The sequence below is a fragment of the Peromyscus maniculatus genome, chromosome 4, assembly GCF_049852395.1.
Source record: "Peromyscus maniculatus bairdii isolate BWxNUB_F1_BW_parent chromosome 4, HU_Pman_BW_mat_3.1, whole genome shotgun sequence".
NCBI classification, from domain to species: Eukaryota; Metazoa; Chordata; class Mammalia; order Rodentia; family Cricetidae; genus Peromyscus; species Peromyscus maniculatus.
The window spans coordinates 121183783-121255871 of NC_134855.1; the positions used below are offsets into that span (position 1 = coordinate 121183783).

Here is a 72089-nt window from a genome sequence, read left to right on the forward strand (position 1 = left end):
CTGTGTTCTCATATGTTGTTATTTCCATGTGATGAGAGCCTTCAAATCTTTACTCAGTTATTTTGAGTATCTTCACATAGCTATTTTTGTGGACTATGGTACCTTGGTATACTAGAGGACATCAGAGGCTCTAGCTTCTGTAGATGAATTTCTAGATGGTCTTATTAAATAAAAATCACAGAGCCAGAAATTTGGGTTAAGCCTTAGAGAGATCAGGGAAATATGGAAGCCACCAGCTAATCTCAACTAACCAATTCCACAACTTCCAAGGAGAGTGACTTCCTGTCTAACCAGGCATATATGCCTTGCTTTTCTGCCCTCTCATTGGCTCTTAGCCCAGCTACCTCATTTCCTCTTCCTACACAGCTCTGTCACTGTCTGTCTGTCTGTCCAGACCTCCAGGTCTCTATGGTTGGTACTGGGATTAAAGGTGTGTGTCACTACACTTGGCTCTGTTCCCTAGTGTGGCCTTGAACACACAGAGATCCTGCCTGCTAAGGGATTAAGGGCATGTGTTGCCTGACTTCTTTGTTTACTTAAAATGGCTGGCCTTTCCCCCTCTGATTTCCATGCAAGCTTTATTTATTAAGGCACAAATACAATATCACCACATTTCAGTACAAATACAAGATCACCACAAGCTCCCCAATAACATTTTGGTACACATATCCACTCTTCTCTCCTTCTACCCTTTCCAACCTCTGATGAGCTCTTTTATACTCTTTGCTTCTTTGACACCAAAGTTTTAACTTCTGGCTTAATTATTTAACATAATGCCCACCCCCCATTATATACATGACTCTGTAAATAACAGGATTTTTATCTTGTTTTGACTGACTAATTTTCCATTTGGGTATATGCAAATATTCTATCTAGCCAATTTCTTAATCAATTTTTATTGTTTGAGGATTTTATAGATGCACATAATCCAATATACCTCCTTTCCACACACTTCAGTTCCTCCCCTATCCTGCCTACCACTCTTCCCTTTCAACTTCATGCATTCCTTTTTTAAAAAAAAAAAACAACTCACTGAATTCATTTAATGCTGCTGGTACAAGTGTGGGACCTACTGGAGCATGGATAGGCTCTAAGGTGGCTGATTCCCTGAAATAACTGACTCTCCCTCCCCAGCAGCCATCAGTTGCCATTAGTTCCTGAGCTAGAGATGGGACTTCATGAGCCCCTGCCCCATCCGTGCTGGGATTTGGGCTGGATCTTGTGCAAGTCTTGTGCACTAGGTAAAGTTGTTGTGAGTTTATGTGCACAACAATGTTGTTGTGTCTGGCAAACACTGCTTTCTTACAGGCAAACACCCACTCCTTCTGGCTCTTAAAATCTTCCCAACCCCTTTCCCTGAGATTCCTGAGACTTGAGAGGCGGGGATGTGACACAGATGTCCCCTTTAGGGATGAGCACTCCACAGTCCCTTATTCTCTGCACTTTGATTAGTTGAGTCTCTGTGCTTACTGCCATCTACTGTAAAAAAAAAAAAAAAAAAAGCTTCTCTGATGAAGGTTGAGAGATGCACTAGTTTTTAGATAATAAAGATAAAAACTTATGGTAAAGTTTAATAATATGTCCATTTAGCAGAATCAAAGTATTAGGTTCTTGTCTAAGGCCTCTGAGGCAGCCACTCAGGAATTTTTGGTCCAGTTTATGGTACTGTCTTATGCAATGGGATTTCAATTTTAAAAGATTGTCAAATTCTTAAAGCTCAGCATTTACAGTTTATTTACTTCTGTCCGAAGATCCAGTGGGTTAACAGCATTCTCAAATCATTGTGTTTTTATTTCTGCCTCTACTTCTATTACATTTCCTTGTTTTCTATAATTTACCCCCAAAATAGCTAAAACATTTGGAGATAAATCTGGATGACAAGGAGAGTTGGCATTTGTTCCAATACCATATACATTGACTTTGGTGGAGTGTTAGTTAGTTGTTACCTGAAGTCATTCATTTGTCCATGCCAACACATAATTACAGAATGTTCACTTAGTGCCAGAAATCCCTCTAGGCTCTGAAGGTTTTACACGTGACAGGGCAAACAGGAGTCATGCTCCTTTGGATCTATTGTAGTGAAGACATATGATAAAATTTCAAACACGCACAGAACAGGATAAATTCAGAAGTAAACTCCAATAGGAATAATAAGAAAGGAGGTTGTGACCAAGTAGGGTAGAGGTTACTTTAGGGATATGTCCACAGAAAGCATCTTGAAGGAACTGATGCTGGAATTAAGACCCAATGACAGGAACCATTATGGATCATACCATAAAAAGGAAAATTCAGAGAAAGCCATTGGCAGCTGAGAGAAGAGATGTTCTCAATGAACAGAAGGTTAGTATGGTGGGGATAGGCTGAAGAGATCAGATGAGTGTCAGCAAGGGTAACTTGTTTGCCTCACCATGTTCATTTAAGCAAGGGTGATATGTTTGCCTAAACATGTCCATTTAAGTGGTAAGGAACAGACAGTTGATTTGACCATTGTGGGAGCCCACAAGGGTTTTCTAGTGAGATCTGAGCTTGCTTTACACAGCAGCACTGCAGAAGGGGATGGATTGACCACGTGCATAGTTACCAGGTATTTGGAAGGGTCTGCACTTGGCTGAGCTAGGGGGAGGCCTTTTGTTCCACCCCTTGGCATTTCTATAAATAGCCCTTTAGAAGAGACAGACAGGGCCTGTGGATAAGGATCCAGGCCCTCCTGAGGCTATCCTATGTTTCTACCTGTCTCTCTTCCTTCTATATTTCTATTTAAATATTTCTCACTTCTCCTTACTCAAGAGTATCCTGGGAGAAAAAGTGGGGGTGGGTACCCACAGACCATCAAAATGCAGAATTCCTCAAAGACTATATTTCCAAAGAGAACTGATTGTATTTCACAATTAAGGTATTTTCCCCCATTTGAATTGCTCAACATAATGGTAGGTTTCAAGTACACGCTGTTGGTTTCTTCCTTCAGAAAATTAATGTTGTTCTGTCATGAGGTTATGGAGAAAAAAGAAACAGTGAGTTGTGGGTGTGACATCACACGGCCTGGGTGACTTCCACTCTACATTGGATGTGCAAGCAGCGGAACACACTGTCCACAGAGAGATAACTCTGGCTCTCCTGAGGGCTTCCTCCAAGACTGATCTGAGATGACTCAGCATTTTATAACTTGAACTCCAGAAGCAGCCCATGTGACAGGATTCATACCTTACATAAGGTCATTTCTCTGGGACAAACCCTGGTTTCTTTGGTATGCTGGCTGTAGCTCTTAATCACTATGAACACGGGGAGAACAACAGATGAATCCAGCTTACGAACTTTTCAAAATGTCTAAGTCATGAACAACAGAGAGGCAGAGCAACACCAGATCAAAGGGGGCTAATGGGAACTGTCACCTGTGGGCAGGATTTGATCTGGCACTAGAGTTTGGATCTTCAATGTTTCCTCAAAGTCCATGTGTTAAATGCTTGGTCCCAGACACTCTTGGGAGGATGTGGAGCCTTACGAGGTCAGACTTAGTGTTAGGTCTTTTAAGTCTTTGTGGTTGTGTCCTAAAGGGGGAATGTTGGATACTGGACACACCTTCATTGTCTTTTGCTCCTTGGCCATGATGAGGTAAAGGGTTAGTTCTTCCATGTGTTCCTGCCATCTCGTATCCCTCAGCAATAGGACGCAGACAACAATTGACCCAAAGGAATCTTTTTCCTCTGAAAGTGGATTTTCTTAGGCATTTGTGACTGCAATGGAAGGCTGACTGCATCCTCTGGGGCAGGAGGATGCATCATGTTCTGGTTGAAAGCAAGTTCTCACCACTCCTTTTGCTCATCTCTAGAATTTTGTCCTGCCTCCCCTACTCAGATGCCAACTTCAGTTCTGAGGATCTGACTAAGGCAGCCTAAGTGAGCACCTCCTAGCCCTTCAGAGAGTGGGAAAGTAGGAAGGTCATCTTGTTGGCAGTGTGCCAACCTGTGGTCCATACATTGCCATGCCCAGGTCCTTCCCAATCCCACTGTTGCTGCCCTAGGGCTAGGAGCACCTGTCAAGCCTTTATATTTTGTAGCAGTCCATATCTCCACAGGTATGATGATTAATAAACTCAATACCAACTTGATTGACTCTGGAATCAACTAAGAGACATGCTTCTGGACAGGCCTGTGAGGGCATTTCAAAGAAGGCTTAACTCAGGACAGAAGATTGTGGCCTGTGTGGGCAGCACCCTTCTGAGACGGCCCTGACATAAAACAGTCCCTAGAAAAAGTAGTGCTGCTTGCTTGCTCGGCTTCGCTTCTTGCTGGTGAATGAGCCTATCTTCCTAGAATTGTTGCTGCTCGGCTGCCATCTTTTGCTGACATTGGAACCTGTTTTCTTTCATGTTCAAATGTTCTTACCCTTTCTAGTGTTCAGAGGACAGTTACTAGACTACTCAGCCCCTATCTTGTAAGCCAATCTCATAAATCCCATATATGCATGGAGACATATACATCAAATATACTTACATACATACATATACATACGTGTGTGTGTGTGTGTGTGTGTGTGTGTGTGTACATTTTATTGACTCTGTTTTCCTATATAATCTAGTAACAGTAGGTTTTCACTTCTTTGGCATAATTCCATTTTCCTTTGGATTTGTTATCCTTTCTGCTTCTTTATGCCATCAGAGGCACATAGTCTGAAACAGAATTTTATTTGGTCCATGGTTCTGAAAGCTGGGGAGTCCAAGAATGTGGCCTCGGCATCTAGTTAAGACATTCCTTGTTGCTTTATAGCATAGTAGAAGGGCAAGTGAGCACTCAAGAGAAATAGAGAAATAGATCTTAGCTTACACTTCTTGTCAGGAACATCATTCCATGATGATGAACTCACTTTTCTAAAAGTAACTGCAAACTATTCATGAGGACAGAGCCCTCCCTGATGGACTTACCTCCTTTTTCTTAATGAGGGGTTTGAAATCAGGGCCCTTTACACGCTAGGCAAGTGCTCTAGCACTGAGCTATATTGCCATCTTTTGATCACCTCCTACAAACCCTATCTGCTAATACAATAAAACAATGTCAATTTAGCTTAAGCATGGGTTTTAGAGGAGAACTTCAAACCACTGCATCTACTCAAATCACCCCTGCTTTTTTTTAAACCGTCATTCTTTTTTAAAATTACAATCATATGTCACTTAGCAATAGACTCTGAGAAACGCATCATTATGTGATTTTATCAGTATGAAATCACAGAGCGTACTGAGATAAACTTAGAGAGTACAACCTTTTACACGCCCAGATCACTGGTGGGTAGGTACATGGTACAACCTCCTGGGCCAGAATGAACGCAATAACTCAAGGACAATTTAAGCACAAAGAACAATGATGCAATCAAGAGGTGGGTTGAACAAGAGGTGGGGGAGGCTATTGTATTTATAACAAGGCACACTATTTGATTGTAATTTCTTTTTTAGTAAGTGAAATGATTATTTGATCAAATGATGCTAAGCATTGTATAGTAAGATTCATAAAGTAATAACGCACTCATTTATAGTCATTCTCAAACAGTATATACTGAATGCATGGTACATGCTATAATGTTTTTGTAATTGGCTGTGTGCAGTAAGTTTTACCCCAGCATCACCACAAACACAGAAGTAACAAGTTGCACTCAGATACACACACAACAGCTATAACACCATGGACTATGAGACATTTTAGCTCTGTCATAATCTAGAGAAACTGTCATCATATGTGCAGTCTATCCCTAACTAAAGTTCATGCCATGTGTGAGTGTGTGTGTGTGTGTGTTTCACATTTTCTAAAATTTTGCAAAGGGAAGGAAAATCTACAGAGGGAGTCTCAGGAGACGATCACTTTGTGAACACACTTGAAAACTGTTTGAAGTTTTGTTTCCCTCAAAGTGCAGAAAATGGTGTTGCATTTATTTATAAAGAGAGTTTACCTTTATATTCTGTTGGGGTTATATTTCAGTCCTTGAAAGCATATTGCATTATAGATACTGTCTTGTTATAAAAAGTCTTTGAAGGATGCCAAAGGTTATCTTGGCAAAACTCCACAGTAAACAGCAGCAGCCCTTTGGGCAAACACCCCTGTAGATGTAACCAACCGTCTTATTAAATAAGAAACACAGAAACAATGTAAAAGAGAGAGCCGAGAAGTCAGAGCTCAGAGCTAAAATCTCACCCTTCCTCCTGCTGTCCCAGCTTCGCGAAAAGAGACCTACTTCCTGTCGGTTCGTTTTTTTATAGTATGTTGTTCTGCCTTCTCATTGGTTGTAAACCCAAACACATGACTGCCTCGTCACTGTCTGAATGTACAGCCCCCTAGGTCTTAAAGGCATATGTCTCTAATGCTGACTGTATCCCTGAACACACAGAGATCTATGGGATTAAAGGCATGTGCCACCACCGCCACACTCTTGCTATGGCTCTAATAGCTCTGACCCTGAACACACAGATATTTATGGGATTAAAGGCGTGTGCCACCACCGCCACACTCTTGCTATGGCTCTAATAGCTCTGACTCCCAGACAACTTTATTTATTAACATACAATCAAAATAATAATTCAGTACAATTAGATTACTACCACACAGCCCTGTGAGGAGAGATCCATTTCTGCATTCAGATGGCTGTGTTGTCTGTGCCTGTGTGCAACTTCGTGTGATCAACCACTGGCTAGGACTCGAAGTGAACTTAGGAAATAAGTGCAATGAGAACTTGTACCCAGCCCATGGGGAAGATTCTCTTAGAAAAGTAAGAAACAGAAACCATAATTCTGCCTTTCCTTTCAAAAAACAGCAAGTTCAGCACTGAGGTTCTGTTCTGGGCTATATAGAGAATTTATGTTTCAAAAAAGTCACTATAAAAAAGGCTAAAAATATAGAAAGCTTTTTTCCCTCAATTTCAGCTCTGATATATCTATATCTATATATCTATCTAAATAGATAGGATAGGGATATTTAGATAGATAGATAGATAGATAGATAGATAGATAGATAGATAGATAGATGGAGTGCATGTACTTGTGTAAGTGAATATAAATGTAATGAGGGGCTAGAGAGATGGTTCTTTGGTTAAATGCATTATCCTCATGTCCTGAGAATTTGAGTTCTATTTCAACTACCCACACAATAGCTTACAACCATGTATAAGTCTAGTACCAGGGCATCCAACACCTTCTTCTGTACCAGGCAGGCACTGCATGCACATGGTACCCAGACATACACGCAGACAAAACACCCATACACAGAAAATATACATAAATTAATCTAAAAAATTGTAATTGAGAGTTAGTGTAAAACTTTAAGTGAAGCTCGATGCTTCATAATGGATTTTAATTGTACAGAAGTTCATTGAGATGTAGAGTTTGTTATTAGGCAAGAGTTTGAGTGGCTTCCTTAAACAAGCTGTGGCATGTTTTTATTTGTGAGTTAATTTGAATAAATTATTTTATTTTTAAAAGACACTGACAATTTACTACTAAATAATGCTCTGTCTTCAGGAACTCACCTCTTCCTTATTTACCATTAATTTTCATGCTCATTAGTTCATATAACCTTTGCTTTGCATGAGCTTCTGAAGTTATCAATGACTTAAAAGGTGGGCATTTATTTAACTCTGAAGGTGGCTGGGGAAGGACTAGAGGTTTCTTCTATCTAGTATGGACTTGGTTAAGCTCAGATGAGACTTGTCAATTGTCTATAGCCTGGTGGTAAGCTGAGGGCTGCCTGAACTATAGGCTAAAGTGAGGGATGTCTGAGTTACCTGGGATATGTGTCTCTCATCATCCACTAGATTATCCTGGGCTCCTCATTTTTTTTAACTGGGTTCTTATGACAATGAGAAGTGAAAGCCTACAGCATGATCATAGCCAAGAGCCCCCAAAAGTCACTCTAGCTATTGTTTCATGAATAAGAGCCAGTCATAAAATGAAGAATATATTCAAGAAGTCAGAGAAAGAAAGATATTGTGGAATAATCTTTTTGTACACTGTGAAGAGGTGTCACTCTGATTGGTTTAATAAAAAGCTGAATGGCCAATAGTGAGGCAGGATTTCCAGGTAGAGAGGACACTAGGAAGAAGACAGAGATGCCAGGAGATACAGAGCACCAGGATGGGCAATATGGGGATGAGGTAATAAAGACAGGAGGCAGAAAGTTAATTAATAGTATTAGGTTAATTTAAGTTATAAAAGCTAGTTAGAAACAAGCCTAAGTTATTGGCCAAGCTTTCATAATTAATAATAAGTCTCTATGTCATTATTGGGAAGCCATTTGTCCTGACAAAAAGCCCTGATGAAAAACGGCATCCAATGTGGGGGCATGTATTTCCTGAGAAAGCTTTAAAAAGTTCCAGACACACAAAAACAGAGCCAAATGTGGCTTTCTAGTCCTACAGTCTCCCACGTGGGTCATGGTACAGAGATGCATCTCCTGGTCACACCTGTGGGTTTGAGCTGCCAGTGCACCATGAGCTATGTATGGTGCATGGGGGTTTAAGGTTTTGCTCATGCAGATAAAAAAGGTTGCAGACACACAGTAAATCAGGTTCAAACAGAAAAAAAACCTCTAAACAAGTTATAGTGTGTTTAACAATGTGTAGCTAGAGTTTTCCTGCCTTGCCCACAGTCAGGACAAATCTCTGTCACCCACCAGTCCCACAGCTGCTCAGACCCAACCAAGTAAACACAGAGATTTATATTGCTTACAAACTGTGTGGCTGTGGCAGGCTTCTTGCTAACTGTTTTAATATCTTAAGTTAATCCATTTCTATAAATATATACCTTGCCACGTGGCTCGTGGCTTACTGGCATCTTCACATGCAGCTTGTCATGGTGGTGGTTGGCAGTGACTCCTGCCTTCCTGTTCTTTCTTTTCTTCTCTCTGTTAGTCCTGCCTATACTTCCTGTCTAGCCACGGGCCAATCAGTGTTTTATTTATTGACCAATCAGAGCAACACATTTGCCATACAGAACATCCCACAGCATGTGTAGTCTTAAGAAAAAAATAGTATAGACTCATAAAAATAGCTTAAAATAATAAAGTCTTTAAAGAGAAATAAAGTAAAAAAAAAAAAAAAAGAAGCCATGTTGAGATGGAAAATACACAGGGAGTCTAGATCCTGTATGATGTTATACTGACTTTAAATCTTTTGATTACTGACGAGCAAACAATAGCTGCTTAGAGACACAGGATTATAAAAACTACTCAATTAAACCAAGCTATATATTGTGAAAATATTTTAACTTCAAAATGAAAGACATAAAAATGTTATATTTGGAAAGAGGTTATGCTTTTGTTTCCATAAAAAACAAAAGTTTATAGATTCACTGAAGGTTGATAGAGATCAGGTTTGACTGAGGGAGACTTCTGAGTATTTTGGCTACAGACATGGGGGAGGAAGCCAAGAAAGACTACAGGATGTGTGACATGTAAGCTGATCCCTCTGCATGAGAACAGCTCAGAGATGAGATGAGACGTGATAAATCTTATTGGCTACAGAGTCCCCATGACTTATTATTACATGCCATCTTTTCATATGGCATGGATAGAGATTTATATTATGGTTTGATTATGCAGTTCAAACAGACTTATAAAGTTGAAAGATGCCTGTTACTTGCTCAAACATTAAACAAAAAAGTCTTTAAAACTGACTTGTGTACACCACATATTCCATACTCGTGTTAATGCAGACATGTATCTTACCTTCAAAAGTTTGTATGTTTTCAGAGCAAGGGGACCAAACACCAATGAAACCTGGTGCCCAGGTGATCCAGCCTCCCAGAGTGCCTCTGTTGCAGTTTCCTCAGAGTTCTGCATTCAGAACAGCTTCAAAACTGATGGCTGAGATGGTCCAGCCTCACAAGTTCTAGCCAGGACTTAACCATTATCCTAATTTTCTCAGGATTCCCCAAAGATTCCAGGGCCCTGAGAGGAAGTAGTCAAGAAAACACAACACTCACATTCCCAAAAGGAAGGGTAGGTAGTTTTTGGTCATTTGGTGGGTAATAGATGTTTGTCATTGTTTGGGGGGGGTTGGTTACAAATTGTTATTGGTCATGGTCAGAAAAAAAAACCTAAACAAAGGAAATTAGATTCAGGAATCTAATTCTGAAAAGAAAAAAGAGGGCTATGGACATGATGGGATAAAAGGGTAGATTATTGAATCTACTCTTAAATAAAAAAAACTACTAGTCTTAAATATTTTACATTGGTATGAATTTTTATATATTAATATAAATTTAAGGTTATTTTGTTATACTGCATATATGTCTCTACTTTTGTTTAAGGTATTTTTATATATTGATACAAATTTAGGTTATTTCTGTTTTAACATACTGTATATATGTTTCTACTCTTGTTTAATGTATTGTACTTATGCAGCTCATTTAAAAATGTAATGAAAAGTTCTAGTCCTTAAAATCTACTATTACAGAAAATTAAGAAATATAGTTTAGGAGTTAGTCATCTATAATAATCAAATTTGTGGCCATGTTACATATGTTTTCCAGGTCAAACAGAGATATGTCTTAGATAGACAGATGGTCTTCAAACACTTCAGAAATATATAGAATATGACATTTAAGATGTTTTAATAACATAAGGCTTTTCATGACAATGAGACATGTCTGCTCCTGGCAGCAACAATCTACTTCAGAGAAGGAACCTTGGGGTGACTGACCAGGTAGCCAGATGTCTCTGTCATTTCTACAGTTTTGGAAGTTGCTTTCTCTGCACTTCCTGTTTACTTGAGTAATATTTTATCCTTCTTGGGTCTCTGATGGGGATTAAAGACTAGATAGTTATAGTTTTACAGTTTTCCCTGTTACCAAATTCAGAAAAGAAACTTACATAAGAGATATAAAGTTTATAAGACTGAGAAACATAAACACTTAAGTTGTTTATCAAAAAGGTGTTTTAAATTATAAAAAGATATTTTTAGGATGGTGATACAAATTATGACAAAAATGGTTTAGGTATAAAACTTTGGACTAAGATAGGATAGATAATGGGATATTTTCTCTAAATTTGCCAAATGCAAATGGACTGGACATTGTAAATGTAATTCTTACCTGATAATTGTTCTTATTATATATCGTTTTATTGTGTTAGAGTTAAAACCTTTCTTTTTTAGACAAAAGGGGGAAGTGTTATGGAATATTCCTTTACACTGTGTGAAGATATGTTACTATAATTGGTTTAAGAAAAAGCTAAATGGCCAGTAGATAGGCAGGAGGTATAGCAGAGGTTTCTGGACAGAGAGAGCTCTGGGAAGATAGGCAGAGTCACCAGCAGAGGCAGAGGGAATAGACATGCAGGAGGAGAGTTAAAATCCATGAGTCATGTAGCAATATGTAGACAAATAGAAATGTATTAATTTAAGTCATAACAGCTTGTGGGAAAAGACTAAGCTATAGCCTGAGCTTTCATAATTAATAATATGTCTCCATATCATTTTTGTGAGCTAGCAACCCAGAGAAAAGTTCATCTACAGAAAGAGTTTGTGACCATTCAACAATCAGTCAAGTTGTATTTTAATCAGTTCTATGAATGTAGCCTAATCATGCACATTAAAAACCACAAACTAGGAAGAAACAAATGGGTAAATTATAGATTATATAGCAATTTCTTATTCTAAAATTATATGAGACTGGGTTGGATAGCCTACCATCTTGTAGCAAAATAATTTGATCTATAATTATCTTGAAGGGCCATGGGGGGTGGAATGAGCTAGAACAAAGTATAGAGACACATATGCAGAAAATGCCAAGACATCCATACCTGGGTATGATAAGTTTAAATATTAATAAAAAATGGAAGATTTAATTATCTACAAATATGCTTTATCATCCTATTATTGGAAAGATGTTTGATACAAGATATATAAAAGCAAACAGCTTTGTCTGGAAGAATTTACCCAAAACATTCTTTGGATCCAGCAAAAGTAAAGTATTTCTTTTCCATAGGCATGCTGTGGGATGGTCTGTATGTCAAATTGCTCTGATTGTTCAATAAATAAAACACTGATTGGCCAGTGGCCAGGCAGGAAGTAGGTGGGACAAGGAGAGAGGAGAATTCTGGGAAGCGGAAGGCTGAGGCAGAGGAGACACTGCCAGCCGCCGCCATGACAAGCTGCATGTGAAGATGCCGGTAAGCCACCAGCCACGTGGCAAGGTATAGATTTATGGAAATGGATTAATTTAAGCTATAAGAACAGTTAGCAAGAAGCCTGCCACGGCCATACAGTTTGTAAGCAATATAAGTCTCTGTGTTTACTTGGTTGGGTCTGAGCAGCTGTGGGACTGGTGGGTGACAGAGATTTGTCCTGACTGTGGGCAAGGCAGGAAAACTCTAGCTACATAGGTATGATCTCAATGTACTCCAAGCTCTGGATATTTAACTCCAAAAGAACTTTTATCTTCTTTCAAATCTTGTGCTTATCTACACAGATGTTGATCAGATTGACTGTGAAGATGTGAGACTAATGGACTCAGGCACTACCTCAGTGTTTTGCCTAAGGTTCTTTCCCTTAACTCTTACTTCATTGACCCAGTCTGACACATCCGTGATTGACAAGCATTAGTTGGTTGAATTGAATAGGACTGAATTGACTTTCCACACTGATTCACTGGGGAATGTGCTTCCTTGATGATTATAGTGGTATGTATTAGGAGGAAACTAGAAAAGAGGATTCTCTCTACCACTGGCCAAGACAAGGTTAGAGATTTTCTACTTCCTACAAGAAAGTGATTTGGTTTGTGTTAGTGGAAGGAGAGCAATGCACTCTGTGTGGTGGTGGAAGCTTATGTTTTGGGGATGCTAATTGTGCCCCCACTAAGTCTGAAATAAAGGCAGGGAAGCAAGAAGCCCAGCCATCACCTAGGCATCAGGTTTGCCTGGGCATCACTGGCCTGGGTTATCCAAGCCACAACAGAGCACAATGAGAAGACAGAGAGGAAAGTAGCTCACCCTAGCAAAACAGCATTTGGAGAGCCAGCAGGCCAGAAGTATTATGGAAGCCTGAGGGGCCAAAGCACACAGTAAACTGAGCTGAGCTCAGGGGACTTACAGAGACTTAACCACCAACCAAAGAACTTGCATGGGACTGACCTGAGCCCTCTGCACATGTGTTGCAGTTGTGTGGCTTGGTCTTCTTGTGGGACTCCTGGCAGAAGGAGCAGGGGCTGTCTCTGAATCTGTTGCCTGCTCTTAGGATCCTTTCCTCCTGCCAGGTTGCCTCCTCCAGCCTTAGTAGGAGAGGAGGCACCTAGTCTTGCTGCTACTTGATATACCATGGCTGGCAGATATACATGGGAGGCCTTTACTTTTCTGAAGGGAAGGGAGAGGGAGGAGATGGGGGAGGTTGTGGGGAGGGACTTGGAAGAGAGGAAGGAGAGAGGGGAAACTGTTATTGGGCTGGGAAAAATTAATTAATTGATTAATTAAGAAAAAAAATTGATGACTACCCCAATTGTCTTCAGAGATCTTTCATCCAGTAACTGATGGAAAAAAGATGCAGAGACCCACAGCCAAACATTAGGTAGAGGCTGGGGAATCCTGCTGCAGAGAGGGAGGAAGGATTGTAGGAGCCAGAGGGGTCAAGGACACCACATGAAAACCCACAGAAACAACTAATCTGGGCTCATAGGAACTCAGAGTCTGAATGAACCACTAGGGAGCCTGCATGGGACCAACCTAGGCCCTCTACATATATGTGACAGTTGTGTAGCTTGGTCTACTTGTGGAAATCCTAAAAATGGGAACAGGTGCTCTCTCTAATGCTTTGGCTGGCTCTTGGGAACCCATCCCTCATACTGGATTGCCTTGCTCAGCCTTAATATAAGCATAGATGCTTAGTCTTACTGAAACTTGATATGCCATGGTTTGTTGATACCCCTGGGAGGTCTTCCCCTTTCAGAAACAGAGGGGGAGTGGATTGGAAGGTATAGGGTGAAAAGGGGAAAGGAAAAAAAATGCCTTGCTCCTGACTAGACTGGAGACTTCGGTCAAGGCAAAGCACCCTGACCCTGACTTGACCCCAAAACTAGTGCTTGAAATCCCACCAATCCCTGAGCTTGCCCCAGAGTCAGGCTGCAGAGTCCCATCAATCCCTGAGCACAGAATCCTACCAGTCCCTAAGCTTGCTCCAAAATCAGGCTACAAAGATCTACCAATCCCAAGACACCCTGTAAAGCTCTGCCCCCTTCAAGAAATCCTATATAAGCTCTGTACCCTGTTCAGTTTACTGCGGTTTCTTACTCCTGGCAGCCACCTTCTTGGATTCTTCCTTCCCAATAAATCTCTTGAGTGAGGTTTGTTGTGTAGTGTGAGATTTTTGCTGGAGTGGAGCCCAGCCCAGCTGTAACCACTTTTTCTGGAGCTGAGGAGAGCGGAGCAGAACTGTTACACTTTTACTGGGAAAACTTTCCCCTAGCAGGCAGAGTAGCTACACTCCTTGGGACCTGAGCAGAGCTGTAACACTTCTTGAGAGCAGAGAAGCAGAGCTGTAACAACTTCGCTGGGAAACCTTCCCCTGCAGGAGCAGAGTTGTTACACTTGCATTGGGGAACCCTTTCCCTGGAGCAGAGCTGTAAGCTGCTGGTTTACAGTGACTTGGTGGTATTCCTTGGCTTCCGACCTCCAGGATACCTTTCCATCTGAGCTTCAATGCTTACAGAGAGGGGAGGTAGTGGGGAGGGAATAGAAAAGGAGGAAGGGAAACTATGGTAGGGATGTAAAATAAATAAATAAATAAATAATTTTTTTTTTTAAAAAAAAAAGAATAAAAAACCACAACCGAACAAAAAAATCATTGACTTTGCATTTAATGTTTATAATGGTTTGTTTTGTCCTGGATTTTGGCTGAGATCTTTCTTTGAAAATGATAGACAGAAGAAGCAAATCCATACTAGCCTGTGGGATTTTTTTCCACTTAATGTAAATAAGCACTAACTATAACAACATAATATTTAAACAGCCAAGAAAAAAGTCCTTATCATTTTTTAATGATCCACAGTAAAAGTACTAAATTTAATGTATGATATATTATTGATTTACTTGGGAGAATAGGTATTAGAAATCAGTCTTGCAGGGCAAAAATATCTGACTTAGGAAGAAATACATTCAAGAGATTCGTGTTCATTTTAAACCTCAAAGGGTGGCTAGATATGAAAAATTGAGGTCCTAAGATTCTGATTAAAATTGATTTAGAAGTGGCCTTACCCAACGCCATGAAAATGCAGAAATCCTCGTTATCGCTCTCATGTGGCTGTTCCCCAATTAATTAACCCTTAATTGTTCCACAAAATACTTCTGTGATGGGAGGACCTGGTGAAGCTACTGTGATCTTAATGAGAAGGAACATGAAGCAATAGGGTGTGAAATGATCGCTTAAGTTGCAGGGGGAAATCCATGTTGGAACTGAGGATGGAATGGAGAAAACTGTGAAGCTTTCTTTTCCATGCACAGATGCTTCTCACAAGCCACCAGGTGGCTGCTCTTTGCTCTCCATCACAGTCAGCCTTTTAAAGCTTTTCATATTTAACTGGCACTCAGCAAATGTACCTGTTTATGGGGCTCAGTGTGACAGTCCAATGCATGTTTACAATGTGTAATGATCAAGTCAGGGTGACTGGCATAGGTGTCACTTCCAAAATCCTCACTACTCGCTCTTTTGAAATACAGTGAATTGTTGCTAACCACAGTTGCCTTACTGTGCTACAGGACTTTTAATGTTATCCCTCCTATCCAACTGCCATTAACCATCTTTGTTCTATTCCTGCCCATGCCATCCCCACCCCTTCCCATACTTGCAATCACTATTCTGCTTCTATGAGGTCAACTTTAAGCTTCTGTCTAAAAAGGAGAACAGGTAAAGATAGTGCCTTTCGATGCTCAGAGTCAGCCCTTTCAACTCAAAACAGGAGGAAGTTTGGCTATGCATCGAATTATCTGCTGATGTTCAAGACAAGCAGTTACATGGCCACATATTACCCAGACTTCCAAATCCTTAACATTTAAGAAGGGTTTCAAAATAAGAACATGGTGTGTGAGTGTGTGTGTGTGTGTGTGTGTGTGTGTGTGTGTGTGTGTGTACAGTTGTATTCATACAATTATCTTTATATTCTTCTTATATATTCTTCTTTATATTTTTCTTTATATTCCTGTTTCTGAACTATTCACTTTTGTGCCTCCTAGAGGAACCAGGAAATTCGAGGTTGGAAACACAGTTTGGAAGTATTATCCAGGCAATGCATTGTCATTGTACAGGCACTCTTCTCAAGCATATAAAAATGATTTTCCTAAACTGTCTTGAGGGACTGAACTAAACGAATGTTTTGGTGAATATAATATACTACTGGGTCCTAAAGCCCTTTATTTCAAGATTAAGAAGACTAAGAGAAAACACACTCAGAATAAATTTCGAAAGCTGGAAGGTGTGGGTGCTCTTAAAAAGCCAGCAGCTAGAGTGTGAAATCCCATCTGAAGAGCGGGATCAACACGGCTCCTCGGCTTTATCCTCATTCAAATTCATGGAAGAATAAATCAACAGCGTCTGAAGTGCCTCGGAGCAGGGATGAACGTGACTAAGGCAGAAGGAACCTCTGAGGGCGTGGATTCAGATTTGTGTGGCAGGGTTGCCACAATCCAGTTTATTTTCCTTTGAGCCATTCCGAAGACAGAAAGGGAAAGTAGATGCATGCACATGTGTCTGCATGCTGAGGAGATACCTCCTCCCTTCCGGTTTTGAACAGACCCTCTGAGCAATTGGTTGCAGGTGCTTCAGTTGGTCCACATAGCCATGCGTCGTTTCGTGTGCCCGATGAGTTGTTGGAAACAAACACGAGCAGCTTGCCTCAGTGTTGCTCCCCCAGGGCTCTTCACGGGGATTCAGGGGTGCATCTTAAGAGCTTCCCTTTTCTGTGAATATGGACGCTCCTTGGGAAGAGAAAGCTTTTAGCTCTAGCTTAGAGGGTTGAAGTTCAAGTCCCACAATATTGATGGAGGAATCAAATTGTCTTCCCAGCTGTTAGGAGAGAATTGTGTTCTCTCCAAATTCATTTGCAGAAGCACTAACTCTACATGCTCCAGAATGTGACTGTCATTGGAGATAGGACATTTAAAAAGGCAATGAAATTAAAATGAGTCTGTTGGGCTCTGATCCAACTTGATGAGTGACTTACTTATAAGAAGAGACAATTAGGACCCACAGAGGAAGGGAGGCCAGGGATACAAGCACACAGAGGAAAAGCCGGGGGGGGGGGGGCACACTGAGAAAATAGCCACCTGCAAGCCAAAGAGAAGTCTCAGCAAAATCAGCCAGTACCTAGATGTTGAGCTTCTGACCTCCAGAACCATGAGCAAATGTATTCCTGTGGTTCAAGTCATTCATCTGCTCTGTGGTGTTTTGCTGTGGTGTCCCTAGTAAACACAAACACATCATCATCATCATCATCATCAGTTCTTGATCCTGCCTGTTCAGCATGCACACTCTGGAATTGAACAGATTTCTATACTCCTACAGTAGGAGTTCTAAACATCAGTGGAGTGAATGAATGCCTGGTCTCTGTAACCATTTCTTTATTTCCTAAAATAAGCACCGTTATCACGGAGCTGCAGCAGAAAACATAGCACGTTGTATATAGTAAGTACCAACAAATGCTTATCCTCATGGTTTCTACTATGAAGCTTCACTGTGGTATACCCGGTTTGTTGTTTTTATGACAATTATTTTAAACTAGACAGTGAGATGTGGTCTTGAACACCATCAATATTTTATTTTATGTAGGTCCAGTAAGACTTGGACTATTTTTCTTTTGCTAATATAGCTAAATGGTTATCATACCAGAAAAATCACATAAGTTATAGGTAGATGGAATTAGATCCATTGCATATGGCTCATCTTATAGCAGCAGGACTGGGTTGTTTTATGACCGGTCAGTGTTATATAGGAGTAGAGGGTGGAAGACACGAACTAAATTTCCTTATTTTCCGGAGGCCCTGCTAGTGCACTGGATTCAAAGTAGACAGAACTCTGACCAGGACAAATCTCTGAGGGATGGGAAGGAGCAAAAGTCAAGTTCCTATAGTTCTAAGTGTGATGAGTAGGAGAATATTTGCAAATTTTGTTTTAACAATTATGCCACTGTGGATTTCATTTTACTTTTGCCTGTTCAAGACTTTCCTTAGCTTCACGTGATCACCATTAGTTATTTCCCATCCTTTAGAAATAATCTTTCATGCTGTAAGCCCCCAAGTAAAGGGCAGAGAGCCAAATTCTGTGCTTTCTATATTTCACGACTGTGGAGCCAGCCTGCTGCATGCTCCATTAATCTCTCAAACCAGCTTCAGATTTAGCCAGTGCTGAAAGTGTTTCCAATTTTTACTTGTCTGCCTTCCTCAAGGCTTTGTTTATGAAACTGGCACTTTCTCTGAGGGCCCCATGGCCCTTTGCTTTTCCTGATGTCATTTCCATCTCCTCACTGCAGGATTATTGAGTTTTCCAACTGTTGATTCTTTATACTTTGCCCACATCCTTCAGCCTCTGAAGGTCAGAAGCCTGTAGAGAGCTTGTCTGATATCTACCATGCTTCCTGTAACCTTTGAGTGAAACCAGATTCACAGCATAACTGGTCACATGTCCACTTCTACTTTCCAACCATCTGCCCATCTGTAATACTTCTTTTCTTTATTTTTTCCCCTTGATTATTTCATTCCGAGACAAGAAAACTGACAGCTATGCTGTTGAGAAGAGCAGAGAGTGAAACTGGCTTGAGTTTTTAATTCTGAAGGGTCATGCATCACCAGAAACAGCAAACGGAGCAGGCTCAGTTACTAGGGGAGTGAGGAGCGCAGCACACAGAGGGTGCCTGAGCTCACAGCAGCAGCTGTAAGAGGAGTTAAGGCAGATGTTGGTGAAAGAAGAAAATTATGGTCATTTTACCCGGCCAGTTCTCAGCCGTGCAAACAAAGAGTACCTACCTGTAAATCCACTGATGGGAAGAGAAAGGGGTAGTGGTGGAATAAAAATGAGGAAGAAATCTAGAAAGCACAGCTGTAGCTTCTTTGCCTCCAACTCCTCAACCAAGATTGTTGCGCTCTGTCACATAATTGCCCTAGAACAACACATCAGGCACACAGGTAGGTGATTTCAGTTCCCACGCTACCCCAATCCCCCTCTCTGGCAAGAAGAATTGTTTTTATGGTGGTCTAACATCCATAGGCTATTAGAGATATAAGCAATTTTAGAGACTTTCCTAGAAATCTAAACTCTCTATTTTACAGTGCCCAGTTATACACAGGAATGTGAGCCTGCCATGTTTGCATTCATGTTTAAGTAAGATTTTCATTAAAATACAATATACTTAGATAAAAGCACACAGATGATAAATGTATGGCTTAGTTTGTAACTTGCAAAGTACATATATTGAACTCAGCTTGAAAAGTAGAATGTTCCATTTGTGATGATATTGTGTCCCCCAATATTTGGCTCCTGGTTTGGTTTTTATTAATATGACCATTTAAGATTCATGTTACATTTGTTGTCCAACTTGTGGGGTATGAATTCTCGAAAAAGTTACTTCCCTGTGGCCTTGCAATTCCCAGCTCAGGCCTGAGCTGCACAAGGCTGATTGTGGTGGCCCACACTGGTAGGATTTGCTGAAGGAGGCAAAGGCAGGAGGACCCCGAGTTCGAGGCCAGCCTGGGAGGCTTGCTGAGGAGAAGCGCTGCAGCCAGGCTAGGCCACAAACAGTGTGGTGGCGACTGCCCGGTGTTGCCGGCTGCTTCACATTGTGTTGGTGACGGCAGTGACGCTGCAACCAGGGATGAAGGGTTTATCTCTGCTTGTTCAGAGAACAATTGCCAGGACCATCATGTTACAAGAAAGCATTGGCAAAGCTCGATTTGGAGAAGTTTGTTGAGACAAGTGGCAGGGAGAAGAAGTTGCTATGAAGATCTTCTAGGAAAGAAAATTCGTGGTTCCCAGAGAGTTTTATCAGACTGTGATGTTATGCCATGAAAACATCCTAGGATTTATAGCAGCAGACAGCAGAGACAATGGCACATGGATCAGCTGTGGCTGGTGTCAGATTACCAGGAACATTGGATTCTTTTTTGATTACTTGAATAGATACATTGTTACAGTGGAAGGGTTGATCAAACTCACCCTGTCCAGGGTAAGCGGTCTTGCCCATCATCATATGGAGATGGTTGGTACCCAAGGAAAGCCAGCTATTGCTCACAGAGATTTGAAATCAAAGAATATCTTGATGAAGAAGAATGGAACCTGTTGTATTGCAAATTTAGAACACTATTCTGCCACAGATACAATTGTCATTGCTCCAAACCACAGAAGAGGCGCGCGCGCACATGACACACACACACACACACACACACACACACACACACCTGCAGGGAACCATGATCATACCTAATGGTGACTTTGAAGTCTTCAAAAAGATGACAAGATGCCACAATGACGATTCCACATGGACTATGATAAAGCCATTAAGCTGATTAATACCACCCAAAGATCGGCTTTGGACTACAAATTGCTCAGGACAATTTTGAGATGGCAAGCTGAGATGATCCATATTCACAGACTACTTGAGCATGGACTTGAAACAATTAACCCAAATTTTTTCTTTTCAGGATCCCCGAAAGATGACTTCACCCCAAAACAGCAGAAAGTAATTTTTTTTTTTTTTTTGGTTTTTTGAGACAGGGTTCCTCTGTGTAGCTTTGCGCCTTTTCCTGGAACTCACTTGGTAGCCCAGGCTGGCCTCGAACTCACAGAGATCCGCCTGCCTCTGCCTCCCGAGTGCTGGGATTAAAGGCGTGCGCCACCACCGCCCGGCAGCAGAAAGTAATTTTAAGAACATGATGCCCACATTCCCAAGAAGTGGAGTGGGTGGTTTTTGGTTGTTTAATGAGTTGTGGATATTGTCATTGTTTATGATGGTTGTTACAAGTTGTTAATTGTTAATGGTCATAAAAATAAAACTAAACAAAGGAGATTAGATTTAGGGTTCTTGTTTTTAAAAGAAGAAAAGAAAAAAGATATAGAGAAGAGGTAGATTATCTACTCTAAAAAAGAGATATAGAAATAATGGCATAAATGGGTAGATTATTGAATCTACTATGAAAAGGAAAAGAGAAAATATGAATATGATAAGATAAAAAGGTAGATTATTTAATCTACTTTTTAAAGGGAACTACTTGTTTTAAATATTTTACATTGGATTGGTTTTATATTGTATACAAATTTTGTATTGGACTCACTAAAATAAGATAAATAATGAAATGTTTTGTCTGAATTTATCAAATGTTAATGGACTGGACATTGTTAATATATATAATAGAGTTTTTCATCTGAATCTGTCAAATGTTAATGGACTAGATGTTGTTAATGTAATTCTTGACTGTATATATTGTATATACTTATTGGATATAGTTTTCTTATATTAGTTATAAGCTTCTTTTATTATTTTAGACAAAAAAGAGGAAATGTGATATTGTGTCCCTCAATATATTGTGCACCCTAATAAACTTATCTGGGATCAGAGAACAGAACAGCCAGTAAATAGACACAGAGACCAGAAAATGATGGCACACACCTTTAATCCTACCACTCAGGAGGCAGAGATCCATCTGGATCTCTGTGACTTCAAGGTCACACTGGAAACAGAGCCAGGCATGGTGGAACACACATTTAATTCCAGGACTTGAGATCTCATGTCTTGCTTGGGAAAGACACACACCTTTAATCCCAGGAAGTGATAGCAGGAAGCAGAAAGGTATGCAAGGATCAGGACCAGGGACTAAAGGCTTTTAAGCTTTTAGGCTTTTAGCAGCAGTTCAGCTGAGATCCATTCCGATGAGGACTCAGAATCTTCCAGTTTGACGAAACAGGATTGGCTAAGAAGTTGTTGAGGTGAGGTTGGCTGTAGCTTGTTCTGCTTCTCTGATCTTACAGAATTCACCCAAATACCTGACTCTTGAGTTTTTTTGTTTTATTAATAAGACCATTTAACAATTCGTCTACATCCATTAACCAACAAAATCTCTCATTGTGCATTCTTATAGCACACCTACAAGAATGGCTAAAATGAAAAAGACAAGAGTATCCTCTGTCTTTACTCCTAAGAGAACAGACCAATCTCACCTGCCTTTGAAATTTACCTAAGTGAAGCCATTTAGTAAGAGCTGCTTGATGTTGTGCTCCTGTCTCTAAAGAGTTGTGTATGTGAGGTGCATTAATTCTGTCTGCATGCTTTCACATGTTCTGTTCACTTCTGTTGCTGTCGTCACATAAACATGCTAAATTTTATGTGCTATACTTTGGATGGACATAGGTTCCCATTTTGAGGCTATCATACATGTTGTCTTGAGAATTCTAGGGAATATTTTTGTTGTTTTTTAAAAATATGAACATGGACTTTTTGTTAATTGTAATACAAATCTTAAAAGTTCTTATTAATAAAAACAATCCCGGAGCCAGGTATTGGGGTGAACGCTGAAAAATCGGAGAAACAGAAACAGCCATAGCTAACCTCACCTCACCTCACCAATTCCTCAGCTGATCTTTTTCCTCAGACTGGAGGCCTCTGTGTTGTCATCCAAATGAATCTCAGCCGAACTGCTGCTAAAAAGTCTAAAAGCTTAACAGACTCTAGTTCCTGGTCCTCACACCTTATATACCTTTCTGCTTCCTGCCATCACTTCCTGGGATTAGAGTCATATGTTGCCATGCCTGGCTGTTTCCAGTGTGGCTTTGAACTCACAGAGATCCAGATGGATCTCTGCCTTTGGAATGCTAGGATTAAAGGTGTGTGTGCCAACATTTTCTGGCCTCTATGTCTGACTAGTGGCTGTTCTGTTCTCTCACCCCAGATAAGTTTATTAGGGTACACAATATTTTGGGGAACACAATATCACCACAGTTAAGTGTAAAATTCAGGTCACATACATATGCACATACCCTCTGCTGAGTACATTTAGTGTTGTTCAGACTCATATGTAACAATAATAAAGAGGCCATGAGTTAGAGAGGGTGTGGGGGAACATGAGAAGGGCTGGGGGGCCTGGAGGGTGGGGTAGAAGTGGTACTAATACAATACTCATGTATGAAATTCTTTTTAAAAATGTAGAATATCCAGGCCATAAGATAGCCTAACTATGACTTTAGCTAACAAGTTTAAATATGCTCATACAAATTTACATATCAACAATTGTCTCTGTAATTTAGCCATTCTTGAAGGTAGACTATAATTTACTTTTGTGACAAAAACAGTTGAGTAATTTTGTTTCTAGCATTTAGTGGGACGTTTGGTACATGCCCCTCTTGAGTTTGATCTTGCTGCCAAAGTGCCCTGCTGGGACTTTATCACCTCCAATATATTGAATGTCTAAACCTGAATGATAGGAAATAAATATGAAGCAAGGTTCTAACCTCAAGGAGTTCATTCTCAGCTTGGAAAGGTAAGAATTCTACACGTGACATGAGCAGATGACAAGTACCGAGGCATTTTCAAGTAGTGTGAAATAGCGGACCAATGTGTGGTCAATGCTGGTCCTAACTGTTGAATGTAAACATAGACTCAGCACCTGAGTCCAGAGATGAGAAAGATGGCAGAGCACTGGTGCTTAGAAAAACTTTAGAAAGGAAACTGCCCTTAAGCTGGGCATCTGAAAGCCAGAAAATCGCAGGTGGAAAATTCTATAGTATTTCATGTCATCCACACTTACAGAGCACAGCACTAAGCATATGTTTTAATATTAACAATGACCTTAATTGCCAAATGTGTCACTCAAGATCACAAACACGAGGTACACAAACCAGCTCATTGGCTGTTTCAGAGAGTGGGTGTCATTCATTGAGCTTTCTGAACACTGTCTAATCTTTTGCAGTCGCCATGGCTCTGGTTGTTTAGACCAAAAGAATGAAATGTTCTCTAATGGAATGTTATCTGCTATTTGGAGTAGAAGGTGAATTACATAAAATTTCTTTACTTCTGATTGCAAATCATTGAAATAAATCTCTCATTTCTTATAGTGAAGTGGAAAGAAGAAATAATACACAGTTATATATCATTAGAAAGGACTTTATGCCCCATTTAACTTAATGAGTATTTTGGGCAAGGTTCTACAGAAGAACAGAATCAATAAAGTGTGTGTGCATGTGTGCTTCTCTCTCTCTCTCTCTCTCTCTCTCTCTCTCTCTCTCTCTCTCTCTCTCTCTCTGTGTGTGTGTGTGTGTGTGTGTGTGTGTGTGTGTGTGCATGTGTGCCTCTGTGTGTGTGTGCGATTATATACCATATGGAGACTTATTAGATTAGTTTATATGACCAGGGTTGAGTAGTCCAGAAGTGGTCGTGTGAACACTGGAGAGAGTGAGAACCTGAAACTGCCCAGTCCATGAAGCTGGATGCCTCAGCCTTCCCACTCTGCACTGAATGTGTAGTGACTGGAGTCACTATGGTGACATGTTGGAAAGCTGGAGGCTGATGTTGCAGAGGCAGTGGTGGAAGCAGCAGCCATCAATGCACTAGCGCAGCAAGAAGAAGCTGAAAAGGGCAGATGCCAACTACTCTCTCCTTAGCCCTCTCTGTATTCAGGCTGCCTGTTGGAAAGTGTTGCTCACTTTGAGGACATCTTACCCCTTTGGCGGAAGCACTCTCGTGAATGTGCCCAGTGGTGTGTCTCTGAAGTGATTCTAAATCCAGTCAAACTGGAAATGAAGATTAGCCATCTCAGTGGCTATCTTTAAAATAAACCTTTTCAGTAGAACTTTGACATAGGAGACCTTAACCCTAAATACAACTTTGATTTTTTGTCTTAAGAAAACAAAACCCAAAGCCGGGTGGTGGTGGCGCACGCCTTTAATCCCAGCACTCGGGAGGCAGAGCCAGGCGGATCTCTGTGAGTTCGAGGCCAGCCTGGGCTACCAAGTGAGCTCCAGGAAAGGCGCAAAGCTACACAGAGAAACCCTGTCTCGAAAATCAAAAAAAAAAAAAAAAAGAAAAAAAAGAAAACAAAACCCTGGGTAAAAGTACTAGAAGCTACATTTTCCGGTACTGCTTGAAATTTGTTGAACCCAAGTAAAAAAAGAGAGAGAGAAAAAGGTAGAGATGGTGGTCTAGTTTGTTACTCCTTCCTGTGGCCTGGAATATAGCTGAAATTCCAGGAGCCACCTTGGCCACCTTGCACTATGACCTTGTGAATGAAAGCAGAGGATCAAGAATATCTAACGGAAAACTGAAGTAACTTTGTCTCTGAGTAATTTGAGGAACTCTAACTGTGACTCTTCATTTGTCATACATGCATATTTGCATTTATGTGTGTATGTGGGGTGTGTGTGTGTGTGTATGTGTGTAGTGTACACATATGTGTGTAGGTACACATTGTATGTATGAATCGGGAGGCCAGAAGAGGGTGTCAGATAATCTACTCAATTGCTTTTCACCTTATCTCTTTGAGATAGGCTTTCACTAAACTTGAAGCTAAGCTGCTGCTCATCAAGCCCTAGCAGTTCTCCTGTATGAGTTCTGACCCTGCCCAGGGCTGAGGTTACAGGTGTGCAGAATCACATCCGCCTTTTGATGGGTGGATTCAAACTCAAGCCCTTGCATAGCAAGTGCCTCTTTTCCACTGAGTCGTCTTCCCATCCTCTCAATCATCCTTCTTAAAATTATATTTTAATTTTTAACTATATATGTGCAGGGGTGTCTGTGGCTCTATGTACATGTGAGTGAAGTTGGCCATGGAGATCAGAAAAGGGTATAGGATCCCCTAGAACTTGAGTTACAGGTGGTGTGAGTGAGTTACAGGTGGTGTGAGTTGACCATTATGGCCATTGAGAACTGGAAGAGCAGTATTCTTTCTAAAACACCGAGTCATTTCTCCAACCCCCCTCAACTGTCTTTTTTTGTTTGTTTGTTTGTTTTTGAGACAGGGTTTCTCTATGTAGCTTTGTGCCTTTCCTGGAACTCACTTGGTAGTCCAGGCTGGCCTCAAACTTTCAGAGATCCGCCTGGCTCTGCCTCCTGAATGCTGGGATTAAAGGCGTGCGCCACCACCGCCTGGCCAACTGTCTTTTATATAATAAATCTTTATGAGTTTCAGTCACTCTGTTGTTTATATTTGAGTCCAAATTCTAGCTGATATCTATGTATATCATCCATACTTTCCCAGTCTACAGATTACTGACCATCAAGGAATTTTGAGTACCTTGATTTGAGCTTGACTTCCTGCTCTACCCCCAATATCACTATTGATTGAGTTCTAAACATTCTCTTTTCCCTCCATTATAGATTTGTAGCCCCTTCTATAGATAGCTCGGACTTTGTTATAATTTCTACATCAGAGATATTGGTGGCACAAAGTAACTGAGACATGTTGAGAGGCTATATGAAAATATGATGCCATAACCAAACCCTTGTTCTACAAAGCCCACTTATCAAATTACATTTTCCTAAAATATCCACAGACTATCTCTGGTTCCATGGGAGGTTCTAAATATTGTTCCCCAACAAGGCGTAGAGACTCCCTTCTAAATCTGGATAGGTCTTTGTGCTGTCTCAATGACAAAGGACAACTGAAAAAAAATACTACATGGTTTTCAAGGCTGGATCATACAAGATTACACAATTTCTGCCTGGTGCTCCAGCTAGGTACATATATGTGCCCAGCTCTATATTGCCATCTTATAAGTCTGCTATGTTAAAGTCATGATGTGGAAAGACCACATGGACACAGAGATACTTCAGAATGGACATTCCCCAGTCCTATAGCTGTTTAAGGTCTGCCAGTCCAAATGCCAGACAGAGGAATAAGGAATTGCTCGTGTTTATCCTAACCCTGGCTTCTGTCTGACATGAGAAACCACTAGTCACCTCATAACAGAGATATAATAATATAAACATTGTGGTTTTAAGGCACTGAGGGAGGACAGGGGAATCCGTGGCTGATATGTAAAATTAAGTTAAATTATAAAATAAAATAAAAAAGCTATCAAAGCATGAGTTTGTAATTAAGCAATATTGCTCCATGGTTTCTGCCCCAAGTCTTCACCTGACATCCTGCCCTTTCTTCCTTTAGTGATGAACTGTAACTTGTAAGCAGACTCTCCAACCCTGAGCAGAAATAAACCCCTTTTCTCTTAATTTGCTTTTGGTAAGAGCGTTTTATGATAGCAACAGAAAGGAAACTGGAATGAGTCTGGATACTTTTTAATCAGCCCATAAAGCAGAACTGTGAATCCCCTATGATGTCTACATCTGGGTCTTAGCTCAGCTCTCTGGACCAATTCAAATCAATTTAGTCTCCACCTCCACAAGTGAGCTCTCGGCTACTGACGGCATCTTTTTTGTTTCTTGTGAACTTTCTCTTCTACAAATGCTGAGTATTGATTACTGCAGGATAGGAAGACATCAATAACTCCTTCTTGAGGCCACTCTCTAGAGTAAAAAGTAAGGGTAAAAAACCAAAAGCTTTTCTGTAGAGAGGTCATAAGCATACTGTAATGCAGTAGAAGGCAAAGGGAAAAATCAAGATATAAAGTTGGATATTGACTAGGATTATAATTGTATAAAATAAACAGGCTATAATTTACAAGGATGTTTCAAAAATGATGATTTTTAGGGATGTACCAAAAATGATGATATTAAAAACTTCTATTTTAAAGATGCTGCTAGGATACTTACATTTAATGCTCTTGATAACTTTAAATTAATTAAATTTGTCCTTTGACAATCTCACACACGTGTTTAATGAATTCTGGTTACTCTCATCTCCATTCTCTCACATCTTCCCCTGTTGCCAAAGCTACTTCCTCCTTACAAGGTTTTTTTCTCATGTCCATGGTGTGCATGTGTGCATGCGTGCGTGCGTGCGTGTACCAGTGAGTTTAATCGGGGCGGTATGTGTTACTATAGCTTAGAAAGTATCCACTTGAGTCTGATGGGCTCACCAGTGGCTACACAACTGAAGATAATTTCTGTCCCTCCCGTAAAATGTATCAGTATCCAATAGTTGCATAGGGGAGGCCCACATGCCCCTCCCCCAAACTCCACTGTTGACAGGCCCAGTCAACCCTCACATTGTCCACAAAATAAATAATAAATAGAATGATTGTATTTAGTGCCCAGTCAGCCTGCTTAAGGTCAGACAGTCCAGTTGACCTTTTAGCTAATGGCCAATAAATTGACTCTTCCAGTGGAGAAAAGCCAAGTGTTGCTGTTCAAAAACAATTCCATATCTCCTACACTTTCTCTTTCCTGTCACGAAACCTGTATCAGCTTTGTTTCATTGACAGGTCATACAGTCTCTCCCTTATAAGGGTCAATTTGCTTATAAAAACTAACCAAAATTGGAATCGATTCTTTGACTTCTCTTACATTAAAAGGAAAGCAAACCTTCAATGCTCTCCATGTTCTAGCACCTAAAATAGAAGTTAAAGAGGGAGCTGAGGATGAAGCTCTTTTGATAAAGTGCTTGCATAGCATGCAAGAGAGCCTTAGGTTGGATTCTTGAAGTTTTCACATCTGATAAATGGAAAAGGCAAGATTTTATTTTTTCCTACTTATCCAGTTCATTCTTACCCATAGCTCTATAATGTTCCCTTTCTACCATGATAGGATGTACCTCTGGCAGATGTCTGTGGTATGAATTGGCCACTCTCTTCTCAGGAACTGGAGGTTAGTTCCTTTCCCATTGAATGTAGGCTAGCATTACCACATGGTTGGAACCAAAGGATTTCCTGAAAGTTTTATTGTATGGCATGCCAGATTAAATCAATATACAACGTCTAGTTAATTTTCTGAGGAGAATTTGGCTATTATATTATTAATTCAATCAGCCTGAGACATCAGGCTAGAGATGTCATGTGACAATGTTCCATTTGACATCCCTATCTGAACTCCATCTCTTAGCTATTCTTATCACCAAATGGATAAGTGAAAATGTTTGAATCTTGTAAGCCAATCTGTTCATCAGCTGAGTTTCACTGGGTGACACTCAGTCTCTCTACAAGGATAAAAAATTCCATGCTGTCACTCTGATTGAATTCCTGATCCACAAGCCCACTAGACATAATCCAGGAGGTACTGTTTCAGACCATTAAGTCCGTGGGGTGTAGTTTATGATGTAGCATTAGTCATGGGAACATCTCTGTAATAGTTATCTACAACTCACAAACATTTACATGTTAGTCTGACATCCCATGGAATCAGTTATGTCTAAGGAGATATTTTGTTTGTCTTTCTTGCTCATCTCTGGCAGCTAATATGATTTCCTATTTTGTAGGTGCTCAGAACTAAGAGTGTCCTGGGCTGCAGATTCAATTTATTGGTAGAAGCTCTTGTCCAGCCTAAGTTGAGGTTTGGAGCTCAATTCCCAATAAAACCAAGACAAAAATAAGAGTCCCAAAGTTGGAATATGGTAAAATCTTAGAATACTTAAAGTTTAGCAAGATACAAAGATTTCTGGGATTCCTTATTTTGAAGAAAGAGAGGAATGAGCTCTTCAAGTCATAGCCACTCACAATAAAATCTGACATTTGCAATTTCAGTCGCAATGAAATAACTTAGAACTAATTCCTTGTGGGCTTTGCAAACTGACCATTCTGATTCAGAGTCCTCTACTGAGGTGACAAAATGTATTATAAGTTATATTAATATCTTTTGGGAGCTGAAGTAATTTACCAAATTTAATACATTAAAGGTTAGAAAGTAGCTTCATATTAGAGATGGAAAAACTATCATAACTAAAGGAAGACTATCTAATCTCAATAAGATACAATACCACTTCTTGTTTTTTGCCATCAGTTTTAATAAACTCATTAACCCATGTGATGATATTTCTGCCAGTGAATATTAGAGAAATTTAAAAGAGTTAAACTACCCTCACATTCACCTGAAACAAAATAGAATTGGAAATATCAGCCTCATTTACATAATTGTTTTGGATTCCCCAGACAGAAATGATTTTCAGGGTTGTCTTGTCTGAACACAATCTGCAATTCAAAGTAAGGGCTTCAGAACTTTCTCGCTCAACTCCTTTGTGATCAGAATTCAACCTGTCTCTGGAGGTTAAATCATGCCTGAAATGTTTTATACACACCCTGCATCCTTTGTTGCCAGATGATTCTGACCAGTCTAAAACTAGAGTAGTAAAATGGTATTTTTTTCTTCAGAATCCATCTCTGAAGGGTCTACAGACCACTGATTCTAAGTTTGACAAAAATATATAATAATATAATATGATATGATATGATGTGATATGATATGATATAATATAATAAATGATACAATATAGTATATACACATATATAATGACATCTTATGCTGATGGTTCCTCACTTGTCATGGTTTGGCTTTAGTTGTTTTTTCAGCAATGCTACAATTATTTATACAGCTACTCAGCTTCTTCTTGTCGATATTCATTAAGTTACATGAGATAATTAACATTTCATTATGATCTTGCTTTACCATAGGGTGTTTTAAGCCCATTTAAGTTAGGCTAATCTACTATGTCTATTAAAATGCATTTTGACTCAATATTTTAATTTTTAATGGGTTCATTAGGGTTATTGGTTCCATGGGTTATAGTGGAAACACCACCATAACTGGAGATACATTCATGTAGGTATTCAAGACATAAGGGATTAAATTTCACAATAAAAACACTAAAATTGGGTCTTGTAGTTATTTTTATTTTATTTCTACTTTAAAAATTTATAATAACCTCAGATCTATATATTTTGCTTGTTATGTACTCAAAATTAGTCATACCTATAAGAATATATGGTTAGCTCTAATGCTGCATTGATAATATCAAATATAAGAATAATACTAAATAATATCAAATATAGAATACTAGTGTCTTGGTACATACCCTGTTGCTCTAACAAAATATCTAAAATTGGGTAGTTCATAAAGAATGCAAATTTATTCAGCTCATTATTCTGGAAGATACAATACCACTTCTTATTTTTTGCCATTAATAAACTCATTAACTCATGTGATGATATTTCTGCTAGTGGATTTTAGAGAAACTTCAAAGAGTTAAACTACCCCCACATTCACCTGAAACAAAACAGAATTGGAAACATCAGCCTCATTTGCATAATTGTTTTGGATTCTCCAGACAGAAGCAGGGAGTCCACAAGATGACATGAGCATCTGATCACCATCTGGTGAGGGCTTCCTTGCTACATCATAGCATGGCAGAAGGCAACATGGTGAAGCAAAGCATGTATGCCAGAAAGAGGTTCTGTTACAGCAAAGCTATGCTCAAGATTACCCATTAGCCCATTGTAGTTGTTCGAATGAGAATGGTCCTCATTATAAGAATAGCTTGCAGAGAACTTGTTTGAGTAATATAATATATTGTTAAACAATTATTTATTAGAGATATTAATATTGCAAGTCATGGTGGGTTAAGCTATGGGTGTACTAACAAATACCTCCTAAATCACAATGAATTATCTCTGGTATATGTTACATGATCAGTTTGAACTGTTGATGGAGGATAGAAGGGAGAAGATGTTTTCCAATCATTAAAGTTACTCAGAGACCTAGGAGAAACAGAAGCTGTATTTTTGGGATATGTTTCCAAGACAACAAAGACCAAAAGCAGTTGGCAAACTCTGTGTTGGCTCTTTGTGTTTCTGCCTTATCCCTCAGCATCTGTGTTCTAGATATACTGGTCTGTTAGTACTGCATCCTCATGTTCTTACACTTTTTATCTGAAGAAAGTGCATGGCAATGCCAGTATTTTTAAAATGTAGAGTGTAGCACATGTCTTCTGCGAGCCTGGTATAAGACAAGAATTGGATTTTGTTTTCTCATGATGTTAATGACCACTATAATTTGGAAAGTAACAAGAACTGTTAAACAAACAATCACCTGTTGAAGAGGATCAGAAAATCTAGACTTCTTCCTCTTGATATTTATTTTTCATTGTCCATTGGAAGAAATTTAAATAAAGGAAACAAGATAACTGGTACCATGTTTGAAATAAATAGTTGTTATATAACTATTGTGTTTATATAAGAAGGTGGCTGAGCCTTGCAGTGGTGGCGCACGCCTTTAATCCCAGCACTCAGGAGGCAGAGCCAGGAGGATCTCTGTGAGTTTGAAGCCAGCCTGGGCTACCAAGTGAGTTCCAGGAAAGGCACAAAGCTACACAGAGAAACCCTGTCTCGAAAAGCAAAAGAAAACAAACAAACAAAAAAAGAAGATGGCTGCTATGGTTTGAACAGGGTTTCTACCCTCCAAGCCTCATTTAGAAACTTAGTTCCCAGTGCAGCAGTATTGAGAAGTGGGGTCTTTGGGAAGAGACTGTGTCATGGGGGCTCTGGATTAATCAACTAATGAATGAATGGGTGTCTTAGTCTATTGCTGTGGTAAGAAACCATGACCAACCAAACTTGTAGAAAAAGAGTTTGGGGCTTATGGTTTCACAGGACTAGAGTCCATAACATTTATGGTAGGGAGCATGGCAGCAGACAAACAGGCATAGTGCTAGAGCAATAGCAGAGAGCTTACATTTTATCTGCAAGTAGGAAGCGGTGTGTGTGTGTGGGGGGGGTCATAGACAGAGACAGAGAGATGTAGAGACAGAGATAGACAGAGACAGAGAGAAACAGTGCTGAGAATGGCAAGAGTCCTTTGAAACCTCACGTCCCATCCTCAATGGCACATCTCTTCCAGCAACACCATATCTCCTAATCCTTCCCAAACAATTCTACCAACTGGGAAATGACTGGTTAAATATATGAGCCTATGGGCACTATTCTCATTTAAACCACTATAGCAGTGGCTTAACAGGTTATCTTGGGAGTGGCTTTGCTATAACAGGGAATCACTCTGGCCTATGTGCTTTGCTTCAACTGAGTTGCCTTCTGCCATATGGAGATGTAGCAAGGAAGCCCTCACCATATGCTTGTCAGATGTTTATGTCATGCTCTGGACTCCCTGCCCCCAGAATACTGAGATGAAAAAATTTTATTCTTTGTAAACTACCCAAATTTAGGTATTTTGTTATAGCAACAGGATATGTGCTAAGACACTAGTATTCTGCATTTGCTATTATCTCTGTAGCTTTATATCTAACTACTATGCAATGCTGGGGTAATCTACTGTATATTTTTAAGATGAGAGCTTTTGTCTTGGTACCTAAAATGTAGTACAGGTCTAGAAGGATCAGCATCACCTAGGAGGTTATTGTCAAAACTTCTCATGCCCTATTCTAATCTCACTAAATCAGAATTTTTTAAGCAAAATCTCTGGGAAAACTGCATACATGTTAACATTTGAGGAGCATTAGATCTGGATATCTATACTATGCCCATGAAATCAGTAATACATCATGCTTGAAATTAGACAGTTGAGGATCAATCAACACATAAAATGTATGCTTTAAAAATTTAGATTTCAACTAGTTACAGGACCTAAGAAGCCCAAATAATTCGCAGTGGTGAATCATAGGAAAAACATAACTAACTGTACTTACAAATTGTGTTCTGTATTTGAAACTAGGGTTCACTATAGCCTGGCTGGCATGAGACTTGCTATGCAGGCCAGACTGGCCTTGGACTTAGAGATTTCCATCTGCCTCTACTTCCAGAATTCTGAGATTAAAGGCATGTAGCACCACTTAAATTTTTTATCCACACATCGTTGAGTTCATTACCTAGGTCTGAAGGACTGACATATTATGGTCTGCTAGGGAACTGTGTGATGTTACTTTACCTGACTTCTGTGAGGACAGACAATAGTATATTTATTGTGTGTAACTTACATGTCTCACAAAACAGAACACCAAAGTGTTTTGATTTTCTCCTTGTCTTTCTTTGGGCTGATTTTCAGATCTCCAAGTTAAAAAAAAAAAACTTGTTTGCAAACCTTATGGAATGCATATGTTATCATACTAAGATCCCACCCATTCCAGAGAGGGAGTATTATTTTGATATACAAGAATGACACTGCATTGTAGCATGGACATAGCATTACATGTAAGTAATAGTCATTTCTGGCATTCATTCATTTATTCATTTGTCTGTAAAAATAAGAGTATGCTTATGAAGGATTAAAAAAGGAAGGGTAAAATGCAATGAAAGGAAATTAATTGCACAAATTTATTTCTTCCCTGAATAGCAAGAGAGGATTGCTTTTTGGTAAAATTTAGCTGAACATAATTTCAACCAGCTGAGAAAATGTAAACTTGATTTGATGTTCAACAATAACACTTAGATTTGTTTAATGCTTGTTTTGAAAATAATTCACTCTACATAAAATTTTTAGTGTAATTACTACCTGTAGGGAGAAAGAAGATGCAAGCCGGTTGCCATACATTTCCTGGCTCTATCTAGCATAAATAAGGCAAAATACTTCCAGTATAGTTTTATGGTGCCTTTTCCTTTAAGCATGTCCCTTTTCTAAAGTCACTGCTGCAAGATACTGAAAAACATTTAATGAGAAACATAAAACATGTGCAGATAAAGTAGGGAAAATATATGTGTATTGAGAGCCACTAAGACAGTGCAGTCGCCATCTTTATAATTTAGGTGTCTTGACACAGTTTTATTCCCAACTGGTTGCAGTCATTTTTCTGCTGCCTCCCAAATAAGCAAATTTTATCGTTAGTAGGTGCATAAAGCTTGTATTTGGTGGTTATAACATTGCCTCTGGGTTTAGTTTGATAAAAAACCTGTTTCATTGGAAAGTAAATCTTGTTGCCTAACAGAATTATGAGTCTAAACTGAGCAGAACTCCAGGGAAACATATGTTCTCTTCTGTTAGTTTTAAAAATGTGAGTTTTTTACTTCTAATTCCTTGTTTGACCAACGAGAGGTCAGAGGTTATAGAAGATTTGTTTATAATGCATTCAAGTTCTTTTGCATTGCATGTATATGTGATCATTGTTTGGATGCCATAACTTCCCAGTACTTCAGATATGGAATTGTGTGATTACAAGGTTTCTCAAAGAACCAGGAAAGCCCCTTCCCCCTTCATTCCCTACCAGACCCAATTTCAATTCTTAGTTTTCGGTCATTCAGGAAACCATCAAAGACCCATTCAGAAAAGCCCAGAGTGATGGCTCATGGGTATGAAAATGTGCTGGCTCTTTACAGATGAAGCTGGAAAAAATCGTGTGAACCATTGCCACTGACTTGTCATTAGACAATTCCCTCCATGCATTGTAAAACGTACAGTGGTTGTGATTCAGTTGTTGATAGTGTGTGGTGTCTTTAGAGCTCTTTTTTTCTGCGCTATTTCCTTCTCAGGTAGAATGTCTTTGCGTGCTTGTAAATTTTTATAAAATAGCTGTGAACTATTGGCCAGATCAATTTATATAACAAAGTCATATTACAGCTTATTTCAGAAAAAGCATTTGAGCTGCTCTCATTATCACCAAGCAGTTAATTAGCTGCTCAGATGTGCGTGTTAATGGGTAGGGCACTTTGTTGTTCCTTAGAAATTATTTTTATATTTACTTGATGTTCTTTTTTAAAGAACATACTCAACATTCTTTTTACAAAACAGACTGGTTTCTATATTTATATAATTAACACTTTTTCTGTGGTTGTTCAACAGCATTTCCTACACTTATAGAAATCACTAGAAATCACACTTATTTTATTGTAGCCTAACTTCCCTGAGACTTCATTCATTCATCCAATGCATATTTATTATCAGTCATTCTTCTAATTACTTCAGTGAACAGAGCAGACACTATTTCTATGGTGCAACTTCCGCTGATTAAAAAAACAAAACAGGAGCCGGGCGGTGGTGGCGCACGCCTTTAATCCCAGCACTCGGGAGGCAGAGGCAGGCGGATCTTTGTGAGTTCGAGGCCAGCCTGGGCTACCAAGTGAGTTCCAGGAAAGGCGCAAAGCTACACAGAGAAACCCTGTCTCGAAAAACCAAAAAAAAAAAAAAAAAAAAAAAAAAAAACAGAAACCTCAAGATGATGAAACTAATCCCAATCTTTAGCCTAGAAAAATCCAGACATTTTGTGAGGAAAGAAGACGTTGGGAGGGTGGGGGGAAGTTAACGGTTTCTGGAGTTTAATCATAAATTTAGGTTGATTGTGTATGCCTACAGTGTGGTGAGAGAACCAGCAAACACTAATTCTCTTTGCTCTGGGTGGAAGCCAGGGCTGCATCTAAGATGTACTCTTCCAGTGCTGGAGTGTTCTTTCAGACTCCCAGAATCTGAGGTTGAATTCAGAAACTGACAAAGACCATTCTAAAGGTGGTGTTAAGCCAAGATGGCCAGAACCCATTGAAAAGTTTGCCCACTTGCCCTTAGGGACAGGCTGAGGGACTGCTCCTGTAGAATTGTACCATGTCATAAAGTTGGAAAGCTTCAAAATCGCGGTAAGGGAAACCGATTCCCTTCCCTTCCCTTCTCTCCTGTTCACAGATTGGCCCTTGGATCCTAATTTGATCCCATCCAGTTCCTCCCCTTCCCACAGTAACCTTCTTTCCCCCAATCCTCCAGGGATGCGCATGCGCGGAAAGATTCTGGCTCAGGCTGCTCGAGCCTGGAGGCATCGATTGACTCGGTGCTCGGCTCGTCGACTTATCTGCGTTCGATTGAGGAGTGTAGCCGCGCTCTTCCGGCGCCAGGCAGCTCTTCCGGTTTTGGCTTCAAGCGGGACGGCGCGGACCTCAGGTGGGTTCGTCGGGGCTCTTCCTAGCTGTGGGTGATCTCGGGGCTTGGCCGGATCCTCCCAGTCGGAACCGAGCCAGCAAGGGCGAAGGTGTCGTCGGCTGCACGGTCTCCGGCTCCGTGGAGGGTGCGATCTAGGGGAGGAAGGGGCGGCGACCCGGGTCCAGGCCCAGTGTCTCATCTCTTCCTGTTCTCAGCGGGGTGACTGGGGTTTTTAGCGCCCGTGGGGTCCGCCTGTTGAGCAGATTGACCGGTGTGTGAAGAGGCTCAAGCTGGCGCATAGGAATCCGCTCTGGGGTAAAGATTGGCCCGTTGTTTGCTCGGGGGCATTTACGGTTCGCTGAACACTCAGCGCCCCCCCCCCCGGGCTCAGCAGCCTTTAGGGTGTGTGGAGGGCATTTCGGGTGCCCTTGCGCTCTTTCAGCCCGCAGGAGCTACTGCCAGAGCTTCTGCTCTGGCCCCTCTCTTCCCTGAGACCCCAGCCCTTCTCCAGGTTCCTGTTAACTGTTACCTGCGTAGTACAGGTCCTTCTTGTAAGTCATCCCGTCATAGTCAGCACAGCATGTTGACCCTTTGGCTTGTAACAGCCATCAGTAATGAACTTTAGATGCATACTGATGCAGACCGTTAGATACACGTCTCATTTAGTCTTCTGGGCTCCACTTTGTAGGTGCTGTTACTATCCCCAATGTGTAGCTGAGACCTGACATGCTAAGGAACTTGCCACCCCTCAGCGAAGCAGATTGTAAACGCATAAACAGAATTTAAATCCGGAACCCATTGGTGCCAGAATCTGAGCTCTTAACTGTCTTTCTAAATTGTTTTCTGAGAGTATCATTCCTTTCGGATCTGTGAGAGGAAATCCCGAAGTCAGCCTTGGAGGTGATGATATATGTATTAAGGTGTATATAAATTAAATACATTTGAGAGCTGTTGTGATATCTCAGCAGGTAAAGGCACTTTTTTGCCAACCTTGAACACTTTTGAGTTGGGCCCCTTGAGACTCACATGGTGGGAGAAGAGAACCTGGCGGTGAAAGGTTGTTCTCTGACCCCAGCTTTCATAGTAACACTCATACATATACACACACACCAAATAATAATAATAATAATAATAATAATAATAATAATAATAATAATAATAACAACGTTTAAATAAATAGGTTTGTGAGTGCACAATTTTATTATTGTTCTATTAAGATGTTTTGTGTTTTTTTTTTTGAGACAGGGTTTCTCTGTAGTTTTGGTGCCTGTCCTGGATCCCACTCTGTAGACCAGGCTGGCCTTGAACTCAGAGATCCACTTGGCTCTGCCACCCAAGTGCTGGGATTAAAGGCGTGCGCTGCCGCCACCACCACCACCCGGCCTACAATGATTTTTTTAACTAGATGTATGTTTGCTAGTTTCTTACATAGATGTTTAAATCACTTCACTGAAAAATTTTTTCCAGTGAATATGATGAAAATATATTTATTGTATGACATTCTCAAAGAATTAGCAAATATACTTTTAAAAAGTTATTTCATTATGTAGATGGAAAGACAGTATCATTTTTAGAAAAAGTAGTACCTTAAATAAAATATTTCTGAATCTGCCTATGTATTGATGTACTACCGAGTTTTGATCTTGAGAACTATTTTCCATTTGTCTAAAATGCCCCAGTAGTGGCTAGGGAGAAATTATTGTCTAGTGCCAGCTGACATTTTCTGACATCTGGGGTGGAAAAATAATTTAACACTAATGGTTCTTGTATTTTGTCGTGTCATACGCCTGTATGATTTAACCCTCCTTGCTAATAACGGATTATGTCTTTCTTTTAGGCTATTTGAAAAGTTTTACGCAAACATGGATATCAGACCAAATCACACTATTTATATCAACAATATGAATGATAAAATTAAAAAAGAAGGTATGGTCTTTTAAAAATACTTGTTCACCACTAAAATGTGTTTATTCACCTGTGTCTTGAGAATGTGTCTTAATGTCTCTAGTCTTCTTTCCTAATGCTCTACAATGGTTTATCCCATTTTACACAACTTGAGGGTTTTTTAATGTAAGAATATACGGAGATTCAAGTGCCTTTAATTGTTTTAACTCATAAATGGTTTCAAATAACTTTAAATTAGGTAGCTAATAAGAATAGTGTGGTGTGTTTCTTTTTTCAAATTACTATAAGTAAGTGAATGATAGAGGTGGTCGTTGTATTGTTATTTTATGAAGAACTTAGTCATTGTTACATTCACAGATTGTTTTTCTTCTTATTTGCACAGAGTTGAAGAGATCCTTGTATGCCCTGTTTTCTCAGTTTGGACACGTGGTAGATATTGTGGCTTTAAAGACCATGAAGATGAGGGGTCAGGCTTTTGTTATATTTAAGGAACTGGGCTCATCCACAAATGCTCTGAGACAGTTACAAGGATTTCCATTTTATGGTAAACCAATGGTGAGCTAATCCTATTATTTCTGCTTTATTATTGAGTGGTACAGTAGGTTTTTAAGTATGGACTTGATGTTAGGCTATTTTCTGTTTGTTTAGAAAAAGTTGGTTGTTTTTTTTTTTTAACACAAAGGTATTTTGTTCATTTTGAGACAGGGTCTCTGGTAACCTAGGCTAGCCTTAAACTTGTTGTGTAGCCAATGCTTAATTCTCTTGACTCTACCCCCTAATTGCTGGGATGATAGGTATGCACTACCTCAGAAGGCTTATATAGATATTTTTATAAAATGCACTACTAGAGCTGAATTAATTATTAACTTATTCCAGTTAAAATGAGCAAAACTAAAATATATTGTACATCACTGAAAAATAGGATGGCAACACAGACAAGATTTTTTAATACATTAGAAATTAAGGTAGGCGGTACATGTATGGATTCTCAGCTCTTGGGAGTGGAGGCAGGAGGATCAGAAGTTCAAGGATATCCCAGGCTACATGAAACTGTTTCAAATAACCAAGTAGGAAGGGGTGGTCCAAAGGGCCTGTGTTTAACTCAATTAGGAGGCCCATGGGAGTAAGACTGGGTGACAGCGGATTGGAAAAGTCTCGAGTCTTAGTACATACACTGTACCCTCAGTGTAGACTCATGCTGCCTTTCTGCTGGGAAGTCATGTAAAGAGGTCTTGAAAAACCAAGGCCTGTGGCTTAGAGGATCTGAATCCTCATTGGTGTTCTGTCATTAGCAGATTCTGCATCTCTATTTACTTGTACAGCCACTAAAATAGGAGCAAGGTGAATCATCGGTTTAATCCAGAGATCAGCAGAAACTCTGAAGAACTAGATAGATATTACAAGCTTTGCTGACCACATAAAGTTTTTGATCCTATTGTCCTGTTTATTTATGTGTTTTGAACCTTTTAAAATTGTGTTAAAATAATTGTTAACTCACAAGCGGTACAAAAATAGGTCATGATCTGGATTTGGCCTAAAGGCTGTATGAAAGTACACACTGATGGTCTGGCCCCTGCCTATCATGGAGAAATGTAGCCGAATTTCTAAGTGGTCTTATTAAATAAAAAACACGGACCCAAGTATAGGGGGAAAAGCCTCAGAGATCAGGGAAATAGTGAAAGCCACCAACCAACCTTACCTCACCAGCTCTGCAGCTTCCAAAATGCCACAACTTCCTGTCTACCCAGGCTTTTATTGCCTTGCTGTTCTGCCATCTTATTGGCTCTTAGCCCAGCTACCTCACTTTCTTGTCACTTCCTGTCTGTACAGACCTCCAGGTCTCTATGGTTGGTCCTGGAATTAGAGGCATGTGTCAGCATGCTTGGCTCTGTTCCCTAGTGTGGCCTTGAACACACTGCCTGCCAAGGGATCGGGATTAAGGGCGTGTGCTACCACTGCCTAACTTTTGTGTTTACTTAAAACGGTTTGCTATTTCCTCTGATCGCCAGGCAAACTTTATTTACTAACATACAGATAAAACATCACCGCAGAGAAGGACTGGGCATGAGCTAATCTCGTTCGTAGGATGTAGTCCTATAGCCGGTGGTAGCATCAGTGCTCGGACACTAAGTAAACATTTAGGATTATCATGCTTTTATATGCTAGGAGGGAACATATTTTTCCAATAGGTCAGGTAGTAAGATTGCAGGCCTTGCTAGCCAGATGCTCCTCTGTCGTAACTCTTTACTTAGACAAAGCAGTGAAACCAGGTGAATGGCTGTGACTGCTCCAGCCAGCCCTACAGTGTTAGCTGTCACCAGCCGTTTAGGGCCTCTGCCCTGTATCACACTGTTCCCTGAGTTTCAGTAAGATGAAGTTTCCTGAAGTCAGTTACTATTACTTAATATGAAGAATTTGCATAATCTAGATTTCTTTTGCTTGGAGCTCAAGACTTTAGGCAATTTGGCTAAATTGAAATGGCAAGTTGGCATGTGCCTGGTTAGCTAGATATAAGACAGGAGGAAACGTTTGCTGTCTTTGGCACGAGCCCCACCTTGCCAACTCATTGAAATGAATGCAAAATGTCCATTGGCCTGATTTTACACTGAAGGTATTTTAGAGGCCTGTTCTCTGTCTGCCTTGAGGAAGCTGAGGAGGAGCTGCCAGATCGCCAGCCTCTTGACGGGATAATAAGATGCTTTGATCTGCCTTGCGTGTATTTAAATGCATTTAGGTTAGATCAGCAGTGAGCAGAATTTGCTTCAATTTCTAACTCAGAACAAAATGACCTCAGTAAAGTAGAACTACCATCCTGAGGGTTTCTGTCTGATCCTTTTGGAATAAATTTAATCTTGCTCTTTCCTGTCTTTAAGAGATGAATTGTAATTTATTTTTATGGGTATTTGGACCAGAGTTTCTTAGTAATGGCACTTGGGGTTTTTACTGTTCACCAAGGTGTTTAGCAGAATTCCTGGCCTCTACACACTAGAAGCTAAAAGCGTCTCAGCTAGCAGTATCTTTATAGTGCTGAGTAACCCTGGACAGGCTGCATTATGTCCTTTTAAGAGCCATTGGTGAGATCAGATACTTTCTTAGGTGATTGTGTTACAACGGCAGACAAGTCAGGTACCCAAGATCTGTTCAGGTCAGGATCAGGGTTGGGGACCTCAGAGAACTGACTTCTGAGTGGTAGAATTTGAGCCTCAGCAGCGTGTCTTGTCTGTTAGAACATGATGGGAAGGTTAGCAGGGCTGTCTGGCATCTGCTGCAGTAGACTAGTCCGCACTGGCCAGGCAAAGCCTGGGGTTCTGAGGGATGCTGCCTGCTTTCCTCCCCTTCCCCAGTGTATTCTTTCCTAGCTGAAGGAGAGGAAAGAGAATTGCTTTGCTTTTAAGAAATTCTTGCCTTCTGATCCACACTACTTTAAAATACCTTTTCTTCTCTTCAAATATCAGATTCTTGGGATAGGAATACTTTGTAGGATTATTGTGTTTTGATGTCATCAGAGACATGTTGACTCTTTGAGCTCTGGAGGTGTGTTTGGTTGAATGGAAATTGCAACTTGCAGGCATTTATACCCTAGGTAACTGTACAGGTCATTGGCAGAAATATTTGGCCATTTCATCAGTGATGGATTTAGCTATGTGGCAAATTCAGTCTGTCTAAAGCCCCATTCCTCAAAGCTGGCCATCATTCTTTTTGTGCTTGCAAAAGACGTAGAATCTGAAGCCTTACCTAGACTGTCTGTGTCAGGCTCTCTGGGCTGTTGAATTGGGCACTGTAGTTGACAAAACACTAGTGTAGGCCAGTGTTTTTGAATGCTCACTGATGTCAGGTGCCTACCATCTTGCAGGTTCTGTCTGGTATAGAAAAGATTAAACCCAGGCATTGCAGCTGATATCTGTCTTTCTGTTTCCTCTCAAGCCACTTTAACATTTAAGTTATTGAATTTATTTTTTGAAAATGATAGATTCAAAGGAAAGTCATTTACAGATTTCAGTATTTTAGTCACTGTAAGTAACAAATACCACGCTACATCCCACAGTTGATTGACACATTGATCCTTTTGTTGGTCATTGATAAGTTTTCATTGTTACTAAGTGAGAAAAAATGGCAGTGTAGCATCTTCAGCCTTGTTCTTACCATATGCCGTCTGGTCTATTTGCTTTCTGTTTGTTTTGTGATAGTGGTGGGAATTGAACTTGGGACTTCATACATGATAAGCAAGTACTCTCCTACTCTGATGTATCTTTACCTTTTGACCTTTTGTTTTAAAATAGAGTCTGACTAAGGTGTTCAGACTGGCCTTGAACTTGCTCCATAGCCCAGGCAGACCTCTTGATACAGCCTCCTGAGTAGCTAAGGTTACAGGTTTGAGCTACCCAGCTAAACTTCATTTGTCCTTTAATAAAGACAGTTGAGTATAGTGTGCCTTGGTTGTGAATCATACGCCACTACTTATTTCCACGAATTTCTTTCAATGATTTCCTTAAAGATGTGTTTAAAATTAGTTTGCAGTGTATTTATATACTGGGATTTAAAAGGTTAACAACTATTGTAAACAGTCTTCCACAAAGTAATGTAATCTGTTTTCCTATAACTACAACAGCGAATTCAATATGCAAAAACAGATTCTGACATAATATCTAAAATGCGTGGCACTTTTGCTGACAAGGAAAAGAAAAAGGAAAAGAAGAAAGCTAAAACCATGGAACAGGCTGCAGCAGCTGCAAACAAAAAGCCTGGCCAGGTGAGACAAATAATTCCATGTATGGAATTGGGGGGGGAGGGGGAGCGAGCAGGGGCGGATTGGTGTGTACACTGGATCAGGTTTCTCTGTGGCAACAATTTAAAATATCTCAGACATACCTATTGGCGTTTTTCTTAAATTCTCCCTATAAATCATACATAATCTCTTCATCATGAGTATCCTACTCAGAGCTTCTTTGAACAATTCAAGAAGCAAAAGGTGAAATCTAATAAAAGTAAAATTATCCAAAAAAAGTTACTTTTGAGTTAGAAATTATTTAAATCCATTTGACATATAGTGATTATATGAAATTGTTTTTAAAAAGTAAGATTGCTCCTTTTCTCCATCATTATTTTTTTGATATAAGATCTCAGCTCTTGTAGCCTAGCTGGAGTCTGTTCACCCTCATTACCCTCCTGCCTCAACTCACAGCATGTTTGGTCTCTCCATCATTTAAAGTTTAAATGTTAAAGCCAGTCGTAATGATGCACACCTTTAATCCCAGCACTGATGAGACAGAGGCAGGTAGCCTGGTCTACATAGTAAACTCCAGGACAGCTGAGCCTACATAGTGAGACCCTGTCTCAAAAAAAACAGTTCAAATGTTAAGTTTTATGATGTGGTCTGTAGAGTTGAAGGACATACATTTCAGAAATGATTGACAAACTAAGTAAATAGTGAAGACATAGGGATCTTAAAGTAAAATGAAATAGGGGATCTTTTACAGTTAGTGTTGCTTTATGTTATGTTTACGTTATAAATTGTAGCTGCTTTTTTTAACATGACTGAGATTTAACCATTTCTTAATCCTAATTTCTTTTTTTGTAGGGAACACCAAATTCAGCTAATACTCAAGGAAACGCAGTGCCAAATCCTCAGGTAATGTTTTCCTCCATGGGGTGCTTACCTTAAAGATCATAAAAATTATGGCAATATAAAATAGTGTGCATGTCAGCAAAAGCAAGTGAATCCATTTGCAAAACATAATTGCCTGTCACTTAAGGAACTCACTTTTCCAAACATTTAAATTTGCCTAAGATGAAGAAAACCTGGCCTGATTCCTGTTTCCCATGAATCGGTGACAAGATCAAAAAGGCAAGGGGTGTGAGGGCTGACAAAGAGCTTTTATTTGGGGTCGGATGCAGTCAGGACTTTATAAATGTAAGGTCAGAGGCCTTTGTGAGGAACTGTTTCCATCCCAGATGGATGACACACCGCCTTGTCTTTCTCAGAGTCACATTGGGCAACAGTGTTTGCAGTTAGCCTTGCTTCCACTTCCCCAGCACAAATATTCAGTCTTATTTATTTATTTATTTATTTAAAGTTTCCTGCTTTGAGTAGAGTCTAAATTACAGAATTTGACATCCACATCTTCTCTGTACCACCAAGAAAGTTACAATATTAGAGTTGTATGCTTTTGAGTTTTTCTTCTCCTATGCTAGGCAAGTGCTCTACTGAGCTGCCCAGTACCCTTCACCCTCACTGAGAAAACAGTCTTGATGCTACTCAAACTCTGAATCCTCTTGTTTCAGCCTCCTGATTGCTGGGATTACAGATAGTTGTCAGCATACCTGACCCTTTGCATGCTCTTATGATCTTTCTTTCTGTTCTTTGAACTCTTTCAGAACTTGTAGTCAGTTCACAAATACCAGCACTTAATTCTTTATCTTGAGCTGTTCACTAATTGCTTTTTACACTTGATCTTCTCTGTCCATGAAATTAGCAAGTAGACACAGTGTCGTCTTAGATATAAATCCTTTATGTACTCCTTGTAGTCTCAGGATGGGGTAGCAAACATGTGATTTAATATCTAATATTCTGCTTGGTTCTGCTTGTTTTATATAAGTAGATGCAGTACATGTCATTTACAGTGCACATGCATGCACAGGAACATACACAGAGTAAATGTCAGCAGGCTGTGGTTGTCAATAGTAATGTTTTAGTTTTTAATTTTCTGGTGTTCTGGTAGTTAACAGTGATGCCCAGGAGTCACATGTTGGAGTGTTAGCTGAGTAGAGTTATCAGTTGAAGTTGATGTTGCTGCCTTTTCTTGTTTTTAGACTCTTTGAATTCTGTTCCAGATGACAGAATTCCCCAGTTATGACTGACCTACAAGTGTGTCATTAAATACTGTTTTCACAGAATCATAACCTTTCAGATTTGGGGTATCCTGTTGAATACCCCTGTTGGCTTCCCCTGTTGTTAGGTTTTTATCTGTATCTCTCTTGCCATTGTTTTCAGCGTTTGTTTTGGTGTATTAAGGTTTCACAAACCCATAAAAGCTTCAGTGGAGTTCTCTGAAGAAGAGTTTTCATGTTTCTTACAACCAAATACCTCACAGCACTGTTTATATTCACAAGCTAATTTTGCCTTTTGTTTCTAATAGGTCCCCGATTACCCTCCAAACTATATTCTGTTCCTTAATAACTTACCAGAAGAGACGAATGAGATGATGTTATCCATGCTGTTCAATCAGTAAGTTCTTTACTAAACAGATCTCTTTGTAGGAGCCTCCTAACAGGGTAAATAGTGCTTCTGTGGCCTGAGTTCATTTGTCACCCCACAGCACTAGTTCTCTGTAGGGTCATTGATTTAGTCTTGGACTAATTGTGGATTGAAGCCTGTCTCCAAGCTTAGCAAATAAAAATCTAGATTTCCTCTGTTGGAGCTATTCTAATAGATGGGGAAAACAGGAAACAAACTTTTGACAGAAGTGGAATTAGCATGGGCTCTTGGAGTTCCGTCATGGTATAATTTTATAACAAGTGCCTCTATCCTACTTGGGATTCTTCACTGAATGTGATTAGTTTTCCTAGACCAATAGCGAGTTGTTTAACAAATTTGTTTGTACATTTGCCTGTATTTATTGCTTTTTTTTTTCTAGGTTCCCTGGTTTCAAGGAAGTTCGCCTGGTACCTGGGAGGCATGACATTGCATTTGTAGAATTTGAAAATGATGGACAGGCTGGAGCTGCCAGAGATGCTTTGCAAGGGTTTAAGATCACACCATCCCATGCCATGAAGATTACCTATGCCAAGAAATAACATTTGGAATAGCCAGTTTTAAAGGACTTGGTATTATTTATAATGTTCGTTTTGATTACATTGGGTCAAGTCATTTTAGTGGTTGGAAGTGAAAGTGAAGTTTGGGGGAAAGAGTCACCTAATGTTTTTTTAGTTTTGGTGAACTGTGAAATCTAAAGCCTTAATTTTGTACAATAAACTTTTATTTGTATTCTGTGTACTTACCACTGTTTACTGGTCTGATGTTCAACCATCAAATGCTTATTTCAATATAGAACACATCTGAAAGTGTGTAAAACTCCATAATGGAAGTTTGTATTATTTAGGAGCAGTGGATGATACAGAAGTTGAAGGGTGCAGATTGCAGCAGCTAATGAAGAGCGTGTTAATAGTAAAATGATCAGTCTGCTATTAAAAAACATGCAGTTTGCCTCATTCAGCCCATGGAGCATAGTATTTTGCAGGAGTAGGAATTCACGTAGTATTAAATAGTGGCGATTTGCTAACAGCTGCTTACTATTTTCTAGAAAAACTACAAGTAGGAATGCTCCGTTCAGTGGAACATTTTACTTTTTTTCCTTAATGGAGGTTAATATCTAGTTTCAATCCTGAATGACTTTCAAGGATCCCAGACTTTTTAGTGCCTGCCTAGGATTCCATCACTATGGAGACAGAGACAGGAGGATCACTGCAAGTACAAGACTAGCTTTAGCTTTTCCTTGAGACCCTGCCTCAAAAAGACAAATAAGTGAATAAAATGCTAGACCTCCAAAAGGGAATCTCTAATGTTTCCTAAAACAGAGCTCATCTTCCTTCTTTGTGATGCTGAGAGTGTGCACAGTTAGATGTTAGGCATGCAGTCTACCACTGAGCTTTTTGTCCCTGCCCATTGTTTAAGGATATTTGTTTTGGGACAGGGTATTATGATGTAGTCCGGGCTAACGCCAAACTCACCACATGTGGGATGATAGGCATGTGCCCCTAGTGCAAGCTTTTTGTAATTGTTAAACAGCTACATAGTTCCAAAAGCTTCTCTGGTTTTGCCTTATGACTTGATTTCCTCCCACTGATGAAACCATCTTTAGAAGTTGATTTTATTTTTCAAATATAGCACATAATAAAAAAAAATCTTGTTTTAGTATTTCCTTAAAATTCTCTTATCACTTAGAGTTTTTCTTGTGTGTCTGCAGAAAGGTCAATTTTTTTTTTTTTTTAGAGTGTAGTTGGAAGTTTTCCTGTGTCCCACCCGATCCACAGCCACTCAGACCCAAATAAACACATAGGGGCTTATATTAAGAAACTGTATGGCCATTAGCTCAGGCTTATTACTGACTAGCTCTTATGTTTAAATTAACCCATAATTCTTATCTATGTTTAGCCACATGGCTTGGTACCTTTTCTCAGTTCTGCCTTGTCATCTTGCTTCCTCTGTGTCTGGCTGGTGACTCCTGACTCAGCCTTCCTCTTCCCAGAATTCTCCTTGTCTGCTTATCCTGCCTATACTTCTGCCTGGCTACCGGCCAATCAGCATTTTATTGAACCAGTGTCCAAAAGTATTATCTCACAGCATTTCCCCTTTTCTGTCTAATCAAAAAGGAAGGTTTTAACTTTAACATAGTAAAATTATATCTAACAAACAATTATCAAGCAACAATTACAGTTACAATATCTAGTCTATTTGTATTTGGCAAAATTAAATATTCTCTCTTATATTTGTGGGTCTAAAGTTTCATATCTAATTTATCTTTTATCATAACCAAGGAAAATTATAACTAGCCTTCAACTACATCAAAGACCCCAGTAGGGTATACTATTATCTAAGTAAACAGGAAGAGCATTGTAAGCAACTTGCAAAAAATCTAGAATGACAGAGACAGCTGTCTGCCTGGACAGTTATCCAAAGTTCCTCTGCAATGTTGGCATCCATGTTTAGCCTACAGGTGTAGAGTCTCAGTCTCCTTCCTGTGTCCTGTAGAATGTCTGGCAGTTTCTTCTGCAAAACAGGAACCTGAAGGACCATCTCACCTTGCAAAGTTCAATGGTTACCTTCTAAGGGTCCTGCATGTCCAGTTTATACAACATATCAAACAGTTGACACAAGGCCACTTTTTTGCCCAGTGGCTAACTTTTGCCACAAAGAAAGCAAACTCTATAATAAGTTTATTCAATGCCCATTATTTTCTCTGAAGTAGATTGGTGTTGCCAAGAGCAGAATTGTCTCAATGTTCAGAAAGTCAACATTCTTAAAACATTTTAAATGCCATATTCTGTAGGTCTTTGAAGTGTTTAAAGATAACCTAATTGAAATATATCTATATATACCTAGAAAACTTAACATGACTGTAAGTTTGACTATCATAGAAGACTATTAATCTGTATTTCTTAATTATCCCTTACAATTTAAATGAGCTGCACAAACATAATAACTTAAACAAGAATAGAAATATACATACAATATAACAAAATTAACTTTAAATTTGTATCAATAAACTAAAATCTATACCAATGTAAAACATTTTAAACAAGTTGCTCTTTAAAAGTAGTTTCAACAATCCATCCTTTTATCCTATCATATCTATATCCTATATTTTCATATCATATCTCCCTTTCTTCTTTTAGAAAGATATTGACTATGACCAATAACAATTTGTAACCAACAACCTAAACAAAGACAAACATCCATAATCCATTTTTTTGGGAATGTGGGCGTAGTTTTTTAGGCTACTTCCTGCTGATAAAGGATGCTGTATTCTTATGGAGATCCTGAGAAAATTAAGAATTATGGTCAAGTCCTGACTGGAATAGTACATGAGGCTGCATTGTCTGAGCCAGTTGCCTTGAAACCATTCTGGATATTGGATCATCTGGGCCATAGCGTCATCGGAGACCTTTCAGAGGATCTTGGCTGATCAAACCATATTAGCCTGGAAACAATTTGCAGGTTCACATATGTGGAAACAAAAGCAGAACCTTTTTTCCAAAGCAACATATCCTTACACATAAATTCTGAAATTGAGATACCTTTAAAATACACATATTGATTTAACTCATCAGTTCTTACAATCAAATGTCTCTCTGCAGTTAAAAATCCCAAAGACAATACAATCTGTGTGATGTCTATCTTTACATGGCTTAGTTTTTATATTACTTTCTCTTTAAAGACTATTTTTTTTAACTTTATATTTCTTTATATAACTATATATTCCTTTTCCTCTCCCAAGCCTACGTACATTTTTACATACATTGTAAACTGTTTAGGGTTTATTTAATCTGAACCTGTATTATGAATCTATTGCTTTAAACTTCAGGGTGATTAAGACAGAGAAGCGGCAGCCTTGGCTGCTGACTCCACCCACCTCAGCTTTTCAACATGGCAGTGGTATGTTTACCACCAACTCTGAGAGCCATGTGTACCACCAACTCTCGGAAGCAGTGGGTCTTAGTCTCCATTAAAGCAGGGTATAACCCAGAAGCCTCTTTTTTTTTTCTTTTTTGTACTAGTAAAGACTAAATCTATCACGCACCACATTGTGAAGCTTGTAGATGCCTCTGTGTACTGTGGAGGGAATCCGCAGCCATGCTGCTTAGCTCATGGTGGCTGGCGGCCAGCTCCATCTTGCAGGCAGCTGCCAGGAGATGAGTCTGCGCTGCTGTTGGCATGAGACTGTGAAACGAGGAAGCCTAGTGTGACTCCGTTTCTGTGTGTTCTTTAAGCTTTAAGCTTTCTTAGGTCTATGTGGATCAATGCCCCATGTTGAACACCAATTGTAGTTGGAAGTTTTCCTGCGTCCCACCCAGTCCACAGCCACTCAGACCCAAATAAACACATAGAGGCTTATATTAATTATGAACTGTATGACCATTAGCTCAGGCTTATTACTGACTAGCTCTTACATTTAAATTAACCCATAATTCTTATCTATGTTTAGCCACATGGCTTGGTACCTTTTCTCAGTTCTGCCTTGTCATCTTGCTTCCTCTGTGTCTGGCTGGTGACTCCTGACTCAGCCTTCCTCTTCCCAGAATTCTCCTTGTCTGCTTATCCTGCCTATACTTCCTGCCTGGCTACTGGCCAATCAGTGTTTTATTGAACCAGTGTCCAAAAGCATTATCCCACAGCATTAGATTTAGATAGAGATCTTTTATTACTCAAAAAATTATTAAGAGATCAACAAAATGAATTATTCCTAAAACTACTTTATCAAAGACTTATTTTTTCCAAATAAAAGTGAAATGTATCCAAACAACAAAATTATTATGACAGATAAGTGATTGCTTAGGGCTGAAGTTTGTCTGGGATGAGGGAATGCTGTAAATCAATTATGATTATGACATGATTGTATACAGTTGCCCAAACTCACAGATGGAACAGTAAAATCGGCAAATTTTACTGTGAGCATTATCTATTTGTGTTGGATGCAACAATTTGTAACATCAGTGGATTAGGAATAAAATGGCTGTGAACATACAGGTAAGTGTTCACACGTGTCTATGTTAGGTTTTGAACAAAAGGATGACATCTAATTTTAATAATTTCAATTGTATATAAAAATTGCAGAAATAGTACATAGAACTCCTGTCAGGACTTTTGACAGCCCTATAACTGGCAGTTCTGAATCGTTGGAAAGTGTGCTCCTCTGTTACTTATGACCTTAATTTTTAAAGGCTTTTATTTATCTTCCTTCTTTAATATCATGAGTCTAGGGATCACAAATATTATATTCCAGCAAGATTTGGCTAAAATAACAGATCCTGGACAGGAAAATTATCTTAGTATAAGCAATAAGGAAAATATGCAGAGCCAAATTTTCTATATATAATCTGTTATTATAGCTTAGATATTCTGCCCTCTTACTATGGCTTAGGATAGAAAAGGGGATGGAGAGAATACACGGTGCAGGGTGGCCGGGAGACTCACTGTTGGGTCCACTAATGGCAGGCTGGACCCAGAGAGTTCTTTACAGTATTTTCTTTTTGCTGGAGGGCTAGCTAGCTAGAAGTAACCTGGGAACGTGTGAACCTACGCATCTGGACATCACAGGATCACTCACCAGTACTGGGTTCTGTCAACCAGGCCTTTCCTGGAAGCACCTAAACTTAGTATCTAACTGTCCCCAGTGGACCTGTTCCCCAGTTGAGTGATCTTCCTTCCCAACCAGAAACAACAACAACAACAACAAAAAAAAAAGCTAAGAGGGGAGGGAGCTTGGTTTTGAAGGACTATCAAGAACATTTTTCAGATTGTCTTACTGTTCTTTTTAATGATAATACCAGTTGTACTTTAATTTCATTCCCCCACTGAATTTGGAGTTTGTCAGTATATGAGTAGTAAAGCAGATTTGCTGGTGGGATTATATCATCTGAATTAGGATCCAATTTACAGATTTAACAGAGGTCAGGACTGGACCTTAAGTCTATGAATTCTGAACATGGGGAGATCTAACTGGAGCATGGTGTTAAACTTTAAACTCCCATTCTCAAGTCAGAATATACATCACCCAGGAAGGGTTATGGCCAAGCCATATTTCCAAGTAAGATCAATTTTCTTAACTTGGGGTTTAAGGGATTGAATCTTACACACACACACAATTCACTTCGTGTGTGAGTGTGTGTGTGTGTGTGTGTGTGTGTGTGTGTGTGTGTGTATAACCAAGGGGTAAGTCTGAATGGTTGAGTCCCCATCTGAGAGAAAAACATGGAAAGTGTGGGGAGATGAAGTGAAAGATGTCCTTTAGTTTTCCTGAGCCATATAACTTTGGATGGGGCACCCCTCCTTCAGGATGTTCCAATTTATTGACCTTGTATTTCACCCTATGCCCTATGATGAGGGGGAACTGAGCCTGAGATGCAATCCCTGAGATTGGAGATTTTATCAGCTATTGATTTATTGTAATGGCAACTGAACCCAGGACTTTGTGCATGCTAAGCAAGAGCCCTTTGTATCCCAGCCCTTTCTATGTTTCTGTTTTTAAGACAGAGTCTCATGAAGAGTGAGTAAATAAACTGTGAGCGGCAGACTACACAGTACTAGATCAAATTGCTGGCCTAGCCTGGGGATTTTCCCTGAAGGACTCAGATGGAGCTGTGTCCTAGAGAACAAGGTGGGGGGAGGGGAGGTGGAAAGGGAAGGAGAGAGAGAGGTGGGGAGGGAGGGAGGGAGGGAGGGAGGGAGGGAGGGAGGAGAGAGAGAGAGAGAGAGAGAGAGAGAGAGAGAGAGAGAGAGAGAGAACTGGAGAGAGAGAGAACTGGAGAGAGAGAATGGGAGAGAGAGAGAACCAGAGCCAGTGTGCATCAAAAGGATGCTATTGAGCAGATTATTCCTTGACTCTGTCTTCTTGATGGAAAGAATCTACTGGTGAGACACCATTGAAAATAAGTTTATTTAGCAAAACAAACAGAAGAAAGCAGAGCAGAATGATAGTAGTCTGAGATCAGTCCCTGATGCCTTAGCATCTGACCTGGGGAGAAATCGAACCCAAGGGGCAGCTACCAAGCCCCAGCTGCAGTTACCTCGCTCCCCTCACACCTAATTCCATGCCTACCCAGTTTCAGCTCCATGTGCTGCAGCCTGTCCTTAGACGTGAAAGGAGCCACACACTCCTTTTAAGAATGACAGGCCAAACATGTCATTTAAAGATGAAAGTACTGAGAGGCAGGCGGATCTCTGTGAGTTCGAGGCCAGCCTGGGCTACCAAGTGAGTTCCAGGAAAGGCGCAAAGCTACATAGAGAAACCCTGTCTCGAAAAACAAAAACAAAAACAAAAACAAAAACAAAAAAAAAGATGAAAGTACTGAAGAACATATCTCAAAATCCAGAAAAAGAGGCGAATGGGCTCTAGTCAGAACTCTGGTCAGCTTCTCCAGTGGCTGCAGTGTCTTGAGCATGGCATCAGGCACAATTGCTTGGGTCTGAGTTGTCACAATTAGAATTAAATTCATATTCTCCCACCACAAATACCTTCCTGGGGTCATAGTGCCTAGGAAGGCTTGTCATCGCCTTTCTTTCTCCACCTTCTCAAGACCAGTGCAAATGTTACATTAGCCTTAGCTACTTGTTAGTTATGATCGCTCAGGGTGGTTGACCTCCACTCTGCTGTGGAGGCTGTGCACAGCATGGCAGTCGAGTTTACCAGTCCTGTTTCTTGAAGTAACTCTAAAATGGCAATTGTCTTTTAAGTCCATGTTGGCGGCTAGTTTGGGACTGCACAGTCTGAAGACAGCTTAGTTCTGAAGTCAGATCTAAGAGTTAATCAATGTTTGCGTTTTCCCACAGATGCTTTTAGAGCCTTGGATGGAAGGGAAAAAAAATAGAACAAAGGCCACATTGCCATTCCACTCTTCAAGGTGGTTTCTAATTCACCCTCTCCTTGGTGTGAAGCAGGAAAGAGGATTGAAAATCCATTTTTAATTTGGTATTGATAAGAGGCAGTAGCCATGGATCATAGTCCTTCTGGGTAGCCCATGGATAGGGTGGTCAGCATCATCTCTAATAAAGATACTGAATAAGAGTCTTCCAAAACAGGCAAACTCTATGCAGGATCCTCCCATGAAAGCACCCACATGCCCTAAAAACCTTTATACGAACACAAACAAAACAGTGAAAACTATTGCACACATGTACTCATATCTATGCATATATATACCCCAAATAAGAAAACTTTTTATTATAAATATAGTTTGCATTACCAACTTATCCCTTTGAAAAGTATTCTACACAAAATTGCTTAATAATTTAAATTCTTGTCTCTCATATTGTATCTCTGAAGCCACATGGTTAGCAGAGTTGGAGAGGGTAGACTGACAGGGAGTTCTAGTCAAGGAACAGTAGTAGGTGGGAGACAGGGTTTCACCTGATCAGAGAGATGCCCATCCCAAGCACCCTATAAAAAAGCAGCTACATACTGTCTGTCTCCCCTGGTAAATGGTAAACTACTTGGACCAAGACTGGTTTTCATTCAGTGCTAGATCCCACATGCCTAAATCAGTACTTGGCACACTATATACTCAGCAAATCTTTACTAAATAGATAGAGCTATGTATTGATGACTTCTAAAATGTTCCTGAAAAGGTTTTCCAGTGCAAGGGTATCCTAGCAATCAGGAGCCAAAGAATACCATAAAGTCACACCATGCAACAAACCTCACACAAGCAATTCATTGGGGAGAGACACAGAGTGGTGGCTGCCTCTGAGTGGGACCAGAGACAACAGTGAGGTGGGAGGAGCTGGTAGAAGAGTACAACACAACCGGAAGTATTGCTTGGCCATTAACCATGAGTCATGGGCATGAGGATTTCCGATCCCCAGGGTTGGGGACAAGCCAGGGGCAGGGTGATCTTCCACTGGCCTGTTACCCTACAGTTCCACTTCCTATGGGAGAGATGCTCAAGTACAGGAAAGTGGGTTAACTGTTTTAGTTAGTGCTTCTATTGCTGTGAAGGGACACCATGAACATGGCAGCTCTTATAAAGGGAAACAATAATTAATGGGGCTGGTTTACAGTTCAGAGGTTTAGTTCATTATTGTCATGGGGGGAGAAACATGGTGACATGTAGGCAGACATCGTGCTGGAGAGGTAGCTGAGAGTTGTACATCTGGATTCCCAGGCAGCAGGAAGAATGAGAGACACTGGGCCTGGTTTAGGCTTCTGAAACCCCAAAGCCCACCCCCCAGTGACACACTTCCTCCAACAAAGCCACGCCTATCCATCCCAACAAGGCCATACCTCCCAATAATGCCACTCCCTAAGAGCCTATGGGGGACATTTTTATTCAAACCACCACAGTTACAAACCTCAAATTTCCCCCTCTTTTCTGTGACCAATCATGGCATGTACAGATTAAATACATGATCCTTAGAAGAAGTTGCTAAGCCAGGCAATGGTGGCCCATGCCTTTAGTCCCAGCACTCAGGAGGCAGAGCCAGGTGGATCTCTGTGAGACCAGCCTGGTCTCCAAAGCGAGTTCCAGGAAAGGTGCAAAGCTACACAGAGAAACCCTGTCTCGGAAAACCAAAAAAAAAAAAAAAAAAAGTTAGTTTTGATCTTGAATGTCCCTGAAAAGCCCATTTGTTAAACATGTGTTTCCAGATTGGGCCAACTGGGAGGAGTTGAGAGGTGAGGCCTGTTGAGAGGTACATAAGCCATTAGGGGTGACAGAGCCTCACTGGCTGCTTTTTTCCATATCTTCCGTTTTGCTAGTCGTAAGGTAAGTGGTGATCTCTGTTGCTGGCTTTCTTCAAGATATGCCACACACCTGAGTCAATGGGAGCCGTGATCATGGACCTACACTTCCAGACCAGTAACTCAGAATAAATAAACTGTTTTTCAGTCGATGGTCTCAGGCCTGTGTTGTAGAGGGGGAAGCTAATGTACACAGACATGAAGGACTTGCCACCACTTCCTCAGGCCCTCAGCTCTTGCCTCCACATTGGTAGGATCTGGCTGTGGTATGTTATATAACCCACCAGCGGCTCAGGCTAAACATGACTTCTAAGAGACCTATCACCAAAGATTTGTGTAAGATGACTTTATTTATATAGTATGTAAATCTAGAATTTTATTAGATTTACTAGAAATAAATTTTATACTCAAGACATTTTTACTTTTTTAAAATGTGTGTGTGTGTGTGTGGCTTGGTGTGTATGTGTGTGTGTGTGTGTGTGTGTGTGTGTGTGTGTGTTCACATGTGTGTGGATGCATATGTATTTCTGAGGAGGCCTGAAGTTGACATTAACTGTCTTCCTCAATTTTTCTCTTTATTACTTGGGATTTGTGTTGAACCCAGAGCTTGCCAATTCATTAGTCTTGTTAGCCAGCTTGCCTCAAGGATGTCTATGTCTGTCTCTAGAGTGCTGGCCCACCATGCCTGTTCAGCTTGTGTGGGGGCTCTGGGGTTCTGAACCCTATTCTTCACGCTCACACAGCAAGCTCTTTGTCCACCGAGCTGTCTCCCCAGCCTGTTTTATACCTTGAACAGATTTCTACCTTCCACAAACGTTTGCTCATACCCTGAAAGGAAGGAGGGGGGGGGTGCAAAACAGAAAAATCAACAATGCTTGGCATGCTCACAGTCCTCTCAACAGTGCTCTGCTGGTGGACACCACAAGCCATGGTAGACGTAGCTTTAACCATAGTGTACCATTTGTGTGGAACACAGACACGGAATTTGACTCTTTCTGGGAAATGAAATGCTAAAAAGCCTCTGGAATCCAGGAACACACATTATGAATGCAAGGGGTGGGGTGGTGGCTTCCTATTGGCTGGGTATTTACTTAGAGGTCTGGCTTTCAAATAAAAGAACCACCAAAGTCAGGCGAAGCTTGCTAGTCCAAACATCGAAAAAGGAAGATGGCAAAAGTATTGATTCTTTTGCTTGGGGGCCTCGTGGCTTTATGTGCCGGGCATGGAGTGTTTATGGAAAAACTTTCTTCTAAGAAGTTGTGTGCAGATGAGGAGTGTGTCTGTAAGGACTTGTTAATGGTTCAGTTTGCATTATCTTCCTATTATATGATGGAAACTATGTTTGGCATAAAGCCAGCTTGTACTTTGTAGTGAATCGTAAATGTGTGTGCGTTCTCAGCACTGTGTCTTGTGGTCTGTGTTTGGTGTCTAACTGTGCAGAATTCACTTGCCTAAGATTTTGCTGCAGCTTTTAATCTTATAGCTTTCTCTCTCCGTTTGCAGTCCAGCTGGACTTTTCTACTTTCTGCATATGCTTTGCCTTTTTACTCTTAGGATATCCAGTCACCTCATTTTTTTTTTTTTGTTTTGTTTCTTCCAGATACTATTTCTCTGGCTAAGGCACAGGATGATTACAACGCCCCAGACTGTAGGTTCATCAATGTCAAGAAAGGACAGCAAATCTATGTTTACTCCAAGTTGGTAAAAGAAAATGGAGCCGGCGAGTTTTGGGCTGGCAGTGTAAGATTTTTTTTTTTTAACATATATTTCTTACTTTAACTTACTCTTAACTTTTCCTGACTTTCCTATTTTCAACCCCTTTAATGCCTAATAGTAACTCTAAAGACAATGTGGGGAATGCAAACGGAAACACAAAAATTCAAATCATTTTATGTTATTGTATTAAAAAAAATCTCATGACAAAATTGAAGGTAAGTCAAAATGATGTTTTGAGAAGCAAAAAAAAAAAAAAAACAAAACAAAACAAAACAAAAAAAAAAAACCATGCATGCTGAGGCATCTTCATTGCATAGAAGTTGTCTCTTTCAAAAAATGTCTAGAGGATTTTCCAAGAGGAAGAGTTATGTGTTAGTGGTCAGTCTAAATAGAATGTTCCTTTAGGAAAAGTTAGAAGCCTCTTTGGTTCTTCAGGAGCTGCTTTCTTGAGTTAAAATGTACCCACAAAGCAAGCGGAGCCCAGGGAGGGATGAAGCATTGTTGATGTTATCCCAAAGACACACTCTAAATTGATGAAGGATTCAATCAGAATGGGGAACTTGCAGATCAAAGCTGGAATGGCTACCCACTACAATATGTCCCTTTGAATTGTCAAGAAGTGGGAAGTATACATATTTAAAATGAGTGTCTATTTGCTTTAAAACTTTTATGGACCTTAATTTTTTATAGAATTCAGAAGACCTCAGGCAAGGTACGAAACTGCAGAAAGTGAAGTCATGTTAAAGTAGCAAGACAGTCAGATCCTTCCCCAAAAGAACAGACACACAGCTCCTGGTGCTAACAGTGAATTTCAGATTTGCTCTGAATTCCCTGGAATTCACAGCACAAGGAAAGCTCTGGCTCGTGTCATTTTCATTATGAGGAAAGAAGCTTCTGAAACCCCCTGACATCAGCTTTCCCTGACTGCTGCTGTTCTGGGCACACAGGTTTACGGTGACCACCAGGATGAGATGGGAATGGTGGGCTATTTCCCCTGCAACTTGGTTGAAGAGCAACGAGTGTACCAGGAGGCCACCAAGGAAGTCCCAACCACGGTAAGCATCTCAAAGGTGCCTGGAGGATGACTCAGATCTTGGAGTATTATAGACTTGTTCTAAAAACAAAAGAGTATGTCCTTCAACTTACAGTATATGCTGCATAAAAAGATGACTTTTATGAGATAGTGACACTTAGAATGTACATATTGACTATCAACCTTGTGAGGTTGGCACACTTTCTTCACACACTACAAGCACTCTGAGTTGATTTTTTTAAATGTTTCAATTTTTAAGAACTGTATTTTATCTTTATCAGGGATATAACTGACCAGTGAAATTGTATATTGAATATGTAAAACTTGATGTTTTGATGTATATACACATCATAAAGTGATGATCCTGCCAAAGCTGATTGACAATTCACACCTGCAACCTCATATAGTTACCCCACCTCTCTGTTCTCTCTCTCTCTCTCTCTCTCTCTCTCTTCTCTCTCTCTCTCTCTCTCTCTCTCTCTCTCTCTCTCTCTCTCTCTCTCTCTCGCTCTCGCTCTCGCTCTCGCTCTCTCACTCTCTCTCTTTCATGTCTGTGTGTGTGTTAATGAAGATCAACTTAGCATGTTTCAAGTATACAACACATTTCTCTTTCTGTTTTAAATGTAAGTTATTGTGGAAGGCATCTATGCCACAGAGAAAGGAACTAAAAAATTACTAAGCTGTTTTTTCTGATGGTTTTATGAAAGGCAGATTGAACAAAAAATTAGCACCTGTTTTTGAGAAGGCCAAATGTTCTAGAAAATTCTTTGAGTCTTATCTTTGTGGCAGATAAGACTCCACCTATGCATGAAATAAAATCCTGCTCTTCCCACTACCCTGGGGCCCTGTAAACTGTGGCAGAAAAGAAAGATCCTTTCTCAGCTCCTTTGCAAGAGGGTTGTGCTCCAAACATATCCCAGCCTAACAGATGTGGCTCACCTGTCATTGCATCGTGGTACTTACTGTGCACCATCGGTTGTAACTACCACTAGAGATGTATTGGAAGACCTTCATTTTAAATGGTATTTGACTTGAAGTGATAATTATTTCAAATCCTTAGGTTTTCAACCTTGACTTATCACAAATCCAAATTTCTCTATTATTAAATCTTATTTTAAATTAAAAATCTACATGGTTTTTTTTTTTTGTACAGCCTGAAAGTTCAATCTTTTTTTTCCCCCAGGATATTGACTTCTTCTGTGAATAAGAAATTAGTTAAATCATGGAAACACAAATGATGAAGACAAGAAATGGAAATAACCAAAACAGTATATTTACACCTTTCTGGCTTTGTTTGGTGGCAGAAGCTCAGATTTAGAAGGAGCCAATATATGGGAATTTTCAACTCGGTCTTGTTTCCTTGCCCCGGTCTTCCCACAGGCTGCACAGAGTGCTGTTTGACTCACATAAGTCGTGTGTAACCAGGGAAGACAATCTTCAATTGCTCAGTGATGCACACACAAGGTGTTTTATTTGTAGCTATTTTTAAAAGGCCATTCTTCCCAGCTCTGGCTTTCAGGTTCATAAGGTTGGGGAGTTATAGGTCTGACTTTTGAATGCGTTTTCTGTTATTTGTCTCTCTGGTCATTTAAAGTCTTAATACTGTGCTTGTCAGGATATTCTAGTATTGTTATTCTTTATACTTGATACCCTTGGATGTAAGGATGTTAGGTATAAAAAGAGCTTTTGGACTCATGAATATTTGGACTATGTCTCTGGATTTTTCTTTTAGAAATATTTCATGTGTTATTTCAGTTGGGATAACTTTACATTCTAAAAGACCAATTTATGTTTCCTCTCATTTAAATAAATCTGTGTGTGTGTGCTGAGGATGACAATCTTTGGAAACTCCTTTGGTGGAACAATTTCCTTTTACTCTGTTGTCTATCTGGATCTTTTCCAAGCTTTGAGTCATCAAAAGGGATAGCCAAATCCAAGTCTGAAGACTTTTTCCTCTGCTTCTGTCTCTACTTTCCCTTCTTTTTCCATACAAATTCCTCTGAACAAGTGTAATGCATTAAGAAGTTACCTTGGAATGTTACTGGGAAGTCAGGGGTCCCCTTTTATAAAGGGGGAAAAATTGAAATTTCTGATGCCTGTCACACCAAAAACCAGAGAGAAGAAATGGGAATTGAATTCAAGCTGCATTTTATTCAGACAGCCAGAAATCTGGGAAGACGGAGGCAATGTCCCCAAACCTGCCGTTCTCTCCCCATCTACAGCTATAGCTAGTGTGAGTCTCTGCAAAGTTGAGTTGTATCTCTGTGGTGGGGGGGGTCAGCTTTGCCTTGGAGATTCACAATGTTGGTGAATCTGCCCTCATTGTCCCCATATCACCACTAATTATCATCTTCCTCTGTGTAGCAGTGCTTCTGTGCCCGAGGGCCACTGAGCCTGCACAGAGGCACCACCTAGGTTATGTGTCTAGGTTGAAGGCCAACTCCAATTAAACAAACTGTTAGTATTGTGTGCCTGGCTAGTCACAGTGTGGACAAGCAGACTCCTTTCTACAGGAAGTACTCAATGTGCTGCTGTGAAATATGAGCGTGTCCTTATCTTTTCCTACCACCTTTGCAGCTTCCCAGTCTCATAGGTTAAAACAATTTTTTAAGCAGACCCAGAAGGAAACTCCCGGCAGCTTCTGGGGGGAGGGAAGTGGGTAAGAGGAAGAGAGGAAGCCATACTTTCTGAGGTAGCGATCGCTTGTCAGCTGCTGCAAAGGATGGAATGCTCTTTAGAGATGGGAATGCCCAGCATGCCAGGGCAAGGGGGCTTAGGATTTGAGCTAATACTTGAAAAAGAGACAGAAAGTGGAGGAAGGAAAGATTATGTTCTTTCAATTAGAACTCAGAGAACAGGCTAAGCAGTGAGGATCTGTAAGCAACTGCATGGAGAGAAAGACATCTAGGGTATAGAGCTCATTAAGGGGTTATTTTCCCCTCCGATCCTCTTAATGTGTCTTCAGGTATAACAGATAGTTTCCTTGAGTGGTGGTTTTCTGTCTAGGTGATTGGCAGTCCCATTTAGATTAACACTTAAGGGAGGATGCAATAGCATGTTTTTGTTATATATGTGTATATATACGCGTGTGTATGTGTGTAGTAGTAGTAGTAGTAGTAGTAGTAGTAGTAATAGTAATGAAGGCCTACTGAGCTCTCATCCTGTTTTTGTAATCTTATAATCTTTTGAGCAGTTGCAATGCCATGTTTCTACCCAGAGTCAAAGATGCAATTCAGTTATCTTTCCTTGGATAAAAGCTTATGTAACTGGACCTCTGCTCCCATGAGCTCACAGCTGCTGTGGTTGCCTGCACAAGACCTGCACGAGATCAAGCTGGTTGATATTACAGCATGGAGTGGGGGGGTGCTGCCCCCAGCTGAGGAGCTGTTATTGACAGTTGATGGCTACTAGGTGGGAGAGAGTCAGTGTACTTTATGGGTGTGGTCCCTGGTAGCTTGACCGTGTTCCAGTGGATGACTCCACACCCACGAGGGTATGGAGAGCGCTAATTGGACTCTGGATTATTTTAAACATGGCAGGAGTCATGAAGTTGGAAGAGGGATGTAGGGGTATATCTGGGAGGAGTCTGGGGGTGAATATAACCAAAATATAATGTGTGAAATTCTCAAAGAACAAATAAAATATTATACTAAAATCATGTAACAGTCTAAACTGTTAGAGGAGGGAATGGGGGTGGGTTGTGGGGGAGGCTGGAGGGGTTGGAGGAGGGAAGAGAAGGGAATCTGTGGTTGATATGAAAAATGAATAAAAAATGTCTTAATTAAAAAAAGGAAATTATGTAACAGTATATTAAGGAGAATTAAAGAAAAAAATCTATAACCACGTTTTACCAGGAGAAAATGGATTTTCCTTTGTGAGCTGTACCTTAGCTCTACTAAGCACACCCAAACATGATATTTCTCTCCTTTCTTGTGGTATTTTAAATTCTACGGAGGTTAATTGCAATATTTCCCCTTTCTTTTTTTTTTTTTTTTTTTTGTTTGTTTTTCGAGACAGGGTTTCTCTGTGTAGCTTTGCGCCTTTCCTGGAACTCGCTTTGGAGACCAGGCTGGCCTCGAACTCACAGAGATCCGCCTGCCTCTGCCTCCTGAGTGCTGGGATTAAAGGCGTGCGCCACCACCGCCCGGCCTTATTTCCCCTTTCTTAAAATTAGAGTGTTACCAGTAAAAACTCGAGGTAGGGTTGAAAGTTGATTGTGAGTGCAAAGAGTTCAGTGCCTTACAAGTCTGCTCCTGCTTGCCTTGCTACCTGACAGGGGCGTGTCCACAAGGCTTTCTGTTTAACTGTGAATCTGCATTGACTGTGTAAAACTAATGTAATATTTTTTATATACTAATGAATTTCTGTTTGTTTACTTATAATTAAAATGTTTATGATATGCCCCCACCATGAAAGGAAAGGCTTTCATAGTCTTTAAGTTCTTTCTTTCTTTAATCATGCTAACTTTTGGGTAGAGATAGTGCTAGGGACTTGGAGTGAGGTTGGCTGTCCAGTTTTCTGTGGTCTGGTTATCCTGTAAATAAGGAAGTAGAGAGAATTCTTAGGATGAGTCAGAGACTTGGATCTTTCTTTCTGCTTTGGGTGAATAGCATTTTGCCAAATTTTTATGGAGCACACACAAGTAAAATAACATCAAAAACAAACCAAAACAATGCCATGGTTTATTCTAGCTCAGTTTATGTCATGAAAGGTACGTTTCCAGGCAGCATGTAGGGCTTGCAAAAGTTTTAAGATAATTTCCACTTACCTGTTCTGTAATTCCTCTTGATGGCTGGCCTCCTTATCCCAGGCCTCATCTTCCTTGGAGATATGTAGCACACCTCTTGCACTGTCATTTTGGTGTGAGAATTCCAGCCTCACTCCCCAAGCTGAGGGCTTCTGTAGCAGTATTCCTGCCTGCTCCAAGAAACTCTTATCCTCCAGGACTGACCTTACCCAGGAGTAGGGAAGTCAGTGGTTTAAACCTCCAGGGAGGCACATCTATATGAAAACAAAGAGTGTTCACTATGCAGGGCATGACAATCCTATCTACCCTCTGATGCAAAATGCATCTCAGGCCCTGGAAAACCTCCAAATCAGAATTTGCATTTCGATATGATCTCTGGGGGTTTCTGTGCACATAAGAGAGGTTGGCCTTCCCCCCATTTCCCCTTATCTTATAGAGAAATATTAAAAAAGCTAGTGAACATGAATGATGAGGCAACCCTCCCAAGGTTCAAAGGATTTCAACATTCTTAATGCCTTCCTCATCATCCTGTCCTGTATCATATCATAGTCCACCGGTCTGTAGAGAATGAGTGGTGGGAGGAGTCATTCTGGTCCCCTTTCCTGTTGGGGGAATTCTCCTGTCCTTGCTAAGAGCAATGGCATCTTAGCCTTTTTAACAGGTTGTAAATTCTGTTGTGTGATAGTGTCTTCTGGGCACGACAGGGATGTTGTTCCCATGAACTGTCAGTAATGTGGCTGCCTGCAAAAGACTGAAAAGACCACAATTGACATGGCAACACGGATGGAGAAAAATTTCACAAAACCCCACCCCTAGGTGAAGAGCTACAGGCAGTCAATGGCTGCTAACAGAGGGAAAGAGAACCAGTTTTGTTTGTTTCTTTCCCCTCCCTCCCTCCCCCTCCCTCCCTCCCTCCCTCCCTCCCTCCCTCCCTCCCTCCCTCCCTCCCTCCCTCCGTCCCTTCCTCCCTCTCTCTCTCTCTGGACTCCAATCCTAAGAGATCAGTCCTAAACACATGAAAATAAGGGCAACATTAATTAGACACAGTATGCTGTATATACACGTATATACATACATATTTAATAAAAATTAGTGTAGAAGAAGAGGTCATGAATTTGAGAGGGATGGTTTTGGGGGACATCAAAAGAGTTGGAAGAGGAAGAGAAGGGCATGGGAAGGTTGCAAAATGTAATCTTCAAATTAAAAAAAAACTGACACAAAAAGTGCTTGTCAATGAATTCTATTCATAAAAGAAATTAGAGCTGCTGTGGTGGCTTAGGAGGTAAGGATGCTTGCTGCCAACCTTGACAGGCTGAGTTCAAGCCTTGTGACCCACATGATAGCAGGAAAGAACTGATTCCTTCAAGTTGTCCTTGGACCTCTGAATGCATCATTTGTGATTTGGCATGCAGGCATCCCATCACACACACACACACACACACACACACACACACACACACACACACACACACACTAAATAGAAGATGCTTGAGTGGAGGTGGGGGGTACAGGCCTATAATCCTAGCTACTGTGGAGGCTCTCAAGTACAAAAGCTAATGGGGCTACCAAGCAAGTTCAAGGCTAACCCAGGCAACTTAGTGAAAGCGTATTTTGAAATAATAAATTCAAAAAATGCTGTGGCTACAGCTCAGTGGTAGGAAGATTGCCCTTCAAACATTTGAAGGCCAGGGCTCAATAAAATAAGAAAACTTTAAAAATAGAGTCTGTGACCCATTGGGAATTCTAGCTTGTAAGCTTCATTGATACCTCAAGGTTAAGGACTGTTCTATTACACTCCTAAGGATTTTGCTAGTTATATAGTTAGTCATATACTTGGGTAGCTGAACCTGGCACCCGAGTGTTAGCATGCCCCTGCTCCATTTTGGAGAGTCTCAGCTACCCAAACTCATTCTGTTAGCCAAGACACAGTGCGAAGCCCCATTGTCTCCTCCTTCGATTACTCAGCTCTTGTGGCCCGCAGATGACCACAGATTGATTAAACAAGATGAAACAAAGCAGGGGAGTGGCCAACACTGTCTTTCAGTTTGAGACATAGTGAACTCAGTTTAGAAAGCATTCACTTTGACCGTGCAGCTTGTCTCTGCTCCTTGTGAAAGAAAAAAGGACATTTAATCCTCAGTCTCTGACCTCACAGAATTCGAGGAGTAGACTTCTCCCTGTGGAAGCACAGGGAAAGTGCATGGCTATAGATTCAGGGTCTACCATAGGACAAGAGGTAGATGTTGCTGAAAGGTTAGCATCTTACATTGTGGGCTGCAATCTCCTCTGGGGTCTTAGAATCAAAGGCAGCAATAGTAACAGGTTCCTAATGCACAATGACCAAAACTAGCTTGTACACTGAGATATAGAGGGAGCTAACAAACTAGAATTCCCTGTGGGTCATAGACTCTACTTTTTAAATTATTTGTTTATTTTATTGAACCCAGGGCCTCCACATGCTTGAAAGGCAAAGTAAGAATCGTATTAATCAAATTATGAAGCATATTAAGAATCGTTAATTCTGACAGTTCCTACTTGTGTTGCACTGTGCCTTCGTTCTCAACAGGCATGTGCACTTGCCATTGTACGTGCCCCCACACCACACCCTGCCAACAAACACCAGCTGAAGCACCACGGCTCTGATTGGAGACTACAGGCTATGAGTCGTGCTGCTTTTACTCTGCCCACAAAGCTGTCTGCTCTCATGGAAAGGAGATGTGTTAATTCTGGAAAGTGGACTTTCAGTATTTCCTACCATCAGTCCTTGGCGTGTGTCACATTAGTCTACATTTGGGTTCCATGTGTCAGAACATTTGCTTTTAAAGACTGCTGTTGGAGTTGCTGACCCAGGTTTCATAAAATGTGTTTAATTTTGGTTTGGGACTAGGACAGACTATGGAACAATTTCTGAAATGGCCCTACACACGCTTGTGTCATTTTGCCCTACATATTTATGTGAACTGGAACTCTCAGCATTGACAAATAGAAATGGAAATATTGATCACCTCTGAAAATGTTGACAATGTTTTAATTCCTCTACTACCAAATATTTAGACAAGATTTCTTTAAAAAATATTTTTATATTTTAGAGGGAGGGAGGGAGGGAGGGAGAGAGAGAGAAAGAGAGAGAGAGAGAGAGAGAGAGAGAGAGAGAGAGAGAGAGAGAGAGAATGCACACAAAGGTGAAGGTCAGAGGACAACTCTCAGGAGTCAGTTCTCTCCTACTAATTGTGGGATCTCAGGCTAGAACTTGGGTCATGAGGCTTGCGGGCAAGTGCCTTTACCCACTGAGCCTTCTGTCCGGCCCAAGAGATTTCTTTATGTAAAGATAAATAAGCAGCCGGGCAGTGGTGGCGCACGCCTTTAATCCCAGTGCTCAGAAGGCAGTGGCAGATGAATCTCTGTGAGTTTGAGGCCAGCCTGAGCTACAGAGTGAGTTTCAGGACAGGCTCCAAAGCTACACAGAGAAACCCTGTCTTGAAAAACCAAATAAATAAATAAATAAATAAATAAATAAATAAATAAATAAGCATAGCTACCTCAATCAAATCAAAAATCAAAAATATTTTGATAAGTATGATTTTTGTCTTTAATAAATAGTAATATTTTATACATACAGAGAGTTGTTTTAATATAAATTTCTTTATGATTTAGTATCACTAAATGTTTGATTTGGATACCTGCTTTGTATATGCATATACTCAAGATCGTGTCAAAGCTTCTTGGATACAAAGGGGTTGTATCCGAATCTAAGAAGTCCTGGCTGAAAGTAATTACAATGAAGTTACAGAAACTGATGACAGGCAAGAGGTGCTGGCTTGCTGCACAGTCTCTAGGAATCTGTGCAGGCTGGTGGGATAGCTTGGTTGGTCATGAGGACCTGAGTTCAGCTCCCAGCACCCGAGTGTAAAAACAAACAAACAAAACACAAGTATGATGGAGCACACTTGCAATGCCAGAGCTGGAGAGGTAGAGACAGGTGGATCCCTGAGGGTCACTGTCTAGCTAGCTGAGTCTAATCAAAGAGCCCTAAGTCCCAGTGAGAGACCCTGTCTTAAACAACGAGTTTGACATTCAAAGTTGACCTCTACTCGCTGCATGCACATGCCTACATGTACACATGTACTCACCACCTAGTTGCATACCAAATTTGTCAGGTGGTTTGGTGGTTTAGAGAAACTGATGATGGATAGGACGCCCAGGTTATGGTGGAGATTCGAAGTAATGTTTACTGCCAGTTCCTGGCCATGCATGCATGGATAAAGGTTCGAGTTTCTTTAAGCCTCTGTCTTATTGACTTCACACAGATTAGCATCATCTCCATGGCTGGATTGTAGCAAGAATCAACTATAACTTATGTGCATGATCCAGACACAGGAGAGCCTTTAAGTGAGGAGTGGTGTTTGGGCTTCTGTTGTTGTTGCGACAATTGTCTTGCTTCCCAATTCATTCATCCTCAAAGTGAGAATAGCAATGCTTTGGGGGCAATCATAATTAACTTTGAGCATAATTATGAAAATTGAGGTAGATGAGACACTCTGAACAAAACACTCCATATAGTATACAATACATAATAGATACAAATAAATAGCAATGAGATTACATTTAAAGTGAGATTTTAAAACATCTGTGAAACATTTGAGGAAGCAGTGTTCTTGTTTAAGTGAATTAATTTCAAACATCTTTTCTTTCCAGACACCCAAGCTTTTCTGTTTAGATTTTTCTGAAGGAAAAATTCTGTAAGGAATGTTGCAAATAATTATCACACTATGCACACACACACACACACACACACACACACACACACACACACACACACACACATACATGCACTTAGATTCAAGTTTCACAAACATTATTCTTAATGTCTGTGGTAGTATATATATATTTGCTATCATTTTCAGGGATGTTCTGATAAAGGTTTTTTTGTTTATTCTCTCTCTCTCTCTCTCTCTCTCTCTCTCTCTCTCTCTGTGTGTGTGTGTGTGTGTGTGTGTGTGTGTGTGTGTGTGTGTGTGTGTGTAGGGTAGATAAACTAGGGAGGTACCATGTAGTAAAAATCCCAGTATGCCTGTTCCTGGTTTCTCAAATAAAGGTGCAAATAGAAACAAACCAACCAACCCTCCTACCCCTCCCTGCTGCCCCATACCTAGGTTACTAGTGATGTCATTTTACTCTGGCATGTCCTTTGAGTGTTTGTCATTAGGTTTGTGGGTAAATAGGTGGCCCAGGGTCCTTCTGAACACCAGTCTTATGATCCTGTGAAAACTAATAGCAGGAACCTAGTTAATGAGTCTGTGAATAAGCAATCCATCTTTCAGTCTCAAACACTTCTTTAGCTACTTCTGAGAACAAGTAAATGTCAAAAAACGTTTTAGAAAAAGGTAATTAAAATTTTTGTTTGTTTGTTTGCTAAAGGCATCCTGGGTTCATGCCTGTAGACTTGACAGCATATTCCTGCTATTATATTGTGTCTTTTTGTAGATGTTATCCTTCTTGGTGCTAGATGGAGGTCGAGGTCAGGTCTCAGTGGAAGACTTCATGCTCAGAATATATAAGGCCTTCATTTCAAAATTAGCTACACACACCAGAGGAAGGAGGAAGGAAGAAGAAAGAAAGGAAGAAAGAAAGAAAGAGAGAGAGAAAGAAAGAAAGAAAGAAAGAAAGAAAGAAAGGGAGGGAGGCAGAGAGGAAGGAAGGAAGGAAGAGGAAGGAAGGAAGGAAGGAAGGAAGGAAGGAAGGAAGAAAGAAAGAAAGAAAGAAAGAAAGAAAGAAAGAAAGAAAGAAAGAAAGAAAGAAAGAAAGAAAGAAAGAAAGGGAGAAACAAATAAGCCATGCCTCTTGCTCAGGAGACCAGTGGTTGAGACAGCTGCTTCCGTTTCCTGTAAAACTGTCTGAGGTCAATCAGAATGTCTGTCAGATATTACAATCAGCAGCCTGCCCTTCAACTTTCTGACCATGAATTCATGAGACCATGTCCAAACTAGGTCTAGTGAGGGCTTCTCAGACTGTTTTGTGGCATTGCAAAGGGGAATGACTATAAGAATCAACTGTCGGAGTTAACTATTTAAATGCCCACGTTTAGCTGGACATGTAATCTTCATGCCGAAGAGGGAGGCTGAAGCAGGAAGATTGCCATGAGTTCAAGGTCAGCCTGGGCTACACAGTGAGTTCCTGGCCACCCTGAACTATAGTTTGCATCCATAGTTTTATTTTAAAAGTTTCACCCTCAGAAATACTCTTTTACTAGAAATAATGAGGTGATGGCTAGTAGGTTTTCTGTACCCCATAACAGGTTTCTCTGCCGATGCAGTAAGCCAGATCAAGCCGAATTAAAAAGTAAAAGACCAGGTATATTTGAGCAAAGAACTCCCAGATGACTCTCTAGCCCTCAGAGATGAGGCAGGGGAAGGGGAAAGGAGAGAAATCACATGGCCTCTCTGAAGGAGGGGACTTAAACACCCTGTGAGCTCTGGGCGATGACTTGTCCTCCATAAGCTGGGTTTGGACCCCATCATGATAGGCGGGGGTCTTGAGCAGCTAGCATCCTGCAGGGAGGAGCCACCCCCCATCCCACCAGGAATGAGGAACTGGATTCCCTGTGGCTTTTCTGAGAGGGCAGGATTTGGAGAGAAAACTGGGGCTGCTGGAGATTCCAGCCAATGGCAGGTGCCTTCATCCCACCCACTACTCCCAAACCACTTCTATGAAGACAGTTCTTTGTGACTCGGTTCATTGTTCACAAGGAACAACGTGATTACGGCCGGCAGCAGTCTTTTTGAGCAGTTAAGTTTTAAACTCCAGCATATTTCAGAAGTGTGAGAGAGAAAGATAACTGTTAGCGTCACCCGCTCCTGACCTTAGATAAATGTGGCCTGTCACTGCTGCTGATGCTTATTGAATTTACCCTCGTGGATCAAATTCAATACAGGGAGACAGAGACGTAAGTGTGCTCGTGTAGTATTTAAGCAAATCTCTGGAGGAGGGAGTGAGTATGTCAGCTCTGAGGGGAGATAGCAGAGGAGAAGGCACTACAAAGAAACCCATTTCTCCATCAGCAGTCAACCTCATCTATCTAAAAATATGGGAGGGGGATAAAAAGAAAACTCCTCCAGCTACACCCCAGCTTACACTACTCCCTATTTACCCTTGAAACACAATTTCAAGTCTCCAGACACCTCCTCAGCTATATCCCTTACAAATCCCACAGTACACCAGCAATTTAATCAGGAAAATGGTATATTGATCCATAGGCTTTATATAATCTACTCTCCATGTAATCTAGCCCATTATTAACTAAGACAGAGAATGCTCCCAACTCCTGATTTAAATATTTTTCTAAATGGGAATTACTTTCCTGTCACATGTGAGCAATCGCTTTCATCACTTTTCTCAAGTGTGTGCCGTGCTAAAGTCAGAGCGTTGGAGGAGTGAGAGCTGAGAGGTTGCTGGGAGGCGCCTCGCCGCCTCCCACCTCCGCCCGCCTTCCCTCTCTTCCCTCCTTGCGCTTCAGCATGTGAATTTATTCCAGCCGAATGAATTAGTCGAGATCAGAATGTTAATTTGCTTAAGCAATGCTGCGTTGATTTGGGAAAATGAAAGCCAGTACAGGTGTTTTGGTTCTATCCACCAAAGGCGAAATTCCCAAGTCCTGGCCAATGGGTGTCCATGTTACTGGGCCATTGGCCACTTTTGGTTTGCCAACTCTCTTCCGATTTCCTCTCCTTTGCCTTCCCTCAGTCAAAATGATTTTAGGGACTTTAAAAATTAACTTCTAAGTATTCCCCTGGACAGTATTATTGTTGTGAAGGAGATCGAGCCCAGGGTCTCATGGATGCTAGGCAACTGGCCTTCCTCTGAGCTATATTCTTAATGACTCACTGGGCTTTAAGTTATACTGCTAGTGACCCCACAGATGGATGGACACACAGAGCTTTTGTTGTCAAGAAGAAGCTTCTCCCATGCTCTGGACAGTAGACAGAAGAGGCATCAGTTGAACCCACTGGAACCCAGGAATAGGCATTTACTAGTCCTGCCGAAAAATGCCACAGGAATGCTGAGGAGATTCTAAAAGGGTGCATTTACAAACTCCAGTGCCACATAAAACAGCCAGACAGATGGCCGGGGTAAGGAATCAACAAGTATGAGCACCGATGACACATTGTTGTGTTGGGTTAGGTTCCTCAGAGGCAGGCGCAAAGATGGAGACACTGTATGCATACAGTGGTTTGTCAGAGAATGGCTCTCTGCAGGGGAAATGGGTAGCATGGAGCAGAAGGGCAGGAAAAGGAGGAACTCAGCCAGAATGCCACCTCAGGTAAAGTCTTGGTGGCTGACTCTGGCCTGACCCCACGGAGGACTCTGGGGCATGCTAAATTACCACAGAGCCACCCAGAGCCAAGGCAAGAGAACTGAGCTTTCTTTCAGCCTGTCACTAATTGGTATGATCTGAATGAATTTCCAGATTTCATGTGTTGGAAACTTAATCCACAATGAGGCCATTTAAGATGTTTGGCCTTTGGGAGATCGTTGAGTCATGAGAGCTCTGCTCTTTAATGGATTGGCTCAGGAGTAGCTGAGTAGTTGTAAAAAGAACGTTCTATTTCACTTGCTTATTCTGTCTTGCCTTGTCCCCTTTCCTATGCTACCACAGAGCAAGAAAAGCCCTCACCAGATGCCAGCAACATTCTCTTGGACTTCCTACCTTCCCAAACTGTGAGCTAAACAACTGTTCTTCATAAGCAATCCCATCTCCAGGATTTTGTTATGGTGACAGGCAAATCATTCCCACACAGTTCTGCATTTAGGCAAAGATGGTTCCAGCAGGATGTGGGTGCTACAGATTGGAAACAAAAAATAAGTGGAACCCAAGAAGCTCATGGACAGAGGCATCTGCCCTCTGCCCTGACCTCATCCTCGGCATAGGGTCAGTTTTCACTGTTTCGTCCTCACAGCATCTCAGAACATGCAGGAAGTCCTCCTGCACACCCTGGAGGTCCCGCAGCCAGTCTAACCTACCATTCCCTCTGTGAGATACTTCTGTGGACTCTGAAACTTCAGATGTCAGTCCTGGGAAACTTT

At 40.5% G+C, this 72089-nt stretch overlaps 2 protein-coding genes across 5 annotated transcripts; both read left to right on the forward strand.

Moving 5' to 3' along the window:
- Positions 1 to 36557: 36557 nt before the first annotated feature.
- Snrpb2 (small nuclear ribonucleoprotein polypeptide B2) lies at positions 36558 to 46557 on the forward strand. Of its 4 annotated transcripts, XM_076570756.1 has the most exons (8): positions 36656 to 36676; positions 37344 to 37555; positions 38493 to 38581; positions 38943 to 39115; positions 43170 to 43310; positions 44139 to 44189; positions 45697 to 45785; positions 46195 to 46557. In XM_076570756.1, exons 3-8 carry the CDS (start codon positions 38518 to 38520, stop codon positions 46352 to 46354), a joined length of 678 nt encoding a protein of 225 aa, XP_076426871.1. In that variant the 5' UTR covers positions 36656 to 36676; positions 37344 to 37555; positions 38493 to 38517; the 3' UTR covers positions 46355 to 46557. The 4 variants fall into 4 exon arrangements, with proteins under 4 accessions (XP_006983748.1, XP_076426871.1, XP_042132296.1 ...); XM_006983686.4 differs by lacking the exon at positions 37344 to 37555 and having other exon boundaries at positions 36558 to 36676; XM_042276362.2 differs by lacking the exons at positions 36656 to 36676; positions 37344 to 37555 and adding an exon at positions 36822 to 36970.
- Positions 46558 to 56644: 10087 nt separating this feature from the next.
- Otor (otoraplin) lies at positions 56645 to 60089 on the forward strand. The gene is made up of 4 exons (XM_006983688.3): positions 56645 to 56794; positions 57113 to 57252; positions 58176 to 58283; positions 59445 to 60089. Exons 1-4 carry the CDS (start codon positions 56680 to 56682, stop codon positions 59466 to 59468), a joined length of 387 nt encoding a protein of 128 aa, XP_006983750.1. The 5' UTR covers positions 56645 to 56679; the 3' UTR covers positions 59469 to 60089.
- Positions 60090 to 72089: the final 12000 nt, after the last annotated feature.

Bases quoted from the DNA above. Each gene is read 5' to 3' on its own strand.
- Snrpb2 (XM_006983686.4), top strand. From the start codon at position 38,518: ATGGATATCAGACCAAATCACACTATTTATATCAACAATATGAATGAT. The intron at 44,190-45,696 runs GTAATGTTTTCC...TGTTTCTAATAG, and splicing joins ACGCAGTGCCAAATCCTCAG to GTCCCCGATTACCCTCCAAA. The intron at 45,786-46,194 runs GTAAGTTCTTTA...TTTTTTTTCTAG, and splicing joins TTATCCATGCTGTTCAATCA to GTTCCCTGGTTTCAAGGAAG.
- Otor (XM_006983688.3), top strand. From the start codon at position 56,680: ATGGCAAAAGTATTGATTCTTTTGCTTGGGGGCCTCGTGGCTTTATGT. The intron at 56,795-57,112 runs GTAAGGACTTGT...TGTTTCTTCCAG, and splicing joins TGCAGATGAGGAGTGTGTCT to ATACTATTTCTCTGGCTAAG. The intron at 58,284-59,444 runs GTAAGCATCTCA...TTTTTCCCCCAG, and splicing joins CCAAGGAAGTCCCAACCACG to GATATTGACTTCTTCTGTGA.